We start from the raw sequence: 54,654 nt of genomic DNA, 5'->3' as shown, positions 1-54,654 counted from the left end.
ATTCAGTTCATGTCCTGGATTAAGATGCTTACACTCCAGCCATACCTCTCAGCTGTACTAAAACCCTCTCTGCTTTTACACTGGGTTTTCACCTCTGCTAGGAATCCACAGGCTTTAGTTGAAATGTGGCAAGCTAGCCAGTTTTCCAAGTTCTACCTTCTACAGCCTAAATTATCAGCTGAATTATCCAAAATTCAGCTCATCCTTCAGCTGGCAACTTGGGAAATGTACAGACCCTGTGAACCCAGCAGTCCAAGTGGCTTTGTTTTAAAATCTGACTCCGTATCAGTGAGTTGTGGGAAACTAAACTTTCCATGGACCAGTTGAAATCAAGCCTTTCAAACTCCCTCCCTTGAAACTAGCACAGAGATGGTAAAGAATCTAAGGCATGAAATCAATGTGAAACACACCTAATATTCATATGTTAAATACTCATATGCCAGGCACTGAGCTCATCAGCTCCAATTCTGTTTTAAGCTACATATAGCCTACAAAATAATAGATTTGTGATTAGTAGGATCCTTTATCCATGAGCAGTTATTGCTTTAAAAATATAAATGTTTTACTTTGCTATGGCCCAATTCCAGATGTCTTGGGAAACTGTGCATTTCATAACATACTAGTGTGCAGCATCAATGTGAAGGGAAACATGTCCATGGTGCCCATTTCACCCAGAAACTGCAAGAAGAGAAGAAAAGAGAAGAAGAAAAGAGAAGAAGAAAAGAGAAGAAGAAAAGAGAAGAAGAAAAGAGAAGAAGAAAAGAGAAGAAGAAAAGAGAAGAAGAAAAGAGAAGAAGAAAAGAGAAGAAGAAAAGAGAAGAAGAAAAGAGAAGAAGAAAAGAGAAGAAGAAAAGAGAAGAAGAAAAGAGAAGAAGAAAAGAGAAGAAGAAAAGAGAAGAAGAAAAGAGAAGAAGAAAAGAGAAGAAGAAAAGAGAAGAAGAAAAGAGAAGAAGAAAAGAGAAGAAAAGGCCAGGTTGGATGGGGCTTGGAGCAACCTGGTCTAGTGGGAGATGTTCCTGCCCCTGGCCAAGGGCATTGGAACCAGATGATCTTGAAGGTCCCTTCAACCCAAAACATTTGTTATTTTATCAAAATGAGTGAAAAAGAGGCCAATGAGAAGGATCCTCCCAGAGGAGCACCACCCTTGCCTGAGGCATCATTCTTAGCACAATTAGACAACTATGAAACTTACTGTCCAGGTGCTAAATTTGTGTATGACAATGGGAAGATTAATCCCAGGAATGGCTTCTGTTTGCACCCATCAGGTGTAGGTCTACTTGACTGACTCATTGAATTCAATCTTTTTGAACAAGATTTGGTCCTCATGTCCCCTCAGTCAGTGCTCCTAGAGCAGAAGCAGAAGAGACTTGAGGCTTTATTCAAGTCAGAGCTGTCAGGCTTTTTAGGTGATCTCAACACTTCACCATTCCCAAAAGCTCTCTTCCCATCCACCCATGGGACCATTAGAAAATGCCTCAATTCCCACTGACACTGCAAGCTCACTGCAGTGTCCTCAGCTGTACTGGAAGTTGGATTTGTGCTTTATTCCTTATAATTTTTGTCAGGTGGCATTCAGCAGGTGGCCTGACAAAGAAGGAAGATCAAAGATCAAAGGACATGGATGAGACATCTCTTGTAGCCCCAGCTGCAATTCTGATTAAGAAAGAGCAAAGGTGACATCTGTGGTGTACGTGTCCATTGGCATGAGGCATCTTAAATCAACTCTAAGGTGATTAACAGAGCAGAATTAGCACAATGAGCCAGGGGAATTAAGGGCAAAGACTTGTCCTTGAGCCAATACCACGTCTGCATCTGCCAGAGGAAAACCTGCAGTCCCAGAGCTCAAAAATAGGAAACATTAACAAAGTCTCTGGCATTGTATATTGAGTTCTGTATGAGGTTCTGTATGAGGTTCTGCTCACGAGGTTCTGTATGCCCACACAAATGTCACTGACAGCTCCCCAGGTAGCACATGGATGAGTGCCTGAGTTTCTACTGCAAAGCTTTGTAGACAACACCTTAATTTCTCCTTCAACTTTCTTTTCACAGCTCCCCTCACTGAGACACTCCCATGTGAAGCTGCTTTGGGGCTCACTACTCCTCCTGCAAAAATTGCTGTGAACCCCTTTTTTGTCACTAAAAATAACCAGACACACACAAATGACCCAACTTTCCCTTGTCAGTTAATCCAGTGTGCTATCTTGATTTCAAGAGGAATCATTCAACCTGGCCAAAAGAAAGCTAAGAGTTATTTTTTCCTTCCCAAACTTTCCCTGCTCTCTGCCCCATCATTCTATCTAATGCTATCACATCTCCTGAGCTAAGGCATCACTTGCAGCTCAGATTTGCCCTTCTCCTCACATCAAGAGACTAATTTTCTCTATGTTCTCTTCCTTCTCTAATTCACCTCCAAATGAGCTCTTCTTTTCTTCAGGCTGGGCACTGTGTACCTGCCATCTCATCAGTGAAATCAGACTGAGCTCCTAGGAATTATCCCACCAGGATTCCCTAGGAATTCTCTTCTCTTCCCATCCATGCCTTCTCTCACACTCCTGTGATGGAGGGGCCCACAGAATATTATTTGATAAGAAGGGAGGAGTTGATCTCTTTGGACACCTGCTGTGGTGGGGATGCTGAGGATCCTTTCCTCCTCAGCCAAGCTCCATAGTGCACAAACTTTGCAGCCATTCCCTGTGGCACACATCAATCCTCCTAGAAGGGTCCTCACTGTCCCCTAGACCTTACCACTCAGGAGACAAGAGCTTGCTTCAGCCTTCTGCTTGACTTAGCCCCCAGCAACAAAGGGTGCAGCTAGAAAATTTCACTGGTGGCCAAAATTGGAAGGGTGGAAGCAGGGCTAGAAGGAATCTTGATGTCTATCCAACTCATGTCTTGCAATTACCCTACTTGGGGCTTCTTCTGGCTTCTGATAACCCTGTGAATGTTGTGTAAACCAGCCCAAAGTCCACCTTCCTTAACAGTCTGGGTAAAGTCAACTTTTCAGGTTCCCTCAGCTCAGCCCAATAACCCTGGCACAAACACAAAAATACTGATATGACAAATAGAAAAATTGATCTCGTGGCTTCCAGCACCAGTGGCACCACCAGGACTGCTCCTATAAGGAATGTGTTTCCTTGGCAGAGCTGACCAGCCCCAGCCCTCAGTATCATGTGCACATTTAGAGTTATGGCAGGACATTGACTTCTTCCTGGCAGGGCTCCCTGAATTTCTGAAATGAGTAGAATTTCCCCACATCTGATACAGTTCTGCTTGGTCTGCAGTACCTTTCACTGCTTTGATGCATTTGTCATAAAGGAAGATTAGCAGTCATCATGAAAGCTTTGAAACTGCTGACTTGAAGCCATCTGCTTACCTTCTGCCTCCCTCCTGGTCTGCACCTGAAACAAACAAACAAACATGCAAACAATCTAATTTGTTGGCTCCTGGAAGCACATGTCTGTGCATGCAATGGCAGCCTGACAGACTAAGTGAGGACAGCCTAAGTGATTTACAGCCCTCTGCAAACCTCTAGGAACTTTGAAGAAAGGGTAAAGGACAGCACCAGCAGATCCAGGGAACTGCCATGAGCAACCAAATCTCTAGGATCTCCTGGTTTGCCTCTCATTGCCATTTGAAGTCTCCTAGATCCTGCACTTAAATGTGTGTTAACAGCCAAATACCTAAAACCACCCCATTGTGCACAACACTCATGTAAAATGTCCCTTTTCTGTTCTCTTCCCTTGCAGTCCAGGTTAAGATGATTTATTCTGGACCTGCAGGCACTTATCCCTTCCAGCCATGAATTCATGAATTCACAAATGCTCAGAGCCCCAGATCCATGCAGACCAAGTATGTGCACACACACACATATATATATATATATCCTCATAGAGATCTGGACAGAAGCTGTCCCCAGATATCCACCTCGTGGTGGAAACCAATCCTCTCCCAGTTTGACAGATGGGGAAAGTGAAGCCCCAAGCTGAATTGATCCCACCCAGGATAATCTGCACTAGAACTGGCATAGGAGGAAAAAAAGAAAAACCCCAAACAATAAACCATAAGAAGGTCTCTGGTCCCTTTTGATGGAACTGCCAAACCTCTTATGTTTTGGTCAAACTGCCTCAGAAAGAGTAAAACATCAGAGGCTGCTGGTGAAGTTGCTGGTGGCACAATGGACATTGCCAGGTAGGCATTTGTCCTGGTGCAGCCAGGTAATTGTAGTACTACTACAAAACACCATTGTCCTTGAAGCAAGGCAAACACCTCTACAAACACAGATGTTTGCACTAGCAATCCTTTGAAGCTCTATTCTGGCCCAGGACAGAGTAGCAGGTCCTACAATGTGGGGCAAATGGGTGCAAGGAGAAATGCTGCTTATACCACAGCATGTACAGGAGACCCAGCAACTCTGTTCAAAGGACACAGAGAAGATCTAGCAGCTGGACCATGGTTTACTTTCAAGAGGGAAAACAGCAGGAAAGCTCTGGTGGAAGAGGTGGGCAAATATGGGGCTGATGTTTTCTTAGACCACAAAAGCTCAGGAGCCAACTTCATGGTTCAGCTCTCAGCTACAGGGAAGTTCCTGAGCAGCAGTGCCTGATGATTCCAGTGAGGACATTTACACCTAAAAAGCCAGACACAGCAAAACATTCACAGTCTCTCACCTGGACATCCTCATTACTTTGCAATGTTCCTCAGGCTTAACCAAGAATCGCTTAAAGAAATCCAAATCCATCCTTTCCACATCACAGACTTACTACAGTCTGCCTAAGGAGAATGGCAGCCAGCACCAAGTCCCACTGACAGCAGTGGAGGAAGGCTGCAGAAATACACCTGAGGCTGCAGAAGAAGAGGTCAGGCAGCTGTGATGCCTTCGCAGAAGCAGGAGCAGAACAGAACCCTGGAGATGCTCCATTCTTTCAGAGGGAGGAAAGTCCCTGCCTGGTCTGCCTGTGCCCTCTTGTGGCTGCCTGACCATGCTGCACAGGGTAGGACCAAACATCCAAAGAACGGAGGCAAAGAAGCCTTTGCACAGAAGCAAGATTCTTGTATTAAATTTTAATACAGACACTGTAGATCCTTAAAAAAACAACCAAACAAAATAAAAAAAAACCATAAAATTGATATCCCACCTTGGAAATAGGTCTCGATTCAAAGTTTTGTTGCTTAACCTAGGACAGCTGAGGAGCTGAGAAACACAAAACAACTTTACAGTCATCTGAGCACAAACAGCCCAAACAGACCCATCAGGGAGGGATTCAAACACAGAGCTCTGAGCTCTGTGAGTCAGGAGGACAAACCTTCTAATCACTCCATCATATCTGCTGTTAGCCCTGGTGGTTGCCTGCCATCCCTCTTTGAAGCCCAAATCCAGACAGGGAAATTTGTCCTGGCTCCCCCCCTGGCTCTACTCAAGCACTGGCACCCAGGGCACAAGGACAGGCAGACACCACCAGCTTGGGTCCTGCTTTAGAATTATGGAGTCGTTTTGGGTGGAAAAAGACCTTTAAGGGCATCAAATCCAACCATTAACCCACCACTGCCAAGGCCACCACTAAACCATGTCCCTCAGTATCACATCTACATGACTTCTGAATCCCTCCCTGGATGGTAACTCCACCACTGCTCTGGTGCATCCTGTGCCAAAGCCTGACAATCCTTTGGGAGAATTTCTCCTAATATTCAAACTAAACCTTCCCTGGCACAACTTGAGGCTGTTCCCTCTTGTCCTATTGCTTGCTACTTGGGAGAAGGGATTGACACCCACCTTGCTACAACCTTCTTTTAGGCACTTGTGGAGTTGTAGAGCTCCCTCTACTGCTATAACCAAGAAATAATGGCAAGAGATCTTCCATGTTAATGTCCACAGCTAAACATGGGAGGAGAATAAATAAGTGAAGTCAGAGCAACTCAACTTCCCAACCTGAAGAGTGTGAGAGTTGCTGCAGGGCAGGTACACACAACCAGCTGGTTTCCCACTTATGTTTGTCTCTGCTGTGCTGCACAAGGGCTGGAGCCAGAGGAACCCAACCCCAGTCCCCATTCTCCTTCTCTGGACAAAAAAAGGGCAGCCTTGTTATGCAACTATAGGAAGGAATTACCTGAAAAGGAGGAGCAAGTTCAGTCCCTGCTGCTGCTACAACTCATGCTTGCCAGCTCCTGCCTTTGCATCCAAAGCCCAGGGCCACAGTGCAGCCAAGAGCAGACCTGCCAAAGAGTCAGTGATCCAAAAGCCTGCAAAGAGAAACAATCACTACACCAAGGGCCTACTGGTAAGGAATGAGAGCTTCTGAAAGCTGCCACCATCCTCCTGCTGGTAGGAAAAGCAGGAGACTGCTCAGCCCTGTGAGGAAACAAGGAGCTGGAAAAGTCCTGAGCCTTGCTCAAGAAGAACCACAGGGGCCTGCCTTGTCACCAGAAATGCCTGTGCTAAAACTGTTTGCTACCAGAACACTGGGACTTAGTGCTCTGGTGAAGCTGGGGAGCAGTCAGCTACAGGAGGGGCAAACTGATGAGAAAAAACATAAAAACCCCTTAGGACATGCACAGAGCACAATCCCAGACAAAATGGATTTTTCTCTTGGCTACTCAGCACACATAACCCAACAAACCCAACCCCCAGGACAGCAACCAGACCTTTGAAGAGGTTAATAACAAATGTTTATTTTCCTTTATTAAAGAGCAGGGTGCAACCATCCCCCTGTTAACGGAGTGACTTCATATTATTTTACAACTTGTTCTCTCTGCTTTGTTTCAAATTCAAGACAACCTTCTACAATGCATTCTGCATTTCCTCTCATCTCAAAAGTGCTTTTACAAAATGACACCAGGGTGGAGGGAAAAAAAAATAAAATCCCCCACACCAAACCATCTCCTACATAAAGAGATCATCTCATTCCCAGTGCTGCAATGCAGCAGCCACATCTGTTGTGCAATGTAGCAGCTAATGGCACAGGATGACAGGGAGAGATCAAAAAAGGGCAGGGGGAATAGACACAAGGAGAAACTGCCAGGGATAGAATTTACCTGAGCTGAAATCTGCAACTGAGAAAAGACATTTCTATTTTCTCCTCTGGGAAAGTTGTTGTCAGATTGCCACAAGTCTGCAGACTCCAAGGAGATGCAGGTTTCTCACTAGCTCAAGAGCCATCCAGACTCTTAACCCAAGGATGTATTTTCAAGGTTTTTACTCCACATTTAAAACTTATTCCTTGGGTGAACTGTTGCAGATGTATGCACTCATCCAGCTAAGGTGAGCAGCATAAGCTGGGGCACTGTGCTGAGGGAAGCAAAAGCAGAACTGAGGTGTTAACAACTTGGACTTGCAGGTCAGCCCTTTCTGAGGTGGATTCAGAGCTTGTGTCTCATCAGGAATGTGTAGTCCCAGCACAGGGAATGACAACTCAGGTTTCACATAGTTACTAAACCTTGGCAAACAATACTACAAGGAGAGGTGTCCCCTGAGGAGCAGCTCTGCAGCTTATTGTGAGTGTGGTCAGCAAGAGGAAAGCTTTGTGCTCATTGGGATCTTCCACAGAAGGTTCTGAGATCTGCTGTGAAGTTGTCCTTGTATTAGATTCCAAACAAAAAGACTTTTGTCTTCCCCATCTATTCCTCCCTCTCCTGGACAACACTACAACAGCTCAGTTAAGTTTCTTCCACTGAAGACACAGAATTCCTACTGTGAGGATGAAACTTTATGGAGCTGAGGATGGTGATTTGGTTCTGGGCACCAACTTGAGAAGATGGGAGCTGCTGATGGCAGAGGGACAGGGTGACATCCCAGTAAAGAGTGCAGAAGTGCCAATGTGAGATGAAACCTCCAGGATACATGGTGGCTGAGCTGATTCCACAGTCACTGAAAAAAAAGGCTAAATTGGCTACAAAACACTGTCATGGCTTTAGCAGCTCTCTAGACACAGCCTGAGTTACACTCGAGGAGACTTCTGCTTTCCTCAGCATTAGTGAAACCCTTCCATGCTCATCTGAGGCAAACAGGAACTGCAGCCACCTCTCTCACATGGACAGAAAGATGTCTCAAATCTCCTTGTTGGTGACAGGAGGCCAGGAGAAGGCAGTGTTCCCAGCAGACATCCATCTCTCGGTCTGATGAAATACTGGGAGGAAATATCAGGGCATCAAGACTGTTCTCAGCTTGGCCATGCTTGTTCTGGTGACACAAAGAACCCAACCTGGGACTATGGTTTCCATCTCTAACAGTGGGAACTACTGTCCAAAGCTACCCTGAGAACAGGAACAGCCCAAAGGCATCTGTTTGTGAGTGAGGTTTGTATCTAAGAGCACCACGGGGGAACTTCTCCACCAAGGAATGCCACAGGGCACCCACCACCTGTCAAGGTCCACATCTGCCTGTGACAACTGCAACAGATCCTCTAGATGAGAAGAAATCCTGCAGACTGCAGCCAAGCTGTGGCCAGCTGTGAGCTATGCAATTTTCCTGCTTGCCTTCTTCTGCTGAAGGTCCCAGGTGCACAACTCCAGCTCTGCTCTGGCTGTTCCCCTAGCCTGGATTACCCAGTGCCAAGCTGCAAGCTAAAAACAGAAACAAATCCCTCTTTGTGACTCAGTTGGCAGGAAGCTTCTTTTGCAGGCTTCCTTTAAAAGGAGCAAGGAAGTACTTGGACACAGGCTGTTCATGGCTCTCCATAAGATTATTGTGTGCTGCTGGCATTTGCAGGGAGTGGTCAGGAGGACCTGGGGCACAGCACCCTCCACCAAGAGATGGACAGACAGCCAGCATCTGTCCTGAAAGACTTGCTTACAAAGGTCCAAGAGTCCTGCCCTGCACAGGATTGGCCTCAGATTATGCCAAAGCAGATTGTATATATAAAAAAAAAAAAAAGTTTTTTTTTTAAATGGATATACACTGCATATAGGAGACTCCATAGAGGACAGTCTACAGATGGCCATCCCAGAGCAGCCAGGGCCAGCCCAGCTCTGAGGGGGTGACTTGGCAGCTGCATTCCAGTCACAGTTGGAGAAGTGGGACAGCTGAAGGTGGAACTTGTGCTTCTCACTGCTTGATCAGCTGCAGGCAGAAGGAGGGTGGGGAAGGCCCACCTCAGGAGAGGCACTGCTTTCATCTGTCTGGCAGACTCCATCTGACAAGCTGTTCATACAGGAGCAGTTTCCTTCCATGTTCAACCCTCTGCTTACATCTCACTGGGATAAAACCCAAGTTTGGCCAGAGACATCTCCCTCCTGAGCCGCATGACCTCCCAGTACATCAGCTCCACTGTGAAGCAAAATGGGTGTGGGGAAGAAGAAAAAAACCACACATACACAAAAAAAATCAGTAAGTAAGGCATGGCTGGACACCACTTCATGTTATGCCATTCTCCCAGGGCAGCCCAACCAAGATCATCTCCAAAATGAAGGAAGCAGACATGCTGGAGGAGCAGAACAGGTCCATCAGGTCACCCCTCACCACCTCCACCCCAGGGCAAGCCTCCCAACAAGCTGCCAGGCAAGGACTTGGTGCATCTGTTACACCTGTTCATGCTTTGCTGTTCAGGGTACCCCAAAAGCTGCTTCTATTCCTGTCAGGCTGAAAAGAGCCTCTTAATTCCTCCCAATGTCCCAAGGAAGGTGTCCCCACCACAGCCAGCTACTCCCCCCTCTTACCATCCTGCCTCACCAAGCCCTGCTGGATGTAGCGAATGTATGTGAAGAAGTTGCACACTGCTGTGATCTGAGGGGGAGAGAAAAACAAAAGGAAAAACAAGTCAGCTACAAGAGGCTCCCAAGAGGCTCACACAGCACCCAGCAGGAGAGCTCTGGATCTTCACTGCCTGAGAACTAGTAGCACATACCAGAGGGAAAGAGATAGGAAAGAATCTGGCTTAGAAAGAAAAAGAAAATTCTGAGCATCTACAATCCTGTCCCAAGATGTTTCACTGTCCATCAGACACACTGGGGAAGAACTCCAATCTACTGCAGATTTGAGACATAAATAATCACTATTTAGTTTGCTAAAGTTCATGATTTTCTTTCACTGTTCTCCAAATGTTTGGAGTTATTAAGGGGGTTCATGACACATCAGAGTACTTTGGTGCAAATGACAAAAATAATTCAACATAATGTTGTCCATGCACAACCCCAACTTTTTGTCTCAGACATCCTTTAGTCACATGCTGCAAGATCAGCTCTTCTGATACGCAATCAGGAAAGAAAAAACTAAAATGCTCCACTGATTCAGAGCCCAAACAGCAACATTAAGAGATCATTCACCTTCTCCCTTCCCTCCAAAGAAAGGACAGCTTGTTCTCAGAACCATTTGAATCACTCATCTGTACTGGAACAGTAACAAGAGCCAGCATTTAAAGAGCAGAAAATTACTGTGTTTTACAAAGAACAATTAATAATAATAATAAAGCAAAACAATCAAAGCCCTGTACTGAATCAAACCACGGAAAGTGAACACACTGAAGATAAGTTGCCTGAAGGAAGGTAAGGCAGAGCACAGGAATATGAGGCAGGGCTGGAGACCTGCTCTTTATTCACCAACCAAGAGCCACCTTGACTTCAGGAACACACTCAAGGCCCACAGGTCTCTGTCAGGTTAAAGGCTGACCCAATAGCTCCTCCATTTCAGAGCTTGAAGCAGTTTTGGAGGGTTGAAGCACCCTGGGAAGGTGGAAAACTCACCCTGGCCCTGCAGGATGGTGAGATGTAGTAGTAATTCCCAGAATCCCCCAGCATGATTCGGTGCTTGCAGGTCCTGGGGAGGCCACTCAGAGCACATTTCCTGCAAGGAAAAAACACTTCAGCCTTCAGTGATCTCATGGCACAGTAGAGCACAGCAACTCAACAATCTCCAGACCATCCCCAAGAGCTGGAAGTGGGAGCTCAGAAGCTAGATGCTGCATTAGTTCAGAAGAAGAAAAAAACTTCCCCTGATCTGAGCCTTTTGCTCCTTGAAAGAGTCCATAAATGGCAAGTTTAGGATACCTTAAGCTAAATATCAGGAAACATAAATTTTACTCCATACCCAATTCCATACATTGAAATCAAGGCTGTAGCCCTTGCTGGCAGACAGCCCAAGACAAAACCACAGAGAATATTAAAGAGGTGAGGCTGGAGCAGAGTATAACAAATGCCATCTGGTCTCAGCACATCTCTTCCATGTTCCTGGAGAGGCTTTGGCTGAAGTTCTTTATCAACTTTCCTGACATTGTTGGCTGGGGACAAAACCTGGTCTCAAACCAGGTAAATTTGACCAGAACTTGAGTCGGGAACTCAAAAGAAGCCACACTGCAGCTCTTCTGTTAGGCTCCTAATGATTAATTTGGACCTGATGCAAAGCTACTCCAGTTGAAGCCACAAAGAGGGACTTTGCAGTGACTTCAGGGGCTTTGGATGAGGCTCCTAGTTCCTGAGAACAAGCCAGTCCCTTCTTGAGCACATGGAAGAAGCTCAGCTGCCCAGCTGGAAGGAGATTTCAGACTGCATGAAGAAAACAGTGTCTTCAAGGCAGCTCAGCTCCCAAGGAGACCAAAAGACACAAGCAGCAAGGGTTCAGCATGTTTTTATTTTCTTGCCATTTCCTTCTGTTATTTGCAAGATGAATGGTTCCCAGGACCAGCCAGTTGCCCTTCCTTCATCATCAATTAAAGCAGTAAAGCAGAATTCTCTGCTGCAGTCATCACCACATTCCCTGGGGATTAGGGGCCTGCATGATGAGAAGAACATCACTCCCCAGCTGCAAAAAACTGTTCTGTAGGCCATGGAAGATGACAACACAAATGTTGAGAGCTTCTGAGCAGGTCTCAGTGCTTGCTTTCCACTGAATTCAAGGCAAATATGAGCCAAGAGTGGAAGCATGGGCTGTTAAGTGTTCAGTTGCAATGAGAAGTAATCATTGCCCAAACATAAACACAACTTCCAGGGATCAAAGCCTCAGAAGGTACAGGGTGAGTGATACCTTTGTAAATAAAGACACCTTTAACAGTTCCTAAACTGAAGCATTACAGCACATGGTTGATACCACTTGGTGTAACCCCAGCTATCACAACTCCAGCTAGAAGTAACCTTGTAGTTGGACACTCTACACACCCCAGGGCACTCTGCCTGACACACCAGCATGAAAACCCAGCTGTCCTCAGCACCTCCTGCCCAGCATTTTGCTCTCATGCCATACAGACAAATGTCACACAGTGGCCAATTCAATTCCTGCCTGTCCAGACTCTTCAAACTGCTGCACTGGGGTCTGTGCAGTAGGGTACAGATTCCAGCTTGAGGAGGGAGCTCAGCTTTCTCATTTTGGGTCAAGGGCATGTCCAAAGTTGCCACAAAAATCAGTGTTTTTGCATCTAGGAAACAAAGGGGAATAAATTCCTTTTGGGCCCTTTAATACCAATAGGAAGATTCCTGTCTGGGTGGTCATTAAACAGAGTTAAAAAGTTAGCTTAGTTCAGCTCCAGCCTCAAAGCTGTTAAACTGCACTATGTTAGTAACTTGTTAGTGGATTAGAGATCTTTGATCACTGTCTAAAAATAAATACTTCACTTACGTTACAATTTGTGACTGGAGCCCACTGTGAAGACACACACCAGAAAAAAAAATCAAAAGGAAACCAATAAGGATAAATGCAGGATGGGTTGTTCTGGGAACAGGCATGAACTCAGGGAATAATTTGCAAAGATGATGGAAAATGCAGAAGAGTGGTAGAGCAGCATTTTCTGTGACAGGAACATCTTCACTTAGAAGGTGTTCTGCTTGAAGGTAAAAGAGTGAAGTACAAAGGAGAACCATGACTGAACTTAAATCCCCTGTCCTCATCTGGAACATCCTGTCACTCCTCCCAGTGCTCCTCACACAAGCTCCTGAGCAGCCATAGCCCCAGTTCTGATGGCAAGGTGACAGCATCAGGGGGGGGAAGATGACACACAGCAAGAGATCTCTTCTGACCCACCTGGTGCAAGGTCAGGACTGCAAGGTGAGCCCAAACCTCACAGGATAAAAGAACAGGAGATAATACAGCTCTGACTTAATCCTTTCACCCTTGGTTGTGCACAACCACACCTTCAGAGAACATTAAACAAGTTGCTACCTTAAGGGAAAAAACCCCAACCCTCTCCTAAACCAAGGGCACTAAAAACATCACTGGGTTATCCCCCAAGACACTCAACTGCAAGAGCTGAGCTGAACTTACTCCTCTTCTCACACAAAGATGAGCTCCCAGCTGAGATGAGCAGCAAGGAAAGGACAAGAGAGCATAAGCATGGCTCCTTACTTTGGCCCACCACACTCTTCTGCTGACACCTTCACCACAGGCAGTGTTTGGGAAGCCACAGGTTCAATGGTGAGTGTGTTCTGCTCCACAGCCACTCGCACCAGCTCTGACAGCTGCAGCAAAGAGAAATCAGTGCAGACAGGAATGTGCAAAGCTTACCTCCAGAGAGGTACAACTTCAGTGCTGCAGAACCCTGCAGTGTTTGTAGCACTCACCTCCTGCTTAGTGAAGTCCAGACAAGGTCCTACATCTTCTCGATAAATTCTGTCCAGAAAGGAGCAGGATTTATCCAGAGTGGGAGATTCCTTCCAGGCCTGGAACTCAGAAAATAAAATGGAGTCGACCTGCCAAAAATTGTTGAAGAAGGAAAGTGAGTGGAGGGAGAGATCCCACAGCAGAAGGTATCTGTTACCATGAAGGTAACCTAACCATGAAGCAGCTGCTTCTGCATCCTGGGATGCTCATACATCACAGAGTGTCTGAGGGAAGCTGACTTATCCCATGAATCTTTCATCTCCCACCCATGAGCTGCTCTGTGCCAGACTGACACAGTCACACTGGGCTTATTGTACCTCTTTAGCTCATTCTTCTTCAGGAGAGGGCAGCACTCCTGTTTCAGGAAAGCCACCATGCAGCCACTGAACAAACCAAGTGTCCACTCAGCCCATGGAAGGAATGAAGAGAGAAGCAGAATGGCAGTGGCAGCCAGGACACAGGAGGCAGAGCCCTTCTGTAAAAATTGCTACAGAAAAGGTTTGGGAAAAGCTATTATCAAACTGCCATCAGCAGGACTACGTTTGGTGAGCCCAAGTGTGAGCTCACAGGGTATGCCAACACTTTAAAGACCAAGAACTCTGGTGTCTGGGGAGTTGCAGAAGTACTGGGAACACTGGGCTTGCAGAAGCAAGGTGAGTGCTGGAAAGGAGGTCCCTTACATGGGAACTCAAAAAGGAGGAACAGCTTTCCCCATTCCAATGTCCACTCACTGCCTCTTAGAAGCATTGGGACTTAGAAGCATTGTCACTGCTCAGCAGAAAGGGACCCAGGACAGAACCTGCTCCCATCCCCAGAGCCTACAGAAGGTTGATCCCTCTATTCCTGTCAGACTTCACTCCTGGAGACTCTCTGGGACCTGACTTTTAAACCTCAGATGGATCATTAGCAGAACAACCAAGCTGACTGACAGAGCATCTCTTTAGAAGGCCAGCAAATCCTTTTAAAGCTGCTGAAAGGAAAAACAAAATTAAAGCAACCCTGCTGAGCAACACAAAGATCATGAATGAACAAAGCTGAAAAAGGTCTGGGCTCTCAGCACACCATGCTATGGAGGCTGCTCATTCAGTACCAGGAGACAGCTACAGAGTCATAGGATGGAAAAATAAATTGAGAAAAGCACACAAAAAAACAACCAACCAAAAAAAAACCAACAAAGCAAAACTATGGAGGCTAGCATAAAGTAGAACTGAAAGGCTGGAAGTGTGAGGCAGATGAGTCCCAGCCCTCCCCAGTGCTGTCCAGAGAGGTTACCTGCTGCAAGGTTGAGGAAGCATCAGCCCCCAAGGCCTGCCAGCTGGGTTCATAGGTGATGTGGATGGCCTTCCCAGGGAGGATACAAAGGAGCAGAGAGAGGAGAGTGGGTAACCCCGACTTTGAGGGCAGAGGAAGAGACAGAGAGTGAAGGAAAAGGTTTAGAGACAGGCAAGAAAGGGAGAGAAAAAACTGAGACAAAAGATACAAAGAAAGGTTCAAGTCCTCCCTTCCAGGGAGGAAAGCATGGTGCTCAGATCACAGGGCCACAAGCCACACCTTTTGGTTTGAGGTGCAAAAGGGAACAGAAATTGTCATTTTTAGGCTCCAGTTAGGATGTGGTGTGTTTTTTTCACAGAGCACCAGCTCTCTGAATGCCAGGTTCCCTTTTATCACCTCTCACATAGGGTCAACCAAGGAACAGAAATTAAGTTTTCTTGGGTTTACAAGATTCATTCTCTTGATTTGTACAATTATCAGTCACTTTGGAAGCTGTAGCCCTGGGATTTTAAGCTCTGGGATATCTGCACCAAGTGGAAGGTACCTACAAAATGAAATGACAGGTCCAAATCTTTAACAAGCAAGTCACAAGAGCTTGTATTTTTTTAAACATCACCAACTTGAGCTTTGCTGAGACTGAGCCAACAACTCAGTAAGCAAAAGTTCTCTCTGCTCTCTTTAGGCAACTTCTACAGGGTAGTGAGATGTTCACCCAACTGAGCTCTCTGTTTGGAGAACGGTTAGCACTGGGAGAGGTCTCAGGACTTTAAAATGATTAAAACCTTTTTCTTTCCAGCCCTGGAAGCAGCTTCTAACTGACCACATGTGACTCCAACTTCAACATCTCTGGACTGCTCTCTGTTTGACCAAGAGAAACCACTGCATCAGGCCCTCATGGCCACTGAACTGATATTTCCCTTTGCCTTTCTTTCTGCCCCAGCCTTTGTTCTTCTCTGCCTGGGAACAGTTAAAGATCTTCATCTCTGGTTGCAACTGCTGTGTCAGGACAATGGCTACGGCCAATGTTGCCTGAAGCATTCCAGCCAAACTCCAGCAACAAGAGCCTTGTGCAGAAGCTGATGAAGCACATTCACTGAGTCCACTGCCAAAAGCAGAGGTTACCAGCAGTGCCAGCACAGTCCTGTTTGGTGAGAGGATTCATTGCACACTGCCCTTCTGCATATATTCTCACATGAGCCAAGTGACCAGGTACCTCCATGTTCCCTCAGCAATTTGTGAGGACAGAGGCTGCAGCTCCCACAAAATCACCAGGCAGACATATTCCCCCACCACGGCCTCACTCATATTCATTCTTCCACCAAGCAGCATGAGCTGCCTCCTTCTGCTTCCCAGAACAGCTGTATACACATCTAGCTAGTGGAAAATTCCCAGACAGAAAGGTCCTGCAAACATTGGGAAGTGTTACTGACACCCGTGGTCACGGGAGGTAGGGGACTACCAAAGGATAACCAAAGGCAACTGAGCAGGGTTTGGGTTTTGTTTGAAATATCCTCACAAATGCTTTGTATACTTATCTGCCCAGTTCCTTCCAATGAGGAAGGAATCAAATGTAATCATTAAACACCTGCTCTGCAAAAAGGAAGAGCAGTGACAAGCCCAAGAACACAGAACAAGTCACAGACACTAGAAGTTGATGGAGGTGCCTTGGTGTTCAAGCCAAACTAGGTAGAGAGAAGAAACAACATCAAATCATGCCAGAACAGGCAGTGCACTCAGCTGCCAAGATGCAGCAGAATAATTGGCTTCCCCTCAGCAGCTCCTGACATAGCCAGCCTCAGCACTGATAACTCCTGAATCTGTCTGTGCCCTCCAGGGATCTCTCAACAACTTCCTCTTCGCAGTTGTCCTGATGAAGCCTTCAGCAGGCTTCCCAGAAGGGGAAATCTCAAACGGAAACCCTCCAAGGCCTGCCTCAGCAGAAATTTAGGGAACAAGCCAGATTAGTGCACAGACAGCTTCTCCCAGTCTGAAACCACAGAGCTCCCCAGGAAGCCTGAACTGGAAGCTGCACAGCTCCCTGAGCACAGCAAGAGCAGTGGCTCCAAGGCTGATGGAGTGAACGACCCTCACCCACCTCTTTGCACTCCCGACTGACTGGTTCTGGTGTCACATTCTGGCTGGCAGCTGAGACCATGGCACTGCTGGTGCTCTTGTTTCGCCCATGGCCCTTCCTGAAGACAGCTTTGGAAGGGCTCTGGAGCTGAGGGTGCAGCTCCCGGTTGGGAGAGGAAGGTGTGGAGGTGATCACCAGAGTCTTCAGAGCTGTCACCTCTGCCTGCAGCATGTCAATCTGAGAAGACAAGGCAAGAGTCAGCAGCACTTCCTGAGCTCCAGCTTGCTGCACCCCACCAAATGCTAAAGCAACAGGGAACCAGCTACAAGCCCTCCCCACTGTCCCCCAGAATTTTAGGCAGGGCTAAACAAGCAGCTATGCAGGAGCCCCTCTGCTCCTCAGTCTGAGCACATTTTGCCCCAGGCTCTTTTTAGACTCGATAACCCAGAAGAAACTTCTCTCTCTCTCCTCAAGAAGGAACCAGTTGAACAGCTCTGTGATGCAGCCTCCAACTCCCTGCTCTATCCATCCCCACAGCTGTGGACACTTTCCCCTCCTTCACCCAGTGTCTGCTGGAGAGGGAACAGAGAAAATGCTACATCTCAGAGAGACCAAGATGCAGGCATTTTACTCTCTTCCAGTCAACAAAAAGCACCATGGGCAGGCTGGGCAGAGATGTCACCAACCTAGCACAGATATTAAGACACAGAAAGTGCAGTTCTCACCTTCCCTCGTGCCTCCTTCAGCTGTTTCTCTGATGCTGCCTGCTTAGTGTTTGCTTCTCTCACCATCTTGTGGGCTTCCTGGACCAGAGAGAGAATTTTAGTCTGCCTGTTGCAGCCCCAATTCATAAAGCTCCCTCTGCTATATTCATTGCATGCTCTGGGCAAGCAAGGGGAGAAACACCACTGCCACATCAGGTGTCAGCTGCAAAGAGCTTTCTCCCAGAATTTCCCAAAGACTCTCAGTCTGGAGTGCACCCCCTTTATGAGAGTGCAGAGCTGGCTTAATGTCAGCAAGGGCTGGCACAAGCCAGGGAATCATCTCTATTAGACAGCAGCTACTGGTCAGACTCCAGAACAGACACTGGAGAGGACCAAGGAGCTGTGCTTAGCTCCAGCAACAGACACCTCCCCTAGTCTGTGTTTGCTACCAGATATACAGATCCACAACTCCTGTGCTCTTTATGCCACCTCACAGCTGCCAGATGGGGAAAGAAATGCATGCAAATGCTCCCCAGGAGGAGATGCAAGCCCCTGCTCTCAGGCTTTGCCTGCAGCACTGCCAGCTCTGTGTCTGCAAATGGGAAAGAACAACAGGAGAAAGAAGGAAACTGGGGGAGGAGATGGCTGGAAGTTCAGGGAAAGCTTGTCTTCAAGGAGTTGGATGTAAGCTTAGCTGAAGAAATTATGGGAAAAGGAAGAGGGTGGTACCTCAAACAGGCTAGCTGTTAACTCCTCTAGTTCCTGCTCCAGTTGTTCTCTGACTTTTGACAACCTCTCACATTCTTTGTCCTTCAGCTTCAGCTCCTGTTGAGGAAATGGAGAGGGACACATGAGCTCAGAGCAAGGCCCTAGCAGTGACAAACCCACCCACCACAACACGGATCTCTGGCCCAACACTCCTGTCACTAAGCTCTCCACCAGGCTCCATGTCATCCCTCCACAAGTGGCAGCAGGCTTTTCAGGCTGGAATTTGCCATGGGACAAGAAGGCTGCAGAGTAAGCACTGCTGCTTTCTGCAGCAGGTCTCCAGGACTCATTTGGATGTTGGCACAGAGGCTTTGGGTCAACCTAGCAACTGATGTCCTTCATGGCCACCTCAGCTCAACCCTTCTGCCAGCTTCAGACTGCAGCACAGCCACATTCAGACCCTGCTTCCCTCAGCACCACCTCTAGGAAAAAACCCCAGAGGCTCCAATCTGTGCCACCATCCCTTCAGGTGTTCTCAGAAACTCCAGGCCTTACCTTCTGTGCTTTCTGCAGCTCTTCCTTCAGGAATTCAGAGCCCTTTTCACGGATCTCCACTGAGGAGCTCCGGAGACGTGACACATTGAGCTGCTCAGTGGCCTGGGTCTCATCCACACCTCCAGCATCTTGGCATCCAGGTTCTGGCTCCTCCCTGCTGCCTTTGGATGGCATTAGTGTCTTCCAGTGCCCCACAACAGGTTGTGTCTGGCCGTCTTCCTCAAAACTGGCCTGGCTGTGGGATAACAGCACAGATATATAGAGGAAATAAAGACTTTGGGGGAATTCTCCACCCCTATCCTGGGATCTTTAAGAATCACATCAAGTCTACGTTGAGATGCCTGCACTTGAAGGGCTGGTTTCCAAACAGTGAGTACTCCCTCACATAATTCTGGACACAACAGGCAAAGCAATGCTATTAGTAACTCCTGATTTCCAGATTTCCAGTTGCTGGGGTCTTTAGGAGTCTTTAGGAGAAGAGAACATGGGCTTGAGTGCCTGCATGGCAGGGCCCTACAATCATAGCATTGCCCAGATCAAGTGCATCACTCCCTCTTCATGCACTGAAGTGTCCTCACAAGTGGTCACTTGTCACTTGAAGTCACTGGGATCATGTTCAAGCTTTCTATCATTCCCAGCCACTCAGCAGGACACACACACTGCAGGACAGATTAACCTGCTGCCAGTTATCTCTGGGTCACAAGCCTTAGCTGAGCTGTGGTGCCCATGCACAGCACCAATCCCTCCTCCTGCACACTCCTTCTTGCCTCCTACTTTGTCCTGCAGAGAAGCTACCACCACCTCCTTCTGGTTAGGTTTCTTTCTCTTCTTGCCTTTTCCCAACATCTCTTTTCCTCTTCTGAACTTGCTCTACCTCCTGTATTCCACACTCTTGCCCCTTGCACTGACTCCAGCCCCAAACTGGGCTTATCTCCTCAGCCATGTTCTCCCTCACCTCACCCAAACACAAAGAGCAGTCAAACCATGAAGCCCAACTACTGCCAGGCCTTTTTCTCCTAGGCTGTGGCACTCAGCAGCAGCATAGTGCTACCATCTTTTCTTTTCAAATTGTTCCCTTCCTGCCCCTCCAAGCTGCCCGTGAGCAACAGTTGTCAGTCATGTTTCAAAGAGGGAAAGAAACAGCAGCTACCAGCTAATTCAGCTCAGGTGCCTCAGGAAAGCATGCAAAAAAGCACCAGGGGAAAACTATCTGAGCCTTTGGAAGATAAAGAGCACAAGATCATCACCATGCCAAGCCAACCAGACAGCAGTTTGACTACAGAACTAGGGGAGGAGGACACAGATTTAGTTGAATTCTGTTAAGCAGAGAACAAAGGAAAGCACCAGAACGACAGTGCCACAGCAGTGCTAAGAAGGTAGGAAAACTACCTAGGAAAACTAGGCAGAAACTAATTAGTGTCAACTTCACCTGGGTTTGAACCTTCACTAGGAAAATCTAGAAAAGGAGGCTCATCCTAGTGACACTACTAAATTTGGAAGTCTGGAAAACAACATAAAAGAGCGTGCTGGGGAAAGGGCAGGAAAATAACATTAGTTTTGGCCAGAGGAAAAAGGGCAGACAGTGCCTCAAAGCAAAGGTAATTCCTTTTGAGCTATTCAGCATGCTGGGACTGCTTGATAACAAGCAGTATCCCCAGACACAGAGGGATATGCTTGACTGAGTGAGCCACGAGTAAGAGGAACTCCCAAGCTGGGCAGGCATCTACAGTTTGAGGTGCCAGAGACTGCCCAAGCACAAACTCCACGGTGTGAAGAGTGTGCAGTGCCTGCTCTGTCCAGCTTGGCTCCTCTGTTGGCACCTTTGGTTTATCAGAGGGAAGACAGAACTGCACAGAAGAAATAGAACAGTTTTATAAAGGTCAAGATTAGCTAACCCAGATCATTTACCTAGCCAGTGACACTGCTAACGGGATGAGGAGCTCTCCAGAGGCTCTCAGCACTAAGGAAGGGGAGGGATTGAGAAAGGCAGTGACCCAAAGGAAGGAATTTAGGACTCTACAGGAAGGTGGGGACATAATGAGAGAAATTCATCCCAGAGATCAGGAGAGTTTCTGTGCAATGGATTTGCCACAGAGCACAGGGAGCATGCCAAATGGGGAAGTCAATACCAAACAACCAAAAACCAAAAAGAGAACACAGAGGAAAAGCTCAACTCAAAACCAATCAGTCAATTAAAAAAGCATAATAAGCAGCAGTAAGGAAAGAGACATTTCAAAAGTCTGCTAAACTATTAAAGACAGCTACTCTAACCCCTACAAATAGGGAGAAAAAAACCAACACTGTTTCTTTGTGACTCTCGGGTCCCAAGATGAAAGCTGTTTGTCTTGGGAGACAGGTATTCATTCCAGGGTATTTCCACGTGCTATGGAAGAAAATTGGAGGACACAGGAATGAAACAGTCCCACCCACACTCTGGAATGCTGAGGGACCTAAAAACCTATCCTGAAAAATTCTGTCATTATTTTCTGTATTTCTTCTATGAAAGAACACCACATTCTCCGTGCTGTGTAAAAATAATCCCAACAAAAGCCTCAGCTGTGCTGGCTTCAGCCCAACCAAAGCCCAACCTCCAGCATCCAGCTCTGAAACCTCCCAGAGACCAAAGGACCACCACCACCACTTGCATTCTCTTGCTGGGCTGACTGGTGCCTTTCTTGGGAAAATGTATCATAGCCTAAAGGTTCCACAGTGCCACAAGAAATGTAAATTCACACACACACACACACACAAAAACCCCAAACAACCCAACACCCCACAACCTTCTAAAGCTGGATTCTGTAGAAAAAGGAAAAAAAATGTGCAGGATCTGCATTTTTTCCAGCGGGCCCCACAGTGCTGACCTGACAGGGTTATTTCCTGTACGAAGAGCCTGTGGGTCTCTCCAGGTTAAAATTACCCTCAGGCTTGCAAAGAGGACCTAAATTTTCCACTCTTGATCTGATCACTGCTGTTCTGGATTGCTATGAAGCAGTACCAGTCCATAGGCTGCTCACTACCCCACCAGGTCTCAAATGCTTTTGCAAAGCATAGAGTCTGTTCTATTCCAGCATGACACAAAATTTCTATTTCTTACATTTCTCTCCATCACCCATGGTGTCTGTATGTCTGTATATCACCTCATTATTTGACTCCTTAGTTGACTTCTATATGACTGCATGCACAAACACACAGCTGTAGAGCCTAGAGAGCTTTTCAGCTGCAAGGACTGTTAACAACAAAAGAAGCAAACCCAATGGATGTCCAAGGGGAAACTCATCTTCTCCCAAGCCTCCCAGCTCTTGTCCCAGCCCCCAGCCCCCCTCCTTGAAGGGTAAGGTCCAGGTGCCAGACCCTGCAGACCCTCAAAGCCCACATAGTTGTTCTGATTAGAGAAGACCTTTAAGATAACAGGTCCCACCATTAAACAGAGTCCAGTGATAACCCCTGTCCCTTAGTACATCATCTACACAGCTTTCAAACAGGGATGTTTCCCCCAGGGATGGGGATTCAACCACCTGCCAGGGCAGCCTGGACCAGGGCTTGACAACCCTTTCAGTGACCAGATTTTTTTCTAATATCCAACCTAAACCTCCCCTGTCGCAACTTGAGTCCAATTCCTCTTGTTCAATCATTTGTTCTTTGGGAGAAGAATCTTCCCTGGCTCCAGCCTTCTTTCAGGGAACTGCAGAGCCCGAAGCTCTCCCCTCAGCCTCCTCAGCTCCAGGCTGAACACCCTCAGCTCCCTCAGCCTCTCCTCACAAGTTCTCCAGACCTTCTCCTTGTGCTCCAAGACCCCTCCCCAGCTCCGCTGCCCTTTTCTGCCCATGCTCCATCCTCTCAATGTCCTGATTGTAGTCAGGAGCCCACAGCTGACCCCAGGATTCGAGGTTTCGAGCAGAGGGGGCCGATTCTTGCCCTGGACCACACCAGGATACCGCTTCCCACACCGGGACACCGCTGGCCTTCCTAACCACACTGCCGCTTCATATTCACCCGCCTTGCCACTCAATTCTGTCTCCACCGGGCACTTTTCCAGTCACAAAAGACCGAAGGGGTGAGCCCCGCCGCCTCCCCCCCTCCCCGGCCAGGCCCCGCAGCTAACATTACCTCAGCGCCCTCCACCTCCCCACAGCCGGCAGACACGGACTCCCAGACCTACCCCCGCCGCATGCTGGGTCCCGCTGCTGCCACAACACCCCCACCGCCGCTGCCGCTGTTGCTGCTCTCAGGGCGGAGGCGGAGGAGCTGCCGCCCCCATTGCCCGCACCATTCCCGCCGCTCCGGTACCGCCTGAAGGACGCGGCTCCCGCCGCCCGCGGGATGAGGGGGGAGAGGAACGGCGGCGGCACCACGTGACCCCGCCACGGCTCGCGCCCCAGGGGCCGCGCCTGCGCGCTGCCGCCCCCCCCCCCTCCTCTCCCTCTCGGCTCGTAATGTCGGGAGGGAAGGGGAAGGGGAAAGGGAGAGGAGAGGGAAGGGGAAAGGGAAGGAAGAAGAAGGGTGACACTGTCACGCTGTGTCGTCTGTCGCGTCCCCTTGGCCGTGGGGTTGAGCCTGTCCCGTTGGAGGCTCCTTCGGGGAGGGGTCAGCGAGGCGCTGGGTTTTGTCAGGCTGAGAGGGGAGGCTGCGAGGCTCAAATGAGCGATGGGCTCGGGGATGTCTCCAGATATTTAGTTCCTTAAGAGGCCTGCGAAAGGCTCATGGGGTAGAAACACAAGCCTCAGAATTAATGTCGGTGTCCTGGGGAATTCAGAATGAAAAGGAGATGGAGCGAGTCCAGGGGAGGCCATGGAGGTGATGGGAGGGCTGGAGCAGCTCTGCTGCGGAGACAGCCTGAGAGCTGGGGGTGTTCAGTCGGGAAAAGGCTGCAGGGAGACCTCAGAGCACCCTCCAGTGCTTGAAGGTGCTCCAGGGAAGCTGGAGAGGGACTTTTTCTAAGGGCATATGTGATAGGATGAGGGGTAATGGTGTTTAACTGGGAGAGGAGCAATCAGGGTTGGACATTAGGAAGAAATTCTTTGGTGTGAGGGTGCTGAGCCCCTGGCCCAGGTTTCCCAGAGAAGCTGTGGCTGCCCCATCCCTGGCAGTGTTCCAGGATAGGTTGAATGGGGCTTGGAGCAACCTGGACTGGTGGGAAATGTCCCTGCCCATGGCCAAAGGAGTTGGGAAAAGATGATCTTTAATGTCCTTTCCAACTCAAACCCATTCTATGGTTTTGGGACTCCTCACTCCTGTTGTCTGTTTGCTGTTGGTGGAAAGAAAAGGCCTTCCTAAAAAACTGAGGTTGTGGAGAGACAACCCCTGCCATGATGATGTGTACTCTGGCAGGGATTCAAAGTGGTACCAGCAGCTGGTAACACCCTTAAGCTCCCCATCAACACATCATCCCTCCCTGGCACAAAATGTGCTCTCAGTTTCCTGCTGAAACAGCTCATGGGCTCAGTGGGGAAGCCTGGGTTGCAGAGAAGTGATAATATACATGATTCTCTGGATGATATACAGGGAGGTGAAAGGATGGGAGAAATGTGGCTGTGGGGGGAGAAAGGCTTGTCAGCAGTGGGCAAAAGGATTTTTAAACTCAGCATTCAGGAAAATCACTGGGCTTTTCATGCCCAAGATGGTCACTCTACTGAGCTTTGAACTTTGGATGCTGTGGCTCCAATTTTTAGTTCACTCATCCCTGAACTGGCTGTCTCCAGTGGATGAGAGCAGTCATGTGCCTGCTCTGATTTACATCCTCTCTGCCAAGCAGTGGGAACACACTGTTCTCTGCCCACCCATTCTCCTCCCTCCTGCATCCCTACCTGTGTGTGGAATCACAGAACATAGGATTGTTTCGGTGGGAAAAGACCTTTAAGATCACCAAGCCCTCCTCCCCCTTTGCCCAGGGTGTTCTGAAAGCTTTTTCCTCGCTTGCTCTGCAAGCACAGAAGGGAAAAAAGGATCAGAGAGAGGTGATTCCTGGAGTGTTTGGAAATCACCAATCCACTCCACAGCCCATCACTGAAATCAAGAGGAGTTTTAGGAAGCTCACCCTTTCACTGGAGCATTACCTACAGGCAGGGAGACAACTGCCAGCACTGTGGGGTTCCCACCTCCCCAACAAGTGCTCCAGACAGTGCACAACCCATTGTCCCTGTCCCTGGGGACACGTCTCCTCAATGGGAACAAAATAGGCAAAAGATTCCTGCTGTTACCCCAGTCCTACAAACCACCTCTAGACTAACAGCACCACCATGTTGGTGACAGGGCCTCCATTGCACCAAAACTGCCCCTGCCCTTGCAGGACACCCTCAGGATATGGCTTCCAGACCATTCCCCCATGTTTCCCCTTGTGTCCTACCTTGCCATGGCTCTGAGCTTTCCTCCAGGCAGTGGAATCTTCTCTGAACCTTCAGACACAAGGGCAGCTCCTGCCCTGTCCTTTGCCTCTCTGCCTGACACAACCCTGAAGGCAGCAGGCAAGTCAGATGAGGTGATCCTGGTACCCATTGTACAACATCACTCAACCACCCAGGGAGCAATTCCCTGTCCCAGCTTCTTCAGGGTGTCCATGTCACCTACAGCCCATCCATCACATGGATCCAAGGTGACAACAAAGGCCAATTTCCTGCTGTGAAGTCTTGGATTCAAGTGTCCAAGGAGTTTCTGTCGATGGCTGTAACCTTTGTTATCTTCAGAGAACTTTTGGGAGGAGGGGAAAGATCTTCAGTTTTGCAAGGCAGCACCAGAAGTCATTAATGTTTGTAATTATTAACTCCCAAGGCCTGGTTGTCAGGGACAGAGGGTCCTCAGATTAGAAAGGCAGAACTTCCAGGATCCAGCAAAGGCAGGAAGAATGGGAACTGATAATGCAGACAGGAAGCTTTAAGAGGAGACGTGCTGGAGATGCTGAATCCCACTCACTTGCAAAAATAACTTATGAGAAGGTGAAAGTGCCATGTGCACCCCTCACTCCCAGCCCCAAAAGATAAGCAATGGTACCAAGGAAGCCTAGAGAAACCCTGAGCTATCTCCATAACCAGATGAAAGGGCTGGCCCAGCAGAGCAGAACTCAGTGCACATCATTCCCAAGCTGAGGGTTAATATGCAAGCTGCCTCGAGGCAGGAAAAGCTGCTGCCTTCTCCATGCTCTCTGCACAAGCTGATCCCCTGGCTGTGTTGTGAAGAGTTTATAAGTGGATGTCCAAGAGCTGGTGGGACACAGACCCACCAGCTTTAAAGAAACAACAAACCATGAGGCAACCTCACAGGCTCAGTGCAGTTGGAAGCTCTCACCCAGCACCTTGGTCTCAAGCCAGGAAGTATTTTGCTGTCTCCCACATAATTTCCCATTTATATTTCATGGAAACTAAAATTGATCATTGAAGTGTCAGAAAATCCATTTTGCCTCCTGCAAGCCTCCACAGCCCTGTTGTGAAGATCCTGACGTGGTACCTCCCCACTGCCACAGGTGTTTCCAGGCACCCTTTTTGCTTTCACATCTTTCCCATTTCTGCTGCCTCTGCTCACTCACTTGTACCCACTCATCCCCACTCCTCTCACATCCTTCCTGCAGATCCATCTTGCCAAGCTACTGACTCTTTACCTTTTGCTTCTCATCCTCCCACCTCCTCCAGGCAAAGCAGCATCTCACTGATGCTTTCTATGTCTTCTTAAGTCAGGTCCTTTGCTCCCCATGGCTCTTCCACAAAAGAAAGGAATCCCCCCAGTCCTTCCCTTGGGTTTTTCAGGTGCAGGAATACCCTTGTGGCACTCCATTGCCATTCTCTGACCCAGCTCTGCATCCCCAGCTCCTGGGCAGTCATCTGTCACCTCTGGAGCCCCTCCACACCATTTTTCCAGTGACCTCCTCTCAGCCCAGGCTTTGTAGAGACAGACACTGAGCAACTGGGGAACCACCAGCACAAAGCAGAGACTCCCATTTGGTGGGCTGTGTTTCTGGTGGTCCTGTGCCTTCTCTAGACAGCAAGCTCTCTGCCTCCACATCAACCTGATCCTTCATATTCCCTCCTGGAGTACCCACAGCTTCCTCTGAATGGGTGGTAAACAAAAAGCAGGAATCAGAATCCTGAGTTTGGTTCAAACAAACTCCAAGACCACTCTGCAGAGCAAAAGCAGCTCTTACCTAGGACACCCTGCCCAGCAAGGATGGGGACACAGGCTTAGAAGGGAAGAAGGAACAAGGATTATCTTTGAGCTTGGAAAGCAGGACTACACCCCTGGCCCAGCAAACCCAGCCCAGATGTTACTGCCATGAAAATGAGAATGAAAACAAATGGCATAAAACTCCAGGCTTCATCCACCCACATGGATGTTATTGCCATGAAAATGAAAACAAATGGCATAAAACTTCAGGCTTCATCCGCTCCCCTCCCTCTCTCCTGTCTCAGCCAGCTGTGCAGCATGTTTGCTCAACTAGCCAGAAAGGCTTCTGAAAGGGTCCTCTGAGATCTGTGGGTTTAAAAATCTCTTCTTTCATGAAGAGGATCTGCTTTGATCGCCCAACAAAGTGCAGCAGTGCTGTGTTGCTTGGAAGGATGCTGCTAAGGGCAGTCCCGTTGTGACACTGAGCAGAGAGCCACCAGAGACACTGCTGTTCCTGCTGGTTCACAGCTGCAGGGACCTGACGGGGAGCAACCTCACACTCAGCAGCATCCTTTGAAGGAAAGGTTTAGGCTGAACCCAGGGCAAATGACACCAGATGGACAAGGAAAAAGAGCAGCTGGAAAACTCTGAGTGAAAGGAGGACTCATCTCCCTTTCTGCTGGCTGATTTATCCAACCAGAAACTTTTCAGTCCTTCCCACGACACCTGCAAGAAGGCAACAAGCAGTCCCCAGAAGTGACATCCAGGACCAACACACTTGGTCCTGTCTTTGGAACCTAATCCTCACCACGCTGGGTAAGGCAAGAAAAGGAGCACCCAGGCACCCTGTGACTTGGTCTGTGCCATCCCAAATGGCTCCTTTTACACACAGAGGCCAACTCCACCTCATAGAAGTAGGGAGCCTGGTGCTACCAAGTGGCTCTCTATGTGCCACAGAAAAACCAAAACCAAAAAAAAAAGAACCCAAAGACACTTGTAAAAAGCAGCAGAGCTGGCAGGGATGTGGCTTCTTCCATTACAGAAGCAAGTGACCCTCTCCCTATGTCAAAGCAGCACATAGTCCATGAGGAGATAAATGACCACACTGAGCTTGAATGCTGTGTGACAGCAGCCTCAATGTGCCCTCAGCTCTCAGGGCACCCCCAGGAAGGTGCAAAATGAACTCTTGCAACATAAGGGAAAGAAGTCTGGGGAGCCTCACAGAAGTACTGAAGGTCACTGTGTCCTCTTCAAACATCCATGACCAGCTCAAACTCAGAGTGAACCCTGTCTGTGCAAATCAGCACCTCCTCAGAGATACTTGCCACTTTTTTTTTTTAATTTCTTACATCAGATTCCAGAGAAGGGAATCAGTTTGAGGAATACTCCTGATGCCTACTTAAGCTCTGAAAGTGAAGAAGGGAAAGGGATTTCACTAAATTTTGGGTTGAGCTCACTTCCTGTCACAGTAACTCAGTCCCTGCTTCTGTAAAATGGAGAAAATGATTCCAGGAGAGTGAGACTGAGGATGGATGTCAGAACCTCTCTGCTTTCTCTGCAAAGCAAACTTTCAGAGGGACATCTTCCTCAAGACCTGCAAGTTCTGAGGCCACAGAGGATGTGAAAAGGGATCCAAGCAGCACTTCCACACTGGTAAAAAACTGCCCAAGTTATTTCTTATTAACTTTCATGTTAAATACCACAGATATTTCCTGCTGTCCTACCAGCAGCTGCCAGCTGAGCTACTCTCAGAGGAGGGCAGCAGAGTTCCCCAGATGCCAGCACATCCCTCTGCTAAGAGCAGGACACTTAAGGTTTTCCTCTTAGAGTTTCCAGGGGTCAACCACTCCCAAGAGCTCCAGCAAATCTCTCACTTGAACCATTTTTGTCCCCTGCCCACCCCTCATCTCAGCCTGCCTGACCACTAATTCCATCTCTCTGGATATTTCCACAAAGAGCCTCCCCTCTCAACCATGGAGAGGGGCCCTTGCATGGACCACCTTGCTTTCAGAGAGGGTCCATCCATCCCTGTGCTCTCCCAGCTCTTATGGCCACTCACAGAGCTTTTTGAGTGTTTTGAGATATTGTCATGGTCCTGAATCATCTGGGGACCCTGTTCCTAACCATAGAAGGACCCTTTGGGAGCAGCAGCAACCTAGGAACAAAGTTTCAGGGACATCACAGCAAGCCCAGCCCCATAATAAAGCAGATGACAAAATAATTACACCTCTGAGGGACAAGACTGCCCTGGAGCCTCAGTAAAACCAGGGCACCCCAGCTCCTGTCCCAGACAGATGCCACTCACACAGGGAGTGACACAACAGCCTCACTGCTGACCCAGAGCAAGGAGAGGGCAGCTGAGGTGTCTTGGTCCTGGTGGACTCTTCCCTTTCTCCCTGAGCTGGCAGGTGCCAGGTGAGAAGGCACAAAGCTACCTGCTCCTTCAGTACCATGAGTTTGCTGTGGTTGGGCCAGTGAGACAACCCCAGACTCACTGCCTTCTGGCCACTGATAAGAGCCATTATCTGGTTCCACAACTTCAATGTAGGTTCTCTCAGTCCTCCATGTACCTCTGCTTTTCCTGCCAGGGCTGTTTCTCACACTGCAGGACCACTATGCTGCTTTTTCTCTTCTGCATTGCCCTCCAACTTTCAGAGCAAGGTATCTCTGGTCAGGGGGCTCCAGCACACCTCGGGATGCAGTGTTCATGGAGGAAGGACTCTGATAAGTCCAAGTGCTCCAGGTCCATCCCTTCTGCAATTATACCCATTCTCCTAAAGCATGGTGTGGCAGCCTCCCAGGTGCATGGGCAGATGTTGTAACTTGCTCCCCCCAGCTGTGTGCCCACATCCTTCTGCATAACACACAATCCAACACAAAGCAGCTTCTACCCAGCAGAAGTCAGGGGATCTCCATGGCTTTGGTGCCCCAGAGAAGCAAGCACTGTTCCCTCCACTTTTGTCAAGAAGGAATCAGGACTAGAGGTAAACCAATATACCACAGCCTGCCCCAGAAATAAAACCCCTAATGCTGGCACTGACTTTTGTGTGTTAAGCTATCACTGCCCCACTGTTAACAGCAATTCCCAGGGCTGTACCAGAAACACCACGAGACAGGGTAGAGTGACACTGACTGATTTGGTAAAGAAGACTGATTTGGTAACAAAGCATCTTGATTCAGAGGCTTGTGGAAGGTGAATCTCTTAAAGATGAGACAGAAGATGGTGGAAGAGAAGGATGATCAAAATTGTGAGGACAGCTTGGAAGCAGAAAAGGGACTGAAGACCCTGGTGAGACAAAGGAAAGGAGTTCTCTGGCTTGGTGGAGGCTTGAGGACAAAGGCAAGGGCTGGTGTTTCCCATGGTGACATGTATGAAAAAGCAGTGACAACCTCCAGGTACTGCTGGAGAGGAGAACAGAAAAAAAAGCAAACACACAGAGAAGAGCCTCAGGGAGCCAGTGGCAGTGTAGAAGTCCCCAGCAACCAAACATCAGCTGGAAGAGATGGCAGAGTCCTCCAGGGTCAGTGAGGAGTTAGAAACATCATCTGAGAGGCAGGTAGAGCCCGGGCCAGGTCTGAGGAGCGAGGAGTTTCTCCAGGGAAAAGAGAGAGCTGTGCAGCCCCCAGGGGTGACACATTTTTATAGCCTTTGTGGAAAATTCCAGCCCTGCTTAATCTCTTGGGGCTCCTGTAAGATTGTGACACAGAGAAGGGGACCAAACAGGAAAGAATTAGAGGAAAAATGCCTCTCTTCTGGCAGCCACCATGGCTGTGCCAGGAGTTAGCAGCAGCTGCTGAGCAGCCAGCCCTGCCTCCCCCTCCTCCGGACGCCTCTATAAACACGCAGGGCTTACTCAGAAGATTAGAAGGGACCAGGGGAAAAGACAACAGAGTCTCTTTTGTAATGAGGAAGGATTACAGCATCAAGTGACCGGCTGCAGCTCCCAAGTGGGTTTCAGGCTCCTTAGCACACCGTGTCTGTCAGGTTCAATCCCCCCCATGAGCCAAGGGGGCACGAGGAGGCGGGCCGTGGCGTGGGCCACAAAGGACCCAGCGAGGACACGTGTGGCACCAAACCTCCAGAGCCTCCAGCACAGCTCAGGAGCCCATGAATGTAAGTACTGAATATCCCCAAGATAGATTCCTTCCAAGATCTGCCTTCCTGCCTCTCTGTGACCTCCTCTCACTCCACCTGCTTGCTCTCCATCTCTGTGATGGCTGTGGGTGTCTGTTTGCCGTCTCACGCGGTGGGTCAGGCACCTGATAAAATTCCTGTGGCCAGATCTTGGTGGTGGTGGACTTCCACAGTCTGATTAATGTCAGTTGACCTCCAGGTGTTAGTCTGGATGGATCAGGCAGGAGGGTGCAGGCAGCAGCAGACAGCAGGTCCCTGGGGAGGCATCCACAGGTGGCTCTTTTTCTCCCCCATCCCAACCCCGGTGCTGCTGGGAGTCGCCTCTCACCACGTACCTCAACTCCAAAATGGTACTTTGAGCATTTCAGCTGCCAAGTGACATCCCAAGGCAGTCCAACACAGGCTGGCAGGTGGGCAGGGAAGTGTCTTCACCAACCAGGGCTGGAGGAAAAAGTCCTGGGCAAAGCCTCATATCCCACATCGGAGCAGAACTGCAGAGAGGTGGGTGCCATTCATTATTTGCATGGACAAGAGCTGAAGTTTTCCATGTTTGGTAAAGAGTGAATCTGTATTTCAATTACGCAACAAAAGAATCTCCCTGAGCACTTTTGAGACTCAAAGCTCAGAGAAAAGTGCCAGCTTTCTGTAAGCAGCCCCTGACAAAGTGATGGGTGTCTGCACACACTTCTCATCAGTACAGCCCATCTGTACAGTCTCCAGGGCAGTTAAAAACCATTCTTTTGAGTCCCTGTGCACCAGGCCAGAAATACATATAGAAATGGCATAAATATACATGAGGCTCTAGTGCAAGGTGTGTCTGTGCAGCTGGGAAGCCCTTGGAAGGGCAGGTGCCAGCTCTGCTCCTCCAATAAAACCCCTGAGAGGGAGCTCAGGGAGAGTTATGACATAGAAGCCCAAAGGAGATTTGAAAAGCCAAAGCCAGGACTAAGATGATGTTTGCTTGAAGTAGGCAACAAAAAAGAATTTGCTGTTCACAGCACCAAGTGACTGAGACCTGAGCTGTCCCCACCTAACTGTAGATCTCTCACTGAGATGCTTAAATGAGGAATGTGGACACAACCCAACCTGCTTTCAGCTGCTGCTACAGAGCAGTAAGGTCTGAATTGTCCCTTGAACTGCTTCTTTGTCTCCATCGCTCAGGGAAGAGCCTGAATAACTATTAACATTATTGTCTCAGAGAGCAATGTGTGTGGAATGTCCTGGGTAACATGTTCTGATTTAGAAATACCAACAGTTTTCACATTGGGTAATTATTTATGAACCAAGGGACCATTGACCCTGGCTTGGCATGGATTATGCTTGTTTGCTTTTTTTTTTTTTTTTTTTACAAATCTAGGTTTATGGGAATGCAAGTCTGATGATTAATTGATTATAAAGAATTATTTACCCAGGGTTAGACTAGAAGAAGTGCAATGGAGATGCTGCATGATTGGGAAGCATTTCTTGAGCCCAAAAGGCTTTTTTTCATCCAGTGTGATTTATTGTGCAATATATTGTTGAAGGAGAGGGGAGGTGATGGAGTTGCTGGAATTTGTGCTCTGTGAGCCTGGCCCAGCTCCATCCCTCAGGTCTCTAACTGGAGGAGCTGTTCTGCCTGCAGGACTAGGATCAGCACAGCCAAGATGTGGCCCACAGCCCAAATTTAAAGATAGCTATGTTGTTGAGCAAGTGCTATAAAACCTGTCAGATCTCCAGGGATACCTTCACCTGGATCAGTACCAAGAGAACTCTTGACTTTGTTTTTTTGTTTTTGTGTTTCCTTTTTTATTGCTTGCAGTATTCCAGGAAAACATTTCCCAATGAGCAGATTTACAGAAAAAACAAATTTGAAGCAAATAATACAAGGAAAAAAAAATACAGGAAGAACTTTGGAGTTTGTGACAACAAATTAAACAACTATCTTGGGGAAGGCAGAGGCAAAAGGGCTCTGGCCACTCCAACCAACCAGCATGATTGAATGCTGATAACCAAACACTAAAAACCTCAGGCTTCACCAAAAAATACATTTCCTCTCATTGTAACCAGGTCACAAGCATCTCTAATACAGAACAAAGATGTCAAGCTCATCAAAATAATTCCCTATCCTAAATTTCCTCCTGTTTCCTTGTGTCACTGACTTCATCTTACTTATCTTTTGAACTCAAACCATTGTTTCTTCCTCTCTTTCTTTCTTCCTTCCATCTCTCTTGCCTGCTGGGACACTTGAGGTGTCCCTGGGGTGTCCCTGTCTGCTCTCTCTGCACAAGCTGTTTGGCAGCTTCAACACCTGCTCATTTGGTGTGTTCCCTAGGATCTGTGATGACAGTGACATACACCAACCGTGTGGCTGACGCCCGCCTAGGCACCTTCTCACAGCTCCTGCTCCAATGGAAAGGAAGTATCTACAAACTTCTCTACTCTGAGTTCCTGATTTTTATCTTTCTCTACTTCACCATCAGTCTGGTCTACAGGTAAGCATCCTTACACCCTGACACAGCCCCTCAGCCTCTCTTGGAGCAGAACAACTGAGTAACACAGGACTGGGACAGTGATCCTGAGGAACAGGACCTGGACGCCAGGAAAGTTCCTTCCTCACTGCTCCAATGTGGCTTAGCAGCTGATAAATCTCATTTTTCAATCCTGGGAACTACAGAGTTTCTCTTCTTTAGGAAGAAGTGTTGTATTTGATGATTACCTCCAGAAGAATAATGCATAGATCAGTGGAGACCAAGACTGAACTAAGCCTGGAGATGCCCCACAGTGGGAGCTTTTAGGAAGGAGTTTTCCCTCTTACACAACAGGCAATACCTTGGGTACATTTTTGAGAGCAGACATCAACTCTGGGCCCACAGATCTGTAATGAGGCAACTGCACTCTGTGGCTGGTCTGGTTTTGCTCAGGAAAGGCAGGGAAGTCCCTTAGGTCCATCACAGAGGTAGGGAAGCAGTTTTACAACAGAGGCAGAACTGAGGTAAGAGCAGAGCTTGGACTGACATTTTGCAGGATATTAAGTGAATTGAGGTGCACATCCAAGCTGTGTGTCAAACCTTGGATGCCATACAGCATGCTTCTGAGCAAGAAAAACTGGGATGTCTGACATCAGACTGTGTCCCTTACCACACACTCTCCACCAGGGAGCACTTCTGGCTCCCTCGGATTGGTCAGTGGGATATTTTGGGGTGGTGGGCTGATGTCCTGGGCTCCTGAGGGCTCTTCAGTGACATCATCCCCAGCCTCACAGCATAAAAGTGCTGTTCTTGGCTCCCCTCTCTCAATTTCTGTCCCCGCAGGTCCAGACTATTCTCTGAGACTGATATTCCTGTTTCTCCCTTTTAGGCTGATCCTGAGTGAGAGCCAAAGGCTGATGTTTGAGAAGCTGGCACTCTACTGCAACAGCTACGCTGAGCTAATCCCCGTGTCCTTTGTGCTGGGTAAGAAGCTCTGGGAAGGCACAGGGAAGAGGAACGGGTCAGTGTTTCTTCTCCCTGGTTTGATCCAGAGCTCAGCAAGATTTGCTGAGCAGATCTCACCCTCTGCCTTTGTAAAAATCCTCCAGCGGAACCCATCATCCCAGGCTGCAGCTGTGAGGCATGCCTCCAGCACACAGCTTGCACTGTCCAGATGTACCAGAGTCTCCTGGGCTCCACCAGGAGGGTAGGCACCCAGTAGCATCCAAAAAAAAAAACCCCAAAGAGACCTGAATTGCCTCCCAGGAGTGCCAGCACCCCCATCTGATCAACCCCCACCTTCCCACCCACGAGCATTCCCATCTCCCCCTCCTTCAGGTCGATTAATTTGCTCAGCTCACCTCTAGGTTTCTACGTGGCTCTGGTGGTGTCCCGCTGGTGGGCTCAGTACGAGAGCATCCCCTGGCCCGACCGGATCATGAACTTGGTCTCCTGCAACGTGGATGGGGAGGATGAGTACGGGCGGCTCCTGCGCCGCACGCTGATGCGCTACAGCAACCTGAGCAGCGTCCTCATCCTGCGCTCCGTCAGCACCGCCGTCTACAAACGCTTCCCCAGCATGGAGCACGTCGTGAGGGCAGGTCAGCTCTGGGACAGCTCTGCCACCAGCACCTCGCTGCTGGTTTTGAGGGTAAAAAGCCTTGGGAAGGGGCCAGGAGAACTCCGGCACGGAGATGGGAAAACGCTGCGAATGTGCTCAGCGGCTGCTCCTACCCTGGCTCTGCCCCTCAGAGATAATCAACTGTTTGCTTGGCACAGGATGCTTGTTCCTTACAGAAAGCTTGTTTGAAAGATGAAGGGGCTCTGACAGAAAGCTTGTTTGAAAGATGAAGGGCCTCTGCTCAATTTTTTTTTAAATAAGGGGAGCATCAAGATCCAGTTTCTGAATATAGTGTCCTGGCTGAGCAGCTACGAGTAACTGTGGTGCAGTGACTTTACTCAGAGCTGCTCACCCTGCACTGAAAATGTGTGTGGGAAGAGCTGTCTGTAGTAAATGATCCCATGCACAGAGCATGAGCAGACTCCTGCCAAGTGGCAGGATTGTCCCTCCTTCAGGATAACAGTTTTCCACAGGGCAGGTGGGAATTTGAGCCTCAAGAGCTCCCACTTTAACTGCTGGGCTCCCTGAATCCTCTCTGAAGATGCTGCCGAAGGTACATTTCCCAGGCTGCCTGAAGGGAGATGTCTGTACCCACCCTAGTCATGGTTCCCTTTGCAATCCAGAAAGAGAAACAGGCACCTCAGGGACAGATGTTATCCATTTCTCCCCAAATGCCTGTGTACACCAGGCAATTGCCCCCTCAGCAGTACTTTATCTCCCATGCTGACTGTGAGCTGGTCACATATACTGCAGATACCCAAAGTGGAATGAGATAAAGCCTGCCTCTCACTCCTGTAACTCAAATGTTTTAACAAAACTGCTCCTCCTCCTGTGTGTCTCCCCAAGGCTGAGCACCTGAGTCTTCCCTGTGATTTTTAAGGAGCACTAAAGTGACCACCTGAGATTTAATGTTTCCATTTGAGACCAGATCAATTTCTTTCAACTGTCTGTGGCCATTCCTCTTCCATCTACTCTTTTCTACCCAGGCCTCATGACACCAGAGGAGCACAAGAAGTTTGAGAGCTTGAATTCTCCCCACAACAAGTTTTGGATCCCCTGTGTGTGGTTCTCCAACCTGGCTGTGAAGGCAAGGAACGAGGGGAGGATCCGGGACAGCGTGCTGCTCCAAGGCATCCTGAATGTGAGTGACTCAGGCAAGAGGCAAATGTGTGAGATCCTTGTCCAGTCCTCAGCTCCATGTGTGAGATCCTTGTCCAGTCCTCTGCTCCAGGGATTTCCAGAGGTCAGGCAAGCAAGAGGAATGGTGAGGTTGGGCAGTGAGACAAGTTCCTGGGGATATTACATTAACTGTGATGGGAAATGTCCCCATGGCCACTCTGCAGCTTGTGACAGAGCAGAGCTCTTTGTGGCCTGACAGGGTAGGGAGGGGATGTGACAGCTTCCTCCAATGTGGGACTGGGGACTCACATCTAATTGTAGTAGTGGGAGACACACATGTAGCAGGTCCTTCCTCGAGCCTTCACACACTCCAGAGCAGCAAACTACAGTGGTCACTGGAGGTCTCTAGAATACACAGGGAAAGCCACAAGGAATCATGTATCTGGAAGAGACCAAGTAGAGGTCAAAAGCATCCCTAACAACCAAAGTCTGTGTAGAAAACTTTACTATTGAAAACTCTAAGATAGTCCTGGGAAGCAAGCCATGCTCCACAGGCAAGACCTGGCAATGATCCGTGCCCAGCTGCAGAGAAAAAACAGTCCAGACCAGCTCATCCTTCCTGGTATTCATGTGCAGAGAAAGTCACATTGTTTCTGTTGCCTGGAGTGGGATTCATCTGCCCAGAGAGGGAGACCTCCCTCTGGGTATTTAACTAAACTCACTATATATTCAGGAGAGAGAAATGGATGCTCCCCAGACATTCTTTGCCTAACCTGTTGGCTGCTCAGTTTGTTAGGAGAAAAACTCTTTATTATGAAGTGAGCTAGGATGGTATCTTTTTGGAGACACCCAGGGGGCAAGGAGCTCCTCCAGGGCAAGAATGAGACCTTGCTGATGGACACCAAAAGGGAGCAGGAGTCCTGGCTGAGCCCCCTCTTCTAAAGGAGGTATGAATGGGAGGGAATGGGCTGAAGCAATACAGATGGGAAGCTGAAAGGAAACTTGTCTCTGGAAGACAGAAGAAGAGGTCAAAAAAGCTTCCCCAACAACTGAAGTCCATGTGGAAAACTTGCTCTGGGCAACGGGGATGGAGTCAGTGTCCCCAGGAAGGAGATGCCAAGCTCTGGTGACACAGGCCACTCCTTTTCCTCCCCCCAGGAGCTCAACACCTTGCGCAGCCAGTGTGGGCGACTCTACGGCTACGACTGGATCAGCATCCCTCTGGTCTACACTCAGGTGAGAAGGGATCCCCCACACCTCCTGCCCTGCTGCCAGCCCAAGCACACTGCCCTGTGCCACAAGGGGCACCCCTGTGTCCCTTCACTTGGTCACCTCATCCCCAACAACACACATCAGCTCATCCAAGGTCAGGCTGGACAGGGCTCTGAGCAACCTGATTTAGTTAAAGATGCTCACTGCAGGGGGGCTGGACTAAATGGCTTTTAAAGATTCCTTCCAACCCAAACTATTCTAAGATATGTAGCTCAGCAGTATGGAGCCAGCCCAGCTTTATTGCCCTAACTCAGACACAGCCACCTCTGCAGAAACTTATTCAAGCTTACTCAAGGTGAGGCTTGAAGAGGCTCTGAGCAACCTGATCCAGTTGAGGATGTCCTTGCTTACTGCAGGGGGATGGACAAGATGACCTTTAGAGGTCCCTTCCAACCCAAATTCTTCTATGATTCTATGAAACACCCCAGGGATGACCCCCACGGGTAGCAGAGCAGCTCTGATGGAGCTGTGCCTCTTGTGTGAGAGGGAGCTGAGTGCTCGTCCTGAGCTGTTTGGGAGCTCTCCTGATGCAAAGCCAGACAGACACCTCGGCACCAACCTGCCCTTTTGTCTCCCCCATCCCAGCAGCTCAGATAACACAAAGAGCTGTGAAATGAGAACTGTTTTGCTCATGCTGTGCTGAAGGTTGATGAGGAACACACTGGGAAATGATATTCCTACACAGAGCAGTGTCTTGCACACCAGGAATAAAAGCAAAATCCAAGTGTGTCTTTGCCCCCTCTGCAATACACAGCACATTATTTTGTTATCTAGGTTTCCAAACAAATCCTGTCAATTCCAGGTGTTCTCTCTCCTGCCCACCATGGAACAGCCCCACGCTGTTCACTGCATGGCTTGGCTCCAGAGTCTTGTGATGCTGGGTGTTTATTTTGAACCCTCTTGCTTGTTGCATCAAGAAACCACCACACAGCACTCTCAGCTGCTTTTAATTTTAAAAAGAGGAAGTTCCCAGTCCTGTCATTACAGAGCAGAGCACAAAGCTCATTGTAGCTTGAAATCTGGGCAAGCAAGCAGGCAAATGTAAGACAAGAAAAAATAAAAATAGGCCCAGCGTGAGGAGCAGGAAGGAAGGAGCTGGTTGAGAGCTGGCAGCACTGACAGAGTTTTCCCTCCCTGGCTTGGAAGCAGCCTGCCAGGACAGGCTGAGCCATGAGAGGCTCAAAGCAGCTTTAAGAAGAGAGTAAGGCAAGAATGGAAAGAGCTCACAGCACCCCTTATTTCAGGAGCAGCACAACCACACAGCAGGTTGTTCAGGCTCTTTCCATCCAGGATGTCACATGCTTTCTTCTGTCACTGCCTTTCTGTGGAAGGCAAATATCATTCCTGGGACAGCCTGGAATGAAATACAGCCTGTGTAAAAGCTGAAGGGCAAAGGGTATGTTTGAAGCTTTCTGCAGTGGAAATCCATCTTCCTGCAAAAAGCAGAGGAGGAAGGAGCCTGTCAGAACTCAATCCAAGGCTTTTCAAAAGAGCAGCAGCCTGCTGCTGTTTGGAGATGTGTGGGGTGGAGCTGATGCTGGGAAAGCAAGCTGGGAACTCAAGCTCTTCTGGTATGTCCCCTGGCATCTTTCCCAGGTGGTGACCGTGGCTGTTTACAGCTTCTTCCTGGCCTGTCTGATCGGAAGGCAGTTCCTGGATCCAGAGAAAGCCTATCCTGGACATGAACTGGATCTCTTTGTGCCCGTCTTTACGTTCTTGCAGTTCTTCTTCTATGCTGGCTGGTTAAAGGTAAGCCCAAGAAAAATATGTCTGGAGCCAAAATCTGCCCCAGCTGAGGTTTGTCCCAGTCTCTTGCTCACCAGGGACCCAGCTGCATTCTTTGGCCCGTGGGCAGCAGAGAAAGGAGAAGCAAATGGGGGCTGAGGGTATTGCTGAGCCCTCCTCAGTTTCTGAGTGTTTCACTCTGGATCAGCTCTATCTTTCCTAAGCTTTGGTCCTGATCTGCCTGAGGAAAAAGGATGGCAGTGGGGCTCCACTTTTATTAGCCCACTCCTTTTTGGGAGGAAGAGCATTGCTCCAATTTCAGGAGACATCATGCTTGACTCTGCCCCACAGCCCTTCTGCCTGCAGAGAAAGGGACAGATATGACCACGATGACCTTTGCTGTATGTTCTCCACATGCAGGTGGCTGAGCAGCTCATCAACCCTTTTGGGGAGGATGATGATGACTTTGAAACCAACTGGCTCATCGACAGGAACCTGCAGGTAAAGTGAAGGCAGAATCCTTCAGATGAGTCTGACCTGCAGAGGAACACTAAAGCAAAACTTCACCTGAGGGCTTAGCAGTCCCCATCAGTCACAAAATTCTCCTCCAACACCTCTGCCACCCACCTCACCTGCCCTTGCACTTTCCTGAGGTGTCAGCTGTATGTTTAGAAGAATCCCAGGATCTCTAGAGGGTAGAAGAGCAGAAAGCATGAGGCTTCCCAACAAATATGGAGGTGGCCAACCCAGTGGTTGCCCTCAGGAGCCAAGGAGATATCCCAGGCTCCAAGAAGAACATGGGGCCTGTGACAGAAGGACCTCCCCACACCAGGGACAACATGACTTCTGGTGCATCTTTGTACACAGAGACTGACTGCAGCTGTAGTCCACACTGTGACACACACGATGGATCCAGGTTGTTCCTTTCAAGCCTTTGGTATTTTTCATAGAACCACAGGATTATTTGGGTTGGAACAAGCCTTAAAGATCATCCAGTTCCAAACCCCCTGCATGGGCAGGGAGATCTCCCACTGGACCAGGATGCTCAAAGCACTGTGCAACTTGGCCTTCAACATTTCCAGGGATGGGGCAGCCACAGCTTCTCTGGGCAGCATGTTCCAGTATCTCACCACCTTCACACTTAAGATTTTCTCTCACATTCCTGCCTCTCCCTAGCTTTTCCCACCCTCTGTATTTAAAATTCTCTCCCTCTGCTTTCTTCCACGCAACAACTCTCCACCTTAAGCCTGCATTGACACTCAGCCCTTCAGTTCCAGTGAGCTGATTGTTTTCCTGTCTCCTTCAGCATCACTTCCCTTCCCATTAATCAAATCTTTCCCAGTGAAAAACAACCCCAAGCGACAGAAAACCACACAGCAAACCCAACCACTCACCTCACTACATCACCTCCTCCTCCCCAGCATCCCTTTGTCCACCAATAACAGGCACATGTAATGCTACTCACCCCAGATCACATTTCTGCTGTCCCCTGAAGGTCTCCCTTATGGCAGTGGATGAGATGCATCAGGATTTGCCCATTCTGGAGAAGGACCTATACTGGAATGAGCCAGACCCTCAGCCACCCTACACTGCAGCCACTGCTGAGTACAAGCGCCCATCATTCCTAGGCTCAACTTTTGATATCAGGTGAGTGCAGCCACAGGGTGTCACACCAGTCTGTGTTCACCTTGGATCAAGCCTGGTGCAGGATATTTTACTTGAGGAGTAAGAGAGAGCACTAATATCCTTCTCATAGTCCATGGAATCTTGCTCTAAGATACTTGCAGGCTTGTCCAAATACAATAGCTAACATCCCCCATGGAAAATCCCACACTGGTTTGGGTTGGAAGGGACCTTAAAGACCATCCTAGTTCCAGCCCCTGGGTCATAAGCAGAGGCACCTCCCACAAGACCAGATTGCTCCAAGCCCTGTCCAGCCTGGCCTTGAACACTTCCAAGAAGGGGACATCCACATTTTCTCTGAGCCAGTGTTTCACCACCCTGAGAGGAAAGAATTTCTTCCTAATATCTAACCTATGATTCCACCTTGTCCTATCACTCCATGCCCTCGTCAAAGTCCCACTTTATCTTCCCTTCAGGGACTTCAAAATTCTCTAAGGTCTCCCCAAAGCCTTCTCTTCTTCAGACAGGACAACCCCTACTCTCTCAACCATTCAGGAAAGGATGCCTCTGACCTCTTTCCCCCCTCCCCTCTACTGTGAGCATCCCCACCATGGGGGGCTGACACAATGACAACCCTGGGACAGAGGCTTGCCCCTGGCAGCAGTGCTCCCTGTGCTGCTCACCTCCCCACCAGAACCCACCTCTTTTTTGTGGCAGTGTCACAACCCCTTTTGTCTTTCCTCAGCATGCAGAAAGAAGAGATGGAATTCCAACCCCTGCAGCAAATTAAAGAGAATGAGGAGGCCAACCACTCCACACCCCTTCTGGGACACCTGGGCCGCCTCCTTGGTGTGCAGTCACCAAGCTCCTCCAGGTCCTCTTCCCGGATGAACCTGCTGCGCAAGCGAGGAGACCCGGCATCCCCCTTCTCCCAGTATGCATACCAAGACATGGGCAAGCCTGGCAGCCCCTGTGGCATCAACCAGCCAAGGGGAGACTCCAGTTCACAGGAGCAGTGGGACAGCGAAGACAGAAAACTAAGGGAGTTTGATGCCTTCATGTCAACCCCGTTTTATGAGAGACCTGGTTTCTACAGTGCTCCACAGACACCCATCAGCTCCATCCCCATGATCTTCCCTCCCCGACGTCAAGGCCGCAAGAAGCCTCCTGCTCTCTCCAGCATTGCTGCCTGCTCAACTTCTCTCAGAGATGTCATTGCCAACTCCTCACCTTCTAAGGTCAGTGATACAAATAAAAGTCAGAGCTCCCTTGGCTCGAGTGCAAAGGAAACGTTTGTTTGGCCAACGGATCGGAGCAAAGGTCCCGACTCATTGATTCTAACAGTAGAAGAGGAGAAGAGCAGCTCTAGCAGTAAAAGCAGAGATGTCACCACAGGAAGTCCAGGAGCTCAGTCCACAGCATCAGATAGCCTTAAATTTCCCTTCATGGACGAGTCCCCAGACCATGAGAAGCAGGGTAGCTTCAAGAGTCTGAAGAGCTTCTTGAAAGGTTCACACCCACCCCAGCTAACCCTGGAGAGCACAGCATCAGCCACCCCCACCTCTGAGCATTCGAGTGCCTTTCACACCCCCAGTACCAAAACCCCTGGAGGCAGTGCCACCCTTTGCTTCTCATTCCCTCCTGTGACATCTCCAGTGCTGGAGAGATCCCACATGGGGAACGTGGTTCCTGACGCTCGCAGCCTCAGTTTAGACGACGCAGCCAGCACTTCAGAGCAGCATCCAGGAGAGGTTTCCAGGACTACAAGAGATACTGGAAATGGAAACACTAATACTCCTCCTACTAAAGAGGCAAGAAGAGCAGAGAGTGCATCCCCCAATGACTCTGGAATCTCTCTAGCTGAAGGTGACTTGGTGGGGCTGATGGAGGTGATCATGGAGACGAGTGAAAACGCGTGTGAAGAGCAGTTAGATGAGTACAGCTAGAGGAGACCAGGAGACACCCAGTTCTGTTGAGATTCCTGCTGGGTTACTGATACTGCAGTTATCTCTATGACTGGCCACACTGGCACCCACCCAAACAGGAGGGCAGAGCAGCCAAAACACCTCTTGGCTGGAACACTCAGCTCAAGCCCAGCCCAAGGCTGAAGCCAGCACTACCAAACACATCACTAGAAGCCTCACATTCAGCAGCAGGCACAACTTGTGTTGCAACCATAAAACAAATAAAAAAAAAACAAACTTCTAGACTTGTGGCAAAACAAATGAGTGTTATATTGCAGATACCTAACAGCAGTTCAGCTGGTATCTGCATGAAGAACATGGAGCACGAGTGTGGCCCAAAACAGGATGTATTATGTTATTATTTGACACAAAACCCATTGCAAGCCTCAGGTAGGATCTGTGCTACTCACAAAGATACTCCAAGGAAAGAGAGGGAACTGAAGCAAGTCACAGCATTTGTGATGCAGCCCCATTGTTCAGCAGTCATGCCTAGCTGGGGTTTTCCAGCAGTGGGAAAGGAACAGGGTAAGGCAGGGCACCTGTCCACTAGAGCAGGCAGCAGCATTTGCCAAGTACATGACTTCCTTTTGAAGTTCCACATCACATCTGCCACCAATCTGAGTGCTCAGAGCAGAGAAAGTCATCTGGATGGCAGCAGACCCCATACAGCTGAGTTTTCACTGTCTTCCCTATGGAAATAAAAGCAAGGCTGAACTCCAGTACCATCTGTTTTGTTTCCTCATTTTAGTTTCTGTGCAACAGGAACTGAGAAAGCAGTTTTTCCCCACTTACAGGGTCTGAAAGTCTCTCCTTTATCACATGAAAATTTTAGTTTGCCTCCCACATCCCTTCCCAGCTTCCCACCCTGTCTGCCTTCCCAGCAGAGCTGTTAAACCCCAACAGAAGTCACCATGTGCTGCTGCAGCTCCAAACTGTTCTTCTGCAGCTTCAGTCCAGCCCAACATCTCATTCACAGGACCTCTTCTCCATACAGGAACACTAATTTTTTAGACAGGCACAATTCCTACCAAGATGCCAGCCCATCCCCTTTCAATAGCCTGACTTAACAGGGATGCACTCAGCAAGCCCAGATACCCACACCTTTTTCTTGAGGATTCCTTACAGCAACAGCTTGAAGGCATTTTAAAACAACTTTAGTCTCTGAGCAATTCCTGCAGTAGATCCCACAGGATGGGAGAAGAATAATTTTTATAAAGGCACTAAGTAAAACCTGATCTGAGATGAAGGATAATTTAGAGAGGTATCAATGCTGAACTTAAGATGGTGGTCACAGACCATGGAACACAATCTCTCACTCCTGAGAGAAACAGGAAAAGCCAACTTGAACCAAGTCACTTTATTGGATGGAGGGCAATACACAAAACACAAGAGAAAATAGGGGTGGTATTTGGTACAGAGAATAAGAACTGTTTAACTAGATAGCTGAAGATGCATGCATGGCTGGACAGTAAAGTTGGGAGTCCCACTGAAACCCCACAGTATGGCCCTGGGCAAGACTTCAGCTGTCATTGTCACTGTCCCCAAGGGTGTGCTTGTCAAAGAGGTACTCTGCCATGCCATATTTTGGTGCCCCCATCTTCCGCAGGTTGGTCACATGGTCACCCAGCTGTTTGATGGACTTCACCTGCTCATCCAGGTAGTGAGTCTCAATGAAGTCACACAACTGAAAGGGAGACAACAGAGTTTAAATTCAGGCCTGAACACAGCTCCTCCTGCTGAAGCAACAGCTCAAATCCTACCAATCCTCTCTGGAGAAAGGACAAGAATGAGAGTTTTAAAGCTGCAGAAGATGCTAGAAAGAAGCCTTTAGTTTTGCCTCAGCAATGTCAGAACAGGGACAAGGTTATCTAGGCACACTTGCTCCAGAACCATACAGTAAATGTCAGCTTAAGAAGCATCACAGGAACAGAAGCAACAGAAGTTTCTGCAGGTATTGAGAAGCCCTCACTGCACAGCACTTGACATGACACTTGTAGAATAGTCCAGCAATGTTTCTTCTTTTAGAAGTCCCTCTGATTCACACACTTCCAAGAGTACTTAGATTCAGACACCTGCCCATCTCTTGCTGATATTAAGAAGCCTCAATCCAGCCTTGCCAAGCCTAGAACCATGCAACGTGTTGGGATGGAAGAGACCTTTAAAAGGCAGTAACTTCCACCTAAGAGGAAAACTCTGTTTTCAGACACTGTGTCCTGAAGTGTAAGGGCTTTTAGCAGTCAGAAGCAGCAATGTTTACATCTTGTAACAGCCCTGCAGGCATCCATTGATTCAAATAACTCATCCCACACAGAAAGAACCCTCAGATCTTAATTCTTTATGTTTGTACACGAGCATCTTCTGTTCCCAAGAGCAAAAGAAGGGTTTGAATGAAGCAATAAACCCACTGGGCTGTGCAGCAGGCTTCTGCTACTCAACACACTCCAACAGGACCTCCTGGAAAGATGGCAATAATCCTACTCAACAGCTAAACTGGGTTTTCCCTTGGGAAAGGCTGCACTTTCACACCTGTTTTCACCTTTAGGCATGGCAGGGACACACAGCTTGCCCGTAAACCCTCACTGTTAGACACACACAAACCCTGAGCTTCAGCATCCACTTACATGTGGGTCGTTCTTCTCAGTTGCCAGTTTGTGCAGCTCCAACAGTGACTGGTTCACGTTCTTCTCCAGGTGGAGGGCACACTCCATTGCAGTCAGACCATTCTCCCAGTCATCCCGATCTGGTTTCTAAAAGAGGAAAAGCACACAACCAGATTTTCCATAAGTACTCACAGTCCATTAGGGAACAGAGTCTTTTACACCAGTCTCAAAGCCTGTGTAGATGAAGTTTAGGCATTTAGGTATCTTCAGAAACTTGGTGGACACTCAGTGCACACTGAACAGAACTGAATCCCAGACCTGCCCCCATTCCCTTGGTTCTCCTCATCTTATGTTCTCCAAGCTCTTGTAGGCAAAGAAGCCACTGGAGAGGTAATTTTCCTCCTCCCTTTGTAACCTAACAGCTTAAAAATCTGCTTGTGAGAAGGCACCAGGCACTATCTCAGAAATGAAGCAGTTGAGACACCAGTGCAGGCAGTCCTCAGCTCAGAGCTGCCTGGTTTATGAGTGGTATTTACAAGTCCTCAGACCTACTAGTAAATAAGAGAATTCTTCTCAAGTGCTCATCACTTTGTTTGCTTTCCCTCTCCCACTTGCATTGAAATGGTTCCACAAAACTGCTTACTTCCCCATTCCAGATACTATAATTTAAAGTGACTCCAAGGAAAGTGTTGTGAAAGGGAGCAACAAGCAATTGGAAACTTGAGATTTCCTTTTGCCATGGTGAGAGTCAAGTTCTCTACAAAACTGCACACAGAGCAGAGAAGACTGCTGTAAATTTAAGGTAGAAAACCCCACTTTAGTTACTCTCACCCCACAGCAAACCACCTAGGGCTCTTTTCACACAGAAAGTACTTTTTATTCAGCACAAATTATGTGCTGAATTACTTCACATATCTAGATTTTGGGCCGAATGCCACACTGGGATCACAGCACTGCAGTGTGCTTTCTACTGCCAGCTGCTGCTCCTTCTGGGAGAAGACCCAAGGGGAAATTCCTCCTCTTCCAGCCTAGAGACAGACCAACCCACAGCTCCACTCCTCACCTTGATGTCCTGCAAGAAGATGCGTCCACCCCTCTGATTTTGTAGCTTCATCAGTTTCTCAGCATGCTCACGTTCCTCGTGGGACTGATGCCTGAAGTACTTGGCAAAGTTTTTCAGAGCCACATCATCCCGGTCAAAATAGTAGGACTGTAAAAAAAAAGAAGAGTTCATAAGCTCAGAAACAAGCCTCACTCCATCAGCAACACCAAGCCAAGTCCAAACTGGGACTTCAGACATTTTCTTATCATCCCTACTCCCAAGACAGCTGGGGTGCAAGCTCAGGCTAGAAATAGCACGAGGACAGCAAGGCAGCATGGCAAAACTCTTCCCTTAGCAGCTGCAAGTTGGGCTTTGCTGACCAGGTTTATATTTTAACCTGCTTCTCAACCACAAACAAATAAATGGTTCCATTCTGAAGATAGAAAAAACTCACACCCCATAAAGATACCATTTGGACCTAGCAGCCTTCAAGAGGGAGAAGTCCTTCCCTGCTCCCTTTGTTTGCCTGAATTTGTTTACAATGGTCACAAGTCAAGGTCCTGACTTGCAATAGCAAGGGTCACCCAGAATTTTAAGTACTTCTGCAACAAAGCTCCCTCACCTTATCAGGGATTAGACTAAGTAGTACACACTTTCTACCTTAAAGGAAAATATTCGTATCACATTTAAAAGTGAAAAGATAAATTAAAAGAGGTTTCAACCGCAGACACAAGATCATCTTTTTTGAAAGCCAAAGAAACCCCTATTAAGAGCAGTTAGAAGCCATTACACAGCTCATTTGTTCTGCGGTCAGAGCCATTAGGCAGGCTTCAATGGAAACCTTTGTATCAGCTCCCAGACAAACTGCTACAGAATTTTCTGCTCTTAAACCAGCAGCTCGGAGGTTCAAGGTAAGACACTATAGTGCTTGTGTACCACAACCACCCACCAACGTAACATTCAGCTTGGAACCGAGGTGCAGATCTTCAGAGTAAGGCAAAAACGAGCTGTTAAGTTTGGACCAAAGCTCCCTATTTGAGCTATGGCTAAAATCGCAGTTGTATGGCAAATGGGCCATGTAAGCACAGCTCCACACAAACCAGAGATTCCTAACTAATTCCCTTCGAAAACTACATACGGAAAAAGAAAACCTTGCCCGAGAGACAAGAACGCCAGTGGGAAAGGTGCCAATCGCTTCGTTAGTCAACTCCTGCTATATCCAACCCAGCCCCAAGGGCAGAGCTGCTTAAAAGCTGCTGAGCTGGACTGATAACGAGGCCGCCAAGGGCAAGGGACAGAGCGCGGTTAACGTGTAACTGCGGCTCGCCCCGAGATAAAGGCTTCACCTACAGAAAACAAGAGGCTGCCCCTCCCCCGGGCAAGGCCGAGAAGGGCCCCGAGGCGGTGGAGAAGGAGGAGGAGGAGCAGGGCTGGGCCCGCAGGCACCGCCCGGCGTTCAGAACTCCACCCCATCCATCCTCCCCCCCCTCACTCCCCCTTCCCGGCAGCAAGGAGGCTGCTGGGGCAGCATGGAGGGCCCGGGCTGGCCCCTCACACCGCAGACACGGTTACGTTTTTATCCCTTACGAGATATTCCTCTCCTATCACCAACCCACCTCTCCCCTCCCCCTTTCTCGGGCCTCACACATAAGATACGACACTTGCTCCCCATCCCGGCAGGGCCCAAACACAGGGCGGACCTCAGGGAGAAGCCACACCGAGGGAGCCGCCTACACTCCCCCTCCCCCCGAGGCTGACCCCCTGCCCCGACCGAAGCATTGGGACTGCTGGGTAGGGCTGAGGCGCCTCCCCCTACCCCACCGGAGGCCTCACGCCTCCCCCCTTGCTCTCCTTTATCCCAACCCCATGAGCATCGTCCCCTTCACCCCAGACCCCCCGCCCCGGGCCTCTCACCATGCTGAGGTACACGTAGGAAGCGTACAGCTCCAGGTTGATCTGCCGGTTGATGGCGGCCTCGCAGTCCTGGTGGTAGTTCTGGCGCACCTGTGAAGGGGGAGCTGCCATGGCGATGCCTGAAGAGGGCGAGTCGGTGGGTGTAAACGACGGTGAAGGTGGTAGCGGTGGTGGTGATGGTGGGGGGCGGCGGGCCCGAGCGTCGCCGGTTCCGTCCAAGCACTGTTGACGCAGGAACCCGCTCCGCTTCGCCTCGCCGACGCGCTGTGAGGAGCGGCGCTTGCGAGCCGCGCCATTTATAGCGACGATGGCGTCACGGCGCGCGCAGGGCCCCACCCACCCCCCCTCCCAGCCTCGACGTCACGCGGAGGGGCGGGGCCTCCCTTCTGCTGGCCCAGCGTGACTCAGCACCTCCCCCCGCCACGAGCGCCTCGGCCCCGCCCACCGCCTTTCCCGCCTCCCGCGCGCGCTGTCGTCCCCTTCCCTCAGGGCCGGTGCGGGCAGCGCCTCAGCCATGGCGGGAGCTGGGGCTGCTCTCAGGGGTCTCGCCAACCCTCCTCGCCTCCTTTCCTCCTTAAACCGACAAACTTCCCCCTTTGCGTTTAGTGACCCCCGTCCCAGCCTAAACATGGAGTCCGGGGTGTCTCCCCGCCAGAAAGTGGTGACTCCCGCTGCCTTGACTCCAGAGGGTGAAGGCCCTCGGGGCCCTACAGGTATCGAGAAGTGTTTGTTCAACCCAAAACAGCTTTTAAAGCTTGATAGTAAACTTCGGAGCTGCGTAAGCAGTTGGGGACCTGCTAGCAGTTGTAGTGCTAGGAGAAGGGGTCGTTCTATTTAACTGGAAGAGGGTAAACTGAGATTACACACTAGGAAGAAAAATAGAGGTAACATTTGGGCTTTGTCATCTTAAAAGGTCTTTTCCACACAAAACAATTCTATATGATTCTAGACCTGGTGAGTTTTCAAGACTTCCTTTCAGTGACCAAGCCGTCCTTGCATACTGCCTCAAAAATATTCCTAAGAAATGCAAGAAACAATTAAATAAAGGGCAAAATCCCTGGTTAGCCTGATGACACAACCAAACACGAATTAAAAAAAACATTAACTCTTCAAAAGCTGCTCCAAGTTAAAAGCTGCAGTGATGGCTCTGGGTCTCTGCTCATCAAGCACCCTGGGTGTTAGCACTGGGATGTTAAAAGGCACCAGACATCAGAAAGCTGCTGAGAAACTTCACATTTCTTGCCCTCAGATACTCACTTGATGCTGAGGTTTAGCAGAGGAGCCTATATTCAGTTCATGCAAAACACTGAATAATCAGCAACTGAGGAATCAAAGTTCTGACAGAAAAAAATGAGTCTTATGATAACGACATGATGATTTCAGCTGCGTTTAGCACTACCATAGTCCATTTCCTACTAACTAATTATTTCTACAAAGTTTTAATCAGTCTTGGAACCTTCCTGGGGGTTGTGAAGGGCTTGTGCCAGCACCGGAGGGCTTTCTGAGGCTCTTTGAGCACCTGCAGGAAGGAGGCAGCCTCTGGTTTTACTGCTTTCTGTTGCCTGTCGGTTAACCATCAGAAGTAATTAAGGTATGGAAGGTAACCTGGGTCATACCTATCGCTTCAGCAAGCTGCCAGGTACATTTGCTGACTCGTTTTTCCCTCCCACACAAATGCTTATGTAAAAAATAATAATTAAAAAAAAAAAAAAGGCAAAAAACCCCCCATGTTTCCGCTGGGCGGATCTGCAGTGCTGTTCTCATCCTGTAGTATTTTCACCAGCACATGACTCAAGAGGCTTGTCCCAAGTCAGGAGTTGTCCTCCTCATGTATAACTTGACACTCTGTACTAGCAGTTCATTGCAGTGTAAGTTTGTGGTGTTCCAGACAGGCCAACTTTGAACCCACAAACCATTTATTTTACATTATCTTTGCTCTTTGTGCTCTATTTCCACCCATCCTTTTCACCTGTGACCGCCCCTTGGAATGATGAGAAAAGTTGCCCAGTTGTTCTGATAAATCACAAGCTACTGCTTTTTCTAATTTTTTTCCCAATCCTCCCTACACTGTTTCACAAAAAAAAAAAAAAAAAAAGAAAAAGCCATGCAACAGCACAGTTTGTAAGGAACTGAGCAAATAATCCATTATTTCCTCTGTAGTTTGGACACATGATTAGGGAAGTCCTACCTTCTGCTTTCTGAATCAGCTGCAAGTTGCACAAACATTCACATTATCTTTGATGACAGCAGATTTACGTGGTCAGAAGAGGAAACTTGGGGTTGTAGAGCCCTGAGTCATGGGACCCCAGTGACCAAGGTGAAGAGTGCTCAGCTCTCTGGTCTTACCAGAGTTTAGGTTCAGCTGTACTCAGTCCTTTTTTGTTGGTTGTGCAACTGACTCACAAACTCCTGTCCCATCCTTGCTAAATTTTGACTTCTTTACTGTTTTCCTATGGCTTTTAGGTTTAAGCTGCCTTTTGTCTGGTGCCTTTCTTCCCAAAGAGTGTGTTTACAAGCATCCTTGAAAAGAAGGCTTGCTGAAAGGATTGCCACAGTCAGGCTGGACTTCCCCTCAAATGGCAGCCACATTCAGGGAGTGCAAACTCACTTCTTGCATCTGACAATGCTTTGCATGATAATTTTTATCATGATTTTTCCAGGAGCTAATAGTTAACTGCATACCTGACTGTTACTCATTAAACTAAACCAGAGGGGAGGTCCTGGCCTTTCTCCTTCAAACCCAGTAGATTAAAGGTGTTGGAAAAAGAAGGAAAAAGAGCCTGGTAATCCAAACTCCTCCTTTCAGAACACTTTTCATGGCAGCCCCGGGGCTGATTTAGCTCTCAGCAGGTTATTCTGAATTCCTGTTGGTTCTCAGCTGCTTCCTTGCTCTGAAGCAGGGGCTGCTTGGTGCTGCCCACAGGCAGAAGTCACCATATTCCTGCCCACAGAAGCCTCAAATTGTTGAAGGGAATCTCTGTGTCCCCTTGGACAAGATCCCATCAGAAACAATAGAGACAGCTCTCTTGTTTGCAGCTCACTGATAAACAGAGCACAGACCCAAACCTCAGCCAGTTCAGGGGCAGAAATGCTTCACTTCCTCCTAGGACTGCTGGAGAGCACAATTTAAGTGTGCAAAAATAACCTCAGCTTCTGTGATATATCTTTCCATACATATATAGATGATAACTGGTGGGCCTGGGTGCAGGAAAATCCACCAAGGCTCTGGAGGAAGCTCCAAGAATCTCAGCAGCTACAAGAGAGCATCTGACGTTGGCAAAGACTTCGCAGAAGGTAAAGCTCTGGTTATTCTGATAAAAAAAGGGAAAAATTACATGATTTTTACACCCTCTTCATTGATACTGACCCTACCTGTGCCCTTCTTGGGCATGATCTTGCCTAATGATGACAGTGAGATTACTGTAGACAGAAAACTTGACTTTTAAACAGATACTGGACAATGTTTGCACAAAGTAAATCCTGAGTTTGTAAAAACAGGAGCCAGATTTTTGCTGATTTAGTCACTGAGCAAGAACTTGGCACGTGACTTGAGGCATCCAGCTCGACCTTCAACCAGAGGACTCCCTTGGTGTGAAGAGCAGCTGGGCAAGCCAGAATGTTGAGAAATGCTCCAAGTTTTATTTATCATCTCTAGAAATGGTTCCCTTTTGCTTTAAAATGCTTTTTTGCCACAGTGGTTTAATGGCTAGAATAACAACAAACCTGAGATAAAAAGCCACAGCTGAATATGCCTCAAACATTACATAACCAAAAAAACCCACAGTAACCTTTTCTGTCAAAGCTCAAAGTCCTGTAAATAAGATAAAGCTTCATCCAGTCAAATATTTGTTATGCAGAACTTCCACCCACAGGCTTCAGTGTCGTTCAGCTCGCAGACTTGATGTAAACACAAAAGCAACCCCAAACTTGGCTGGGAGGCTGATCACATGTCTGGAAATTCGACACTGATCTCAACGGTGAGTTTGAAGCTGTTTACTAAAAACATCTGGGATCCACTTGTTCTGTAACATACCCTAAAAATGGATACAAACCACAAACTTCTCCTCCAGGTCCTCGGGTAAAACCTTGGGGAAATTTTTCAGCCTTTTCTTCCAGGTGCTGAAATTTGGACATCTGGGAAACCCGGGATTTAGGCAGTTGGTTTTCACTGAGCACTTAGGGCACAGAATGCAAATGAACTCCTGGTTCCTGGAAACACAGTCCTGAGACAGAAAGACAAAGGATATTTGAAGTTATTCTGGGAAATTTGCTTAGGAGACGACTGAACCGTAAATTGTTCTGCTCTGGGGGAAAAAAAGGTCCCAAAGACCAAATAATCTGTAACAGTCTGTACTACAGGATTTTGGAGACAAGTAACACAAGCCCCATTTTAAGCAGACAAACATTTTCTAAGTTCTGTTACAGTTTCTTGGTTTTTCTTCCTCACTCTGGAACATTTTTGTACACAGCAATGCCCCAGGAGATGACAATTTTCTAACTCGTTCAAAATGCCTTTTTAATGTCATTTTATTTCTTTGGCACGCCTCAAAAAAAGTGCAGGGTGTCCAGAGAGAGGAAAAACGGTGTCAATAACCCAGAAATTCTCTGTGCTTGGCACAGCCAGTGGCAGAACTTTATGAATCTACAAGCACCTATCAGCCACATCATCCTCTGGCTTTCACAAGGCAGATTTGCAGAGCTGGAAAAGCCAAAAATCAGTGTAATGTTGAGAGTCCACCACAGGCCACAACCCCCAGCACCTGCTGCAGCATCCTCATCCTCATGAAGTGTGATCCACCTTTCCTCTCAGATTTACTAAGTCTTAAAAACCAGGAGGTGGGGCTTGGTACCATTTTTGTTTCTGTTGTACCTAACTTTTTCCTCAAACACTGCAAACCAAACAACACGTTTGCAAACAGAACCACCCAGCTCAAGTCAACAAACACAGGGAAGTTTCCCAATGCACCAAAAATCACCTCCTTCCTATCACCACTTCCCCTGCAAAACACTTGGCAAGTCCTGAAGCCTTCATCAATGACTCTGAGCAGGATACCCAGGTGAAAAGTTCTGTTTTTTAAAGATGAGGTTTCATCCCAGATGCCCTTTGGACAGTTTGTTTCAACAGACATTAAACCTTCCAGAGGAAGTGGTCCTTGCTTTTCTATTTAACCACCCAAAAAGGAGCAGGGCAACCAATGCTTTCCAGCATGCTGAGAATCACCAAGCTTTTACAGGGAACTAACTGGCAGTTGGACACCAGCTGAAAGAACATGCACCAGGCTGATAAAGCAGCATCTCCAGCACAAAAACAAGCAGCAGCCCATGTCACCATCTCAGGCAGGCAGAAAATGGTGATGGAGGGGCACCTCTGAATGGCTGATGTGGAGCAGTTGTCTCCAGGAATTCATTTCATGGCTGAGAAGAGCTGGAGGGATTTTCTGTGTTGGGGGGAGGTGAAAAGCAGAGGGGTTTTTCTGAGAGTCTGAAGTTAAAGCTGTTTCCTGCCATGATGTAAAGGGATGGTGAAAACACCCATCAGGTTAGTGCAGCTGAGATGCAGCCACAGCTCCAGAGGCTGTAGCTGTAAGAGGTGTGGAGTGTCTGCCCTGCAAAGTCACCTCTGGACACAGCAGCAGCTGTAGGGGAACAGATCCACTGCTGTTTCCCTGTGCAGGGAAACCACTTCTGCCCCACACTGTGAGAAAACCTGAGCAAAAAAACCAAAACAAAACTCACAAACAGAGCCCTGGGTTCTCCCTTTGCAAATTAATTCCACCACAGCACTTGGGGGGGGGGGAGAGGGAGGGGAAAACCCAATGAAACTGGAAAGAGAGAAATAAAATGTGGGAAAATAGTCAACATGACTTGAATATGAATAGTTATCATGACCTTGGTATTATAATACAGAGGGCTGGTTATGACCATGTCTAAGTTGTCATCTTCAGCTCAACAGATGTTGGACTCTGCCCACAGATAGCACCCAACAGAAGAGTTGAACAGGCTGCCAGCTCCATGCAGCCAGCAAGATAAGGAGGCAGAGCAGCCAGAGGGGTGGGTGCTGCTCTGGAGAAGAGTCCTCAGAGTCCTTCACAATCACATCTTGCTCTTTCAGAGCACAGCACCAGCCAGGCTGGCAGATGTTCACAGACTTGGTGGGATCATTCAGCCCTGACAAACCATCAGCCACTTAAAGCCTGGCCATCAGGGTAATGTTGCCCCGTGGTTTTGGTCAGTGTGCTGGAAAGCACTCCCCACTAGTACCTGCAGGACTCTTGGAA

At 48.5% G+C, this 54,654-nt stretch overlaps 3 protein-coding genes across 7 annotated transcripts; 1 reads left to right on the top strand and 2 right to left on the bottom strand.

Annotated features, from left to right (window-relative positions):
- Positions 1-6,644: 6,644 nt before the first annotated feature.
- On the bottom strand, positions 6,645-34,982 carry RAB3IL1 (RAB3A interacting protein like 1). 2 transcript variants are annotated; one of them, XM_030451161.1, is made up of 12 exons: positions 34,858-34,982; positions 18,827-19,061; positions 18,293-18,388; positions 17,585-17,662; positions 16,881-17,096; positions 14,786-14,905; positions 13,474-13,602; positions 13,259-13,371; positions 12,536-12,559; positions 10,672-10,771; positions 9,649-9,715; positions 6,645-9,259 (listed from the first exon to the last, which is right to left on the bottom strand). In XM_030451161.1, the coding sequence occupies exons 2-12, from the start codon at positions 18,998-19,000 to the stop codon at positions 9,177-9,179; spliced, it is 1,200 nt and encodes a 399-aa protein (XP_030307021.1). In that variant the 5' UTR covers positions 19,001-19,061; positions 34,858-34,982; the 3' UTR covers positions 6,645-9,176. The 2 variants fall into 2 exon arrangements, with proteins under 2 accessions (XP_030307021.1, XP_030307020.1); XM_030451160.1 differs by lacking the exons at positions 12,536-12,559; positions 34,858-34,982 and adding an exon at positions 22,986-23,194.
- Positions 30,729-43,533, top strand: LOC103532545 (bestrophin-1). Of its 4 annotated transcripts, none has more exons than XM_030451157.1 (10): positions 30,729-31,028; positions 33,361-33,520; positions 34,386-34,517; positions 34,853-35,097; positions 36,104-36,258; positions 37,395-37,472; positions 39,105-39,257; positions 39,654-39,734; positions 40,729-40,880; positions 41,602-43,533. In XM_030451157.1, the coding sequence occupies exons 2-10, from the start codon at positions 33,369-33,371 to the stop codon at positions 42,800-42,802; spliced, it is 2,349 nt and encodes a 782-aa protein (XP_030307017.1). In that variant the 5' UTR covers positions 30,729-31,028; positions 33,361-33,368; the 3' UTR covers positions 42,803-43,533. The 4 variants fall into 4 exon arrangements, with proteins under 4 accessions (XP_030307017.1, XP_008496543.2, XP_030307019.1 ...); XM_008498321.2 differs by having other exon boundaries at positions 30,730-31,028; positions 34,386-34,480; positions 34,864-35,097; XM_030451159.1 differs by lacking the exons at positions 30,729-31,028; positions 33,361-33,520 and having other exon boundaries at positions 34,403-34,480.
- A 625-nt stretch (positions 43,534-44,158) lies between these two features.
- Positions 44,159-48,697, bottom strand: LOC103532530 (ferritin heavy chain). Its single transcript, XM_008498306.2, has 4 exons — positions 48,377-48,697; positions 46,484-46,630; positions 45,442-45,567; positions 44,159-44,504 (listed from the first exon to the last, which is right to left on the bottom strand). The coding sequence occupies exons 1-4, from the start codon at positions 48,485-48,487 to the stop codon at positions 44,340-44,342; spliced, it is 549 nt and encodes a 182-aa protein (XP_008496528.1). The 5' UTR covers positions 48,488-48,697; the 3' UTR covers positions 44,159-44,339.
- Between the last annotated feature and the right edge of the window lie 5,957 nt (positions 48,698-54,654).

The sequence above is a fragment of the Calypte anna genome, chromosome 5, assembly GCF_003957555.1.
Source record: "Calypte anna isolate BGI_N300 chromosome 5, bCalAnn1_v1.p, whole genome shotgun sequence".
NCBI lineage: Eukaryota > Metazoa > Chordata > Aves > Apodiformes > Trochilidae > Calypte > Calypte anna.
This window is presented reverse-complemented; position numbering and strand designations above follow the sequence as displayed.

Excerpts from the sequence above, each read along its gene's own strand:
- RAB3IL1 (XM_030451160.1), bottom strand. Across the intron at positions 13,603-14,785 it reads CTTCCTCAACCTTGCAGCAG|GTCGACTCCATTTTATTTTC; the intron begins GTAACCTCTCTG and ends AATTTTTGGCAG. Across the intron at positions 10,772-13,258 it reads GAAGAGTGTGGTGGGCCAAA|GAAATGTGCTCTGAGTGGCC; the intron begins GTAAGGAGCCAT and ends TTTTCCTTGCAG.
- LOC103532545 (XM_030451157.1), top strand. The coding sequence starts at position 33,369 with ATGACAGTGACATACACCAACCGTGTGGCTGACGCCCGCCTAGGCACC. Across the intron at positions 36,259-37,394 it reads TGCTCCAAGGCATCCTGAAT|GAGCTCAACACCTTGCGCAG; the intron begins GTGAGTGACTCA and ends TCCTCCCCCCAG. Across the intron at positions 39,258-39,653 it reads TCTATGCTGGCTGGTTAAAG|GTGGCTGAGCAGCTCATCAA; the intron begins GTAAGCCCAAGA and ends CTCCACATGCAG.
- LOC103532530 (XM_008498306.2), bottom strand. The coding sequence starts at position 48,487 with ATGGCAGCTCCCCCTTCACAGGTGCGCCAGAACTACCACCAGGACTGC. Across the intron at positions 46,631-48,376 it reads CCTACGTGTACCTCAGCATG|TCCTACTATTTTGACCGGGA; the intron begins GTGAGAGGCCCG and ends TTTTTTTTACAG. Across the intron at positions 44,505-45,441 it reads CTGAGAAGAACGACCCACAT|TTGTGTGACTTCATTGAGAC; the intron begins GTAAGTGGATGC and ends TCTCCCTTTCAG.